The sequence below is a fragment of the Rutidosis leptorrhynchoides genome, chromosome 3, assembly GCF_046630445.1.
Source record: "Rutidosis leptorrhynchoides isolate AG116_Rl617_1_P2 chromosome 3, CSIRO_AGI_Rlap_v1, whole genome shotgun sequence".
Classification (NCBI taxonomy): domain Eukaryota; kingdom Viridiplantae; phylum Streptophyta; class Magnoliopsida; order Asterales; family Asteraceae; genus Rutidosis; species Rutidosis leptorrhynchoides.
Genome location: NC_092335.1, coordinates 667,162,109 through 667,234,197, shown reverse-complemented (window position 1 = coordinate 667,234,197; position 72,089 = coordinate 667,162,109). Strand labels below are relative to the sequence as shown.

At 31.1% G+C, this 72,089-nt stretch overlaps 2 protein-coding genes across 2 annotated transcripts; one reads left to right on the top strand and one right to left on the bottom strand.

The window, feature by feature from the left end:
* Window positions 1–41,147: 41,147 nt before the first annotated feature.
* LOC139899303 (uncharacterized) lies at window positions 41,148–43,292 on the top strand. The gene is made up of 3 exons (XM_071882130.1): window positions 41,148–41,290; window positions 42,115–42,260; window positions 42,700–43,292. The coding sequence occupies exons 2-3, from the start codon at window positions 42,125–42,127 to the stop codon at window positions 43,080–43,082; spliced, it is 519 nt and encodes a 172-aa protein (XP_071738231.1). The 5' UTR covers window positions 41,148–41,290; window positions 42,115–42,124; the 3' UTR covers window positions 43,083–43,292.
* A 1,067-nt stretch (window positions 43,293–44,359) lies between these two features.
* Window positions 44,360–47,407, bottom strand: LOC139899302 (homocysteine S-methyltransferase 2-like). Its single transcript, XM_071882129.1, has 7 exons — window positions 47,134–47,407; window positions 46,184–46,240; window positions 45,870–46,099; window positions 45,450–45,579; window positions 45,029–45,232; window positions 44,851–44,922; window positions 44,360–44,711 (listed from the first exon to the last, which is right to left on the bottom strand). The coding sequence occupies exons 1-7, from the start codon at window positions 47,308–47,310 to the stop codon at window positions 44,559–44,561; spliced, it is 1,023 nt and encodes a 340-aa protein (XP_071738230.1). The 5' UTR covers window positions 47,311–47,407; the 3' UTR covers window positions 44,360–44,558.
* Window positions 47,408–72,089: the final 24,682 nt, after the last annotated feature.

Sequence of the window (72,089 nt, the reverse complement as noted above, 5' to 3'; positions counted from 1 at the left end):
ATGATCCTGAACCTCCAGTATCGACTTTCTGCAAAACACATTAAACACAAAATTTGTGCATCCAAATATGCATTAGTGTTAGCAAAATAACAACTTAAAACAATCACAATAACATGTTAAATCAAAATTAAACTTATACACATTTTCACAATTTTTCACAATTCTACACTTTTCCAAATAAGCACATATGAAAATGTATACAAAGTTCATAAGCATTTAACTCAAATAACATGTCAAAATAGTCATTACTAACAATTAAACAAGTCTCAATTGGCAATTATATCTAATTAATCAAGTTCATGAATTTTGTACCTAAAAAGTCCACTTTAATCTTTAAAAATCATGTTTAGGATCAATGTTTAGATCATTTAACTACCTAAACATGTTACACTACTCAATTTAGCAATAATTCATGACAAAAATTGGCCATAACCTGTTTATATCAAAAAGCCCCAAATTGCTCAAGAACACAAACCCTAGATTTCTAAAAATTTTGAAGTTTTTGGCTTCAAATCATGTTAAATAGCATCAATCTGGGTTATACATGCATAAAATACTAACAATTTAACACTAATTACACTAGAAATTAACAAAATTGCATTAGGTAAAATATTGATAATTATCACAAAAACTAGGAATTTATAGAGTTTAGGGGTGTAATTTTTACCTTTTTGCTGAAGAATGCGAATCTAGGCATGATTAGAGCAAGGAATTTGACGAATTACGGTGAATTTTGGTGAAATTTGGAGAGAATTTGAGTGTGTTTTCGTATGTGTTTGTGTGTTGTGGTGTTGAAGAACAGCTCGCTGCCCTTTTGTGTCTGGCCTGATTTCCAGCCTCATGCGATCGCATGAGGTTGGAGTGTAAACCCCATGCGATCGCATGGGGTTCCGGCTACAGTGTTTTGACCCTTTTTTTTATATATAAAACCTTACACTTTATAAATAATAAAATTAATAAAAAAATTTAAAAATTTGTTTCTTTTTAGGATGAGGGCTTTTCGGATCGATGTCCTAGTCCGTCCCTCGATAAAATTTTAAAATTTGTCAATTCAAAGCGCGGTTTTAAAAGCAAAGATTTTTTGTTTTTTTAATGTTTTTTTGGCATACTTTAATTCAATAAGATTAAAAATAATGATAATAAAAGTTCTCGTCCCTCCCTCGGGTAAAGCAATTTCGGTTCAAAGACCTAGTCTTCAACTCACGACGAATTTTAAAATCATATTTTTAACTTAGCGAAATAAAGTAAATTTTTGTTTTTAAATTCACACCAAACTTAAATTTAAAATGCATAAAATTAAAAATTCATATTAAAAATTCACACCAAACTTAAATTATATTTTTGTTTTTATACATACAAACTTATATTAAAAATATTAATTTTTCAGATATTTACAATTTTAAAGAAGTTTACAATATTAATTTAATATTTATATATTAATTTTAAAAACATGGTAAAAAAAATGAAAATCTTTTTGGCTTTTATCCCACTTTAATCAATCAAATATTATAAAAAATATGCGCCCCTCTTTTCGGTAAAGTAATTTCGGTTCAACGACCTAATTTAACTCATGACAAATTTTTGAAATATTTTGGGTTGATTGATTAAAGATATTTATACCTTAAGAATAAACGTTAAATTTCGCAGTGATGTAATAAATTTTTGTATGATATCAATAATTTCGGTCGCAAGACCTAATTTTATCGAATATCAATTTAATACTTTATAGCGAACAAATTAGCGTTTATTATCAAAAGGTTAAAAATAAAAATAAAAATAAAAACTGTACAAACTTACCTGTGAAATAGATTTCTTAGTGATATGCTCTAGCCCACTCATAAGATAGTCAGACTAATTGGTTTTCTATGGCTACATAGGCGTAACCTCGAGCATTTAGCGTTTTTTCTTCTAAACATATTAACGGTCCGTCTCTGCATAAAGTAACAAATTCGGTGTTTGAATAGGTTTGATTATTTGAATATTTACCTTCGTGTGACCATTTTCCGCATTTGTGACATTTTTCAAGGTGTCGTGCTCTTCTTTTCACTGCGGATTTTGATTTTTCTTTATCAAATTGTAACTTATTATCTTCGCATTTGGATTCTTTTCTTACTCCGTCCAATTTTTCTCTTATTAATGATACCAATTCACTTGGAAGTGTGTCATTATTACGTTTAGTGATCAAAGCGTGTAGCATTAGACCATAGTTTAATTCACAGGAAGTCTTCATTTCGAAAAACCTAAAAAAAATAAAAATTCAGAATGGGGGGAGAAGACAAGTTCTTTAGGGTCTGCTAGGAAAAGACCATTCGGGTTCCATTTTTGAGAACTACACGAAAACAGAAAATCTTATTCTAACAGAAATACATATTATCCTTTAAAAGACTTGATTCTCCCCACACTTAGTTAACTGTGGTGTCGAAATTGTGATTAACTTCGTTGTCAACTTCCATCGGACTATCTATGTAATGTTTAACTCTGTGACCATTAACCTTAAATTCAATCCCATTTGAATTTATTAATTCTATTGTTCCGTACGGGAAAACTCTTTTGACTATGAATGGTCCAGACCATCTCGATTTCAATTTTCCAGGAAATAGCTTAAATCGTGAATTGAAAAGAAGAACTCTGTCTCCTTCTTTAAATTCTTTTGAACTTCTGATTCTTTTATCATGCCATTTCTTCGTTCTTTCCTTATAGATTAACGAATTTTCGTATACTTCATGTCTTAATTCTTCTAATTCGTTTAATTGACTTAATCGTAGACGTCCGGCTTCATGTAAATCAAGATTACATGTCTTCAAAGCCCAAAATGCTTTGTGTTCAATCTCTACTGGAAGATGACATACTTTTCCGTAAACGAGTTTAAAAGGTGTGGTTCCAATTGGAGTTTTATAGGCTGTTCTAAAAGCCCAGAGTGCATCCTCCAATTTAATAGACCATTCCTTCAGATTTGATCCTATGGTTTTCTCTAGAATACGTTTTAAAGCTCGGTTGGTATTTTCAACTTGTCCACTTGTCTGTGGATGATATGCGGTGGAGATTTTATGAGTTACTCCATATCTTTTAAGAACTTTCTCAAGTTGATTATTACAGAAATGAGTACCCTGATCACTTATTAAAGCTTTCGGTGTTCCAAACCTTGCAAAAAGACGTTTTAAAAAGTTGACTACAACTCGTGCATCATTAGTCGGGAGAACTTGTGCTTCCGCCCATTTAGATACATAATCAATGGCAACGAGAATGTATAGATTATTATGAGATTTTGGAAATGGACCCATAAAGTCAATACCCCAAAATGTCAAATACTTCACATACTTGAATGACATTTTGTGGCATTTCATCACGTTGACTTATTTTTCCGGCCCTTTGACAAGCATCACAGGATTTACAAAGAAGGTGTGCGTCTTTGAAAATTGTAGGCCAATAGAATCCAGCATCATAAACTTTTCTTGCTGTGAGTTGAGGCCCATAATGCCCTCCTGTTGGTCATGTGTGACAATGGTTTAAGATTTTACTAGCTTCATCTCCGAATACACATCGGCGTATTATTCCATCTGGACAACTTTTAAACAAATGTGGATCTTCCCAGAAATAGTGTTTTATATCACTAAAGAATTTCTTTCGTTTTTGGTACGAAAATCCCTTTTCAAGGAATCCACATACTAAATAGTTTGCATAGTCTGCAAACCATGGAATTTCATTATAATCTATCTTCAATAGATATTCATCAGGAAAGTTGTCTTGTATAGCCGATTCATTTAGAACTTCTAATTCGGGATTTTCAAGACGAGATAGATGATCAGCGGCGAGATTTTCTGCTCCTTTTTTATCTCGGATTTCAATATCGAACTCTTGTAAGAGTAAGATCCAATGGATTAATCTTGGTTTAGCATCTTGTTTCGAAAATAGGTATCTAAGAGCAGAATGGTCGGTATAGACCACCATTTTAGCTAGAACGAGATATGAACGAAATTTATCAAAAGCAAAGACAATAGCAAGGAGTTCTTTTTCAGTAGTTGTGTAATTTGTTTGTGCTCCTTGTAACGTCTTACTAGCATAATATATAGGTTGAAATCGTTTTTCAATCCTTTGTCCTAAAACGGCTCCCATTGCAAAATCACTTGCATCACACATTAGTTCAAATGGTAGATTCCAATTTGGAGTTATCATAATCAGCGCATTAGTGAGTTTTTCTTTAAGAATATTAAAAGATTTAATACAGTCATCAGAAAAGATGAATGGAGCATCCTTTTCTAGGAGTTTATTCATAGGAGTGGCAATTTTAGAAAAATCTTTTATGAAATGTCGGTAAAAACCGGCATGCCCTAGAAAACTCCTAACTCCTATAACATTGGTGGGATGTGGAAGTTTAGCAATTACATCTACTTTAGCTCTATCCACTTCAATTCCTTCCTTTGAAATTTTATGACCAAGAATGATGCCTTCTTTAACCATGAAATGGCATTTCTCCCAATTAAGTACTAGATTTGATTGTTCGCATCTAATAAGCATTCGTTCAAGATTAACTAGACATGATTCAAATGTATCACCGAAGACTGAAAAGTCATCCATGAAAACTTCCATGCATTCTTCTATCATGTCGTGAAAAATCGCCATCATGCACCTTTGAAAGGTTGCAGGGGCGTTGCAAAGTCCAAATGGCATGTATTTGTAAGCAAAAGTACCATAAGGGCACGTGAATGTGGTTTTTTCTTGGTCCTCAGGTGCTATTGAAATTTGAAAATATCCGGAAAAACCATCAAGAAAACAATAGTAACTATTTCCGGCTAATCTTTCCAACATTTGATCAATGAAAGGTAAGGGAAAGTGATCTTTTCTGGTGGCGTCATTTAATTTTCTATAATCAATACATACACGCCATCCTGTTACAGTCCTAGTAGGAATAAGCTCATTTTTCTCATTTGTGATGACAGTCATGCCACCCTTCTTAGGTACGCATTGAACTGGGCTTACCCATGGACTATCAGAGATTGGATAAATTAAACCTGCATCAAGCAATTTAATAATTTCTTTTTTAACAACATCTTGCATATTAGGATTTAGTCTTCGTTGGCGTTGCACATACGTTTTATGACCTTCTTCCATAAGGATTTTATGTGTGCAATACGAAGGACTTATTCCTTTAATATCATGAATCTTCCATGCAATAGCTGGTTTATGAGCTTTTAACACAGAAATGAGTTGAGATTTCTCATTTTTAGTAAGAGAAGACGATATTATTACAGGTAATTCAGATTCACCATGTAAATAAGCGTATTCCAAATGGTTTGGAAGTGGCTTTAACTCTAATTTCGGTGGTTCTTCTATCGATGATTTATATCGATATCTGTCTTCCCCTTTTAGCATTTGAATTTCTTCTGTTCTTGGTTCGTATCCATTAGCCATTAGTATAGCTAACATTTCAGTTTCATCAATTGGTTCAGTTCCTTCTCCTAAAGAACATTCTCCTGTTCCTTGTAATTCTGGAAATTCTTCTAACAATTCTGCATGTGAATCTATAGTTTGAATATAGTAACGTGTATCATCTGCAGATTGCGGTTGTTGCATTGCTCTATCAACTGAAAAGGTAACACTCTCTTCCTCTATACTTAGGGTCTATTTCTTACCGAACACGTCTATCATTGCTTTAGCCGTGTTTAAGAATGGTCTTCCTAATATGAGAGGAACTTGAGAATCTTCTTCCATGTCCAGAACAACAAAATCTACTAGAAATACTAAAGTACCAACTTTAACTAGCATGTTCTCCATTATCCCTCTAGAATATTTTATTGATCGATCGGCTAGTTGTATGCTTATTCTTGTTGGTTTCAATTCTCCAAGGTCTAGTTTAGTGTATAGTGAATACGGCATTAGATTTATACTAGCACCTAAATCTGCCAATGCTTCTATTGAACTAAGATTACCCAGAAAACATGGAATTGTGAAACTTCCTGGATCTGATAATTTTTCTGGTATCTTATTCAACAGCACTGCTGAACAATTAGCATTCATAGTAACGGCCGAGAGTTCTTCCATTTTCTTTCTATTTGAGATTAGATCTTTCAGAAATTTAGCATATCTAGGCATTCCTGAAATTACATCAATGAAAGGAAGATTTACATTTATCTGTTTAAACATATCCAAGAATTTGGATTGCTCTGCTTCAAGTCTCTCTTTTCTCATTTTACTCGGGTAAGGAAGTGGTGGTTGGTATGGTTTAACATAAGGTTTTTCCTTAACTGGGTTATCTTCATTAACCTTTTCAACTACCGGTTCTTTTTCCTTATCTTGTTCAGGTTGTGGTTCTTGTGGAGTAGGAATAGCTTCCTCAGAAATTACAGGTATTTCAGGTGGTTTAAGTGTAATACCACTTCTTGTGGTAATGGCTTTAGCTGTTTCATTCCAGGGGTTAGCATTTGTATCACTAGGTAGACTTCCCGGTTTTCTTTCACCTATTAACCTTGCTAGGTTGCTCACTTCTTGTTCCAGATTTTGAATAGAAGCTTGTTGATTTCTAAATGCTTGAGCATTTTGTTCATTGGTTTATTTCTGGGATGTGAAAAACTGTGTTTGAGATTCAACTAGCTTCGTCATCATATCTTCTAAATTTGGCTTTTTATCATCGGTTTGTGGTGGTTTGTTTTGAAAATTAGGTCTTTACTGGTTGTAAGTATTATTGGATACTTGTTGATTACTAGGACCTTGTTGGTTGTTGTATGAAACATTTCGGTTATAATTCTGGTTTTGATTGTAAATCGGTCTTGGCGGTTGAAAATTATTCTGATAATTATTTCTAGGCCTTTGGTTTAGATATGAAACATTCTCTCTTTGTTCCATTATTAGTTCAATACTGAGACAATCTTTTGTCAAATGTGGTCCTCCACACTGCTCACAACTAATTTGTATTGAGTGGATATCTTTAGTCATCTTTTCCATTCGTCTCTCGACAGCATCTATCTTTGCTGAAATGGAATCTAAGTCATGGCTAGAATCGGCTCTAGCTGCTTTAGATGATCTAACGATATCTTTTTCTTGGTGCCACTCATGTGAGTGGGAAGCAGTGTAATCAATAATTTTATAAGCATCAGTTTCTGTTTTCTTCATAATAGAACCACCCGCTGCTATGTCGATGTCTTTCCTTGTAGTGATGTCCCATCCTTGGTAGAATATTTGTACTATTTGACAGGCGTCTAAACCATGTTGCGGACATCCTCTTAATAACTTACCAAATCTTGTCCATGCCTCATATAGAGTTTCATTTAGTTTTTGTGTGAATGTAACAATTTCTCCTTGAAGTCTTACGTCTTTAGATGCCGGAAAGAATTGTTTAAGAAAATTTTCAACTAAAACGTCCCATGTATCAATCGCCCCTTCAGGTAACGATTCTAACCAATCTTTGGCTTCTCCCTTTAAAGTCCAGGGAAATAACATGAGATATATCTGTTCATCCTCCACTTCTCTTATTTTAAATAGTGTACAGATCCTATTAAAGGTACGAAGATGTTCATTTGGATCTTCCTTCGGCGCACCACTAAATTGGCATTGATTAGTTACCATGTGTAGAATTTGTCCTTTGATTTCATAATCTGGCGCATTAATGTCTGGTTGAGTAATTGCGTGACCTTGGCCAGTGCGTTTAGCTCGCATTCGGTCTTCCATACTTAGAGGTTCCAGATTTTCCATGATTGAATTTGTTGAATCTGAATTACTAGAGGATTCTGATTTAATGGTTCGTTCCTCAACAATCTCTGTTTGAATGATTGGTGGTTCCGGAGGAAAGATTAGTGGTTCAGGATCTATGAATCGTCCCTGAATATTCTCCGGATTCTCAATTGTGAGGTTGGGTTCAAAAAATGGATTATCGGAAATTTGAATTGGAGTACTTGGTCGACTGGATGACGATTCTAAAGAAAAATTAACGGCGACAATATTTGCTAAATGTCTTGATCGAGTTACAGGTGGTGAACGTACAAAAGGTGGTGAACGTTTTGCTCGATGCATTCACTGAATATCCTATTAGTTTTTAAAAAGAAAGAAAAATTATATAAGTTATCCAATTAATAGATTTTTCTGATTTTGCCCACGTTTCGAATAGCCAAAAGATGCAGCAGAGGGGCAGGATTCGTTTGGTCTCAATATAATTGAGTACTGTTTGGCTCCAATAACCCAGTCCACATATAAATCCAACTATTACTACGAACCAGAAAATTTTGATGTCTATCAATTTAACCGCTTAAAATAATTTTTCGTAATTTAAAGAAATTTAGAGAAGAAGTAGAAAATTCTACGTCCTAAAAACTAGAATGGCGAGAAATAAGAAAGAAAAAGAGTGCGTCGGTATTAAAATTGGAGAAATAAGAAAGAAAAAGAGTGACTTATAAAACTTTAAAACACTCGACTAACCCAACCTTATTATTATCACTAACTTAAAATTAAAATTGCAAATTGAGATTACTAATTTGAGTGATAATTGATACATAGGTAAAAGGCGTCGAAAAAATAAAAATAAGAAAGTAGCGCGTTGAAACTTAAAAAGGAACTAAAAACTAAGAATTAAAAGTTGCGTCTAAAAATATTAAAGCTTAATAGAAAAAACTATATCCCAAATGGCAATAACTTAAAAAGGAACTAAAAATTAAAAAGGCGTCGCAAAATTCTAAAGCACTTAAATCTTAGTCTAAAGAAAAAGCACTTAAGGGATTTTACGGCAAAGCCTAAAAATCTAGAATTAAAAATAACTATGGCTAAAACTATGACTTAAAACTAAAAACGAGCGAAAAATACAAAAAATATGCTAAAAACAAATAAAAAGAGACAAAATATAAAAATATACTAAAATTTGTAAAATGTACAATTTTTATAAAAATATTATTTTTATATTATTTATTTTATAAAACTATTAATTTTATAAATTATTTAAACTATTTAAACTAAATAATACAAAATAATAATAAAAACTAAATTATATAATAATAATAATACCCTAATTAGGGTTTAATTAATAATAATAATACACCGTAATGATTGCTGTTTTAGGGTAAACTGTGGCCTGTCAGAAGACCTCCGCGAGTGCGGATAGTCCCAGTTCAAAAGCTCCACGAGTCGCGGAGGGTCAAATTTAAGCTGAGAAAAGGTTCGTTTTTGCACAGGTTCAGTATTTTTATTTATTTTTTATTTTATTTTTTTATGTTTTTCTGTTTTATCAAATATATATATATATATAAATAAATATTTCTATAAAACAATAAAATACTTATATTTAAACTCAAAAATAAAAATACTTTTTAAATTTATATATTTTTTTAACAAACTCTTTCTGTATTTTTATATTTTTATATTTTTAAAAACTTATATTTTTATACGAAGAACTTAATAAAAACTTTTACAAAATTATATATTTTGTTTTTATATCATTAGCGTTGCGCTTTCGGCGTTTAATTTCCCCGGCAGCGACGCCAAAAATACTTGATGTGCGTAGAGGCGTATATGAAATAGCTTATATTTTACTAGGAAAAACTATTAAATACGATACAATTTTACACAAGATATTTATTTATTTATAGAATGGATATACCTAAACCTTGCTACAACACTTATATTCAGTTTACCTAATCGTACAGTAGTGTAGTTTTTAGTAAGTCCGGTTCGTTCCACAGGGAAAATCTTTTAAACAAAGCTTAACGCTATATTAGTTTTAATTTATAAAAATACAAATATATATATAAGTAATATTATTATTATAAAGGGGGGTTTTTACCATTTAATGACCGGTTTGTCAATTTTTAAAACTTTAGTCGCAGTTAAAACCTAATGTAAAATATTAAATAAATAAAAGACTTAATTTAAAGCGTAAAGTAAATAACGATAATGAAATTGCGATAAATAAAATTGCGATAAAATAAACTTGCGATAATTAAAGAGTACGAAAATTAAAAGTGCAATTAAATACAATAACAATAAATAAAAGTGCAATTAAATAAAATAACAATAAATAAAAGTGTAATAATTAAAAGTGCAATTAAATATGAAAATAAAGGAATTATGCTTATTTAAACATCCGTAATCATGATGTTTGACGCGTTGATTTTAGTTTTATGCCCATGGGTTAATTGTCCTTTGTCCTGGATTATTTAATATGTCCGTCTGGTTTTTGTCCATAACAGTTCATCGGTCATAAATATAAAGTGCGAGTATCCTCGTCAAATTATCCTTATACCCGAAGTCAAATATTCCAACTAATTGGGGACTTAAACTGTAACAAGGTCTTAATACTTTGTTTAATAATTACACTAGGATATCGACTGCATGTAACCCAAGGTTTTAATACTTTGTTATCAATTATGCCAAGTGTCCTTGTACATAATTTCACCCCTGTTTTAATAATTCTAGTGACTATTAATCCATTCCCGTGTCCGGTTAAATGAACGATTATTCGTACATATAAATATCCCGCCCATCGTGTCCGATCGAGTGTATATGGTTATTTATAGGTACATCCAATTATAAATCTTTATATTAAAATTAACAAACTATCATTTAGTTAAACAAATATAAAGCCCATTAATAGCCCATAGTCTAATTTCCACAAATGTCGTTCTTTTGTCCAAACCCCAATTATGGTACAAAGCCCAATTACCCAATTTTAGTATTTTTAGCCCAACATCATGATTACTTCGACTTAAATAAGAATAATAATAATTTAGCTACGAGACATTAAATTAAAAAGGTTGAACATAACTTACAATGATTAAAAATAGCGTAGCATTACACGGACAGAATTTCGAATTACACCCTTACAACATTCGCTAACATACCCTTATTATTAGAAATTAAAATTAAAATTATAATTATAATATAAATATATATATATATATGTATATATATATATATATATATATATATATATATATATATATATATATATATATATATATATCTTACGTATGATGAATGAGAAAAAGATGTAAAAATTCGTAATGCTCGGCCTTTTATAGGTGGATTTCTGACTTTCAGGGCTCTGCGAGTGCGGTGGATTTTGCTCTTCAGAGCTCCGCGAGTGCGGAGCTGTGGAATCCAGCTCACACAAGCTTGGCTCCTAGCTTGCCGACGGTTTATATAATATAATATAATATATATATTAATTTTAAGAATTAATTATATATTATATTATATTCATGTGCATAGTTGACTTGTAATTTTTAGTCCATTGCATCGAGCGTTGAGAGTTGACTCTGGTCTCGGTTCCAAATTTTCGAACGTCCTTGCGTATAATTTAATATCTTGTACTTTGCGTTTCGCATTTTGTACTCTTGTAATTTTGAGACGTTTCTTATCAATAATTGGAACCTCTTTGATTGTACTTTGTACTTTTTAGCTTTTTGGTCATTTGCGTCTTCAATTCGTCGAATTTGTCTTTTGTCTTCACCTTTTATTATTTAAACGAAAATTACTTGTAAATAGAACAATTGCAACTAAAAGCTTGTCTTTCTTGAGGGATAATGCTATGAAATATATGTTCATTTTTAGCATTATCAATAATAATAAATAATAAAAAGTTGTTAATTGAGCATAGTTAAGGGGTCATAAGTGAAAATTTCAAATCAACATTTGCCTATAAAACGAGACTACGGAGAATGAAGAAAGACACACCTTTTTCCAATCTTCTTTCTCTATATATGTAATTTATATATATTTATAATTATAATTTTAATTTAAGTTTAATAATAATTGAGTTATTGTAAGAAATGTTTTACGGGTTTTAAAGTCGAAACTCTGTCCGTGTAACGCTACGCTATTAATCACCAATGTAAGCTATGTTCTTCCTTTTTAAATTAATGTATCGTAACTAAGTTATTATTATGCTTATTTGAGCCGAAGTAATCGTGATGTTGGACTAAATATTAAGATGGGGTTATTGGATTTTGTACCATAATTGGGGTATGGACAAAAGACCAACACTTGTGGAAATTGGACTATTGACTATTAATAGATGGGTATTGTCTAATTGAGTGACAACTCATTGGAGTCTGTCGAACCTATCTTCAAATTAATTAACCTAATAATTAATAATGATTATGGTTGTCCTATTTAGTGACTTTCATATGGAATATGTTATAATCATTTAATTAATCAATTGGGTTGGGTAATTGATTATTCATTCTGATCAAGTGGATGAATTAATATTTATAAACTAATTAAAACAGGGGTGGATTACATACAGTGATAACTGGTGTAATTGTTGACAGAAGTGAGAACTGCGTCACAGTTTAAATCCTTAATCAGTTGGAATATTTGACTTCGGGTATAAGGGTAATTTGACGAGGACACTCGCACTTTATATTTATGACCGATGGACTATTATGGACAAAAACCAGATAGACGTATCAAATAAACCAGGACAAAGGACAACTAACTCAGAGTAATAAATTAAAATCAAAACGTCAAACATCATGATTACGGAAGTTTAAATAAGCATAATTCTTTTATTTTATATCTCATCATAGTTTTATTTACTGTCATTTTATTTATTGTCATTTTAATATTGTTATTTATTTTACGCACTTTAAATATTTTCATTTATCTTTACGCTTAAAATTAAAATCGACAAACCGGTCATTAAACGGTAAATCCCCCCAAAGTTACCTATAATTACTATATCTAGTTTAACTACTTAATTAACTAATTTGACCTAGTAAGACACCCAATAATAGTGTCCATGGATCGACCTCCCGGACTTTACCTTAGCTATATTATTACACGATAGGTATACTTGCATTTTGTGTTTTAGTTTAATTTAGGTGATTTCCTGTAGTAAATAAATATAAAACTGATAGCCGTTTCATACACACCCTCTAGAACACATCAACAAATATAGTTTAGAATAAAATATAGCGTTAAACTTGGCTAGTTCCCTGTGGACGAACCGGACTTACTAAAAACTACACTACTGTATGATTAGGTACACTGCCTATAAGTGTTGTAGCAAGGTTTAGGTATATCCACTCTATAAATAAATAAATAACTTGTGTAAAATTGTATCATATTTAATAGTATTTCATAACAAATATATAACTATTTCATATACACCTCTGCACACATCACTACCTCACAATCTTTTCTAAAAAGAAAATAAAGTGTCTCCGCCCGGGCTCAAACCTGAGATCTCTCGATCTAACACAACACGTCTAACCATCTGTCTGTCTGTTATCTTCCTCATCTAAATCACAGCCCAATTATATTTACCCTAATATATGTGACTGTCTGATTCTCTTTCTCCCTTTTCTAAAAAAAAAATGTCACAGTGCAGGCTCGAACCTGCGACCTTCTGAATAACGTAAACACCCACGCTCGTCACTAACCATTGCTCTACTCAATACCTTCTTGAATTATTTCACAGGTTCAATTACTTAAATCCGAATTTTCTATTACCCTTCTCTTCTAAACCCAAATATAAATTTCACAGCTATTTTGGTTCATCACCATTTTATCATATAACATTCTCATCATCGTCATTCTAAATAATAATCATAATCGTGATTCATAATCATAATTATAGATCATAACCCTAATTATAAATCATAATCATATTCTATTCATCATCATCAACGACCATAATCTTCAACCTTTCTCATCATCAAATCGTTTATCATCATCATTCATCAACTATTATCATCATTAACTTGTAATTTCTTCCTTGCTCGAATCAGAATAGAAACCAGAAGTAGAAGGCTGACGTAATACAGTGACGGTGATGTTTAGGGTTTTTGTTTGTGGTTCAACAGGTTAGTGGAAAACAGAAGCTTGGATCAGCAGCCCAACGAATTGAATCTTGGCCCATATTGTAAGCAAAAGCCCAACGAATATGATACTTTATAATTTGAATCGGCAAAGAGAAAAAAAATAACTGGAACCCACTAGTTTTCCTTGGATACCCATTGATTTATTATTATATGTTACACCTTTTTAGAAAGCAAAAGGAGATAACAACTCTTTAAACAATGAATGTATTCCAGTTGTTTTATCACGTTACATGTGTCAACCCATGTTCCCATATCCTTTGCAATTTGTGTTGCTCAACGGTTCACAGCAAAGTAGTCGTGGTTGTTTATAGTTACAGCAGGTTTGATCTTCGAATGAAGATAATTTTGGCGATCTGTGGCTATTGATGATGAAGGTGGTGGTGCTTAATGTTTGTTAACAAAGAAGGATTAGAAAGGAGAGGATAAAAAGAAAGAGGGTGATGGAGGTGAGGTAGAAGAGAAGAAGGGTGGTGACGATTTCAAGTGGGTTTCTTGGTGGTTTAAATGGAAATATGGAAATAGGTTTGGTGTTGGTTCGATGGTTATAGCAGGTGGGTCACGAAAGTTGCTCAAGGTGAAAAGGAGGAGTAACAGTTAGTGAGTAATGATGGTGATCGAAGTGGTGGTGTCGATATGGGTCAATGATGTAGTGAGGTTTGTATGGTGAAAGGTAATGGTTCACATAAAGAACATCACCGTAACTGCGAGCGGAAACAGCAAGAATACCATATCAGCATCGGTCGTATAACAAGGGGATTGTTCATTGATCGTTTTGAGGTTTTGTTTCGGACAATACAACATTAGCAGTAGCCTTAGCTACAGAAACAGAAAGATGTACTAGTAGATAATAGATGTTGGGGTGTTTTGGGTGGTGAGATTAAGATGGTGATCAAACGATGGGTGAGTTTTTCGATCTTTATATAGCTTTGTTGTATGGTTTTTCTGTGATATTAATAGCAAGCTTTGTGATTGTTGAATAGCATAAATCGGGGTATGAGGTGGTGTACGTTGGTTCATGATCTCGTGTTTGTTTTGGTGATGAAGTTGAACATGATAAAAGAAATGGAAAGAAACGGACAGTAACATTAAACCGAAAGTTGGTAGCAAGTTTTTATGGCGTCCTTGAGTGATTTACCGTAGTATGTTAGCTGCAATATGCAATTGTTTTGATCGGCCGTAGTATAGATATCAAAAGTGGAAATGGGTTATAGAATTTGGAGAGAAAGAGATAGAGAGATATGGTGGTTAGTGGATAATGATGTATTGAATAATTTTATCAGTCATATAGAAATTCGTTTACTTTATAGCATTGGTGGTCGACAGCTTATTAATCAGGAAGACCAAATATCATATAATTACAAAAAGAATAAAAAAAATTGAATAAAAGGTGTACGATTGATTTGAATCGGTAATTGAATTTGTTTGATAGTTGATTTGGAATTTGAATATAGAACAGTTATAGTACAAATTATGAGCAGCAAAAATACTGATTTGATTGTGATTGATTAATATTACGCGTTATATTAGTATCATATATATTTGCATTTTATATAACTATATTTATTTATTATCTGTTACACATTTGTCTGTTATATATTTATATCATTCTATTATTAATACTAATATTAATATTAATATATTTATTTTAATAATAATACTGAAAGTACAACTTAATTATTTTATGTCTTACCCAACATCTTTAATTTTGGTGTTTAAATTTGTATTTTAAAATTTCAAATTATTATATATATATTTACATTTATATATATATATATATATATATATATATATATATATATATATATATATATATATATATATATATATATATATTGAATTATTTGTAACTATATATATATATATATATATATATATATATATATATATATATATATATATATATATATATATATATATATATATATATACATATTTAGTTACAAACAATTGTTCTTGAATCGTCGAGAATAGTCGAAGGTCAATTGAATACGTGAACATAGTTCCAAAAATTTTAAGACTCAACATTGCAGACTTTGCTTATCGTGTCGAAAACATTAAATCATATAAAGATTAAGTTTAAATTTCTGGGTCGTCACAGTACCTACCTGTTAAAGAAATTTAGTTCCGAAATTTGAGTGAGGTGGTCATGGCTAACAATAAAAATGTTTTCATGACTAATACGAGTTGATAAATAGAGTTTTATCATCATTAGGTAATATGGATAAAAACAATTCGATTATTAGAAGAGCATGAATGAAGCTATCACAAAAGAGTGAAATGAATAGATAAAGTTTCGTCTTAACTTTTGACGTTGCCTTGGTTGAATTCCGGAATTCAAGGGATTTAGGGTAAATCTTCGAAATCTAAAAGATTTGATTCTTCGGTGAGTAAGGAAATTAAGATTTCTATAATTAAATACAGTGATCTGCCTCGATTACTCTGTCTGATATTTCCATTATAAATTAAACTCTTCCATTCCATTATTCTCACCATTCCTATATTTTCTTTCTTAGTTCATACATCCAAAAGATTGTGAAAATGCTTAATCCCGTTCTAATCCTTGATATTTTCCTAATTATCATTTCTGTCATCCTTCTTTTCAATCTTCCACTAGAAAAATCTGTTTACTTTTACTATTACTTTGGGGTGATACTATTCTTAATTCTACCATGTCCTTATATTGCTATTCGTATTAATATCCACGGTTTGTAACCTCCGTGTTGTTATTGGGCTTTATATTTTCTCTTATATTTTGGAGCTCTTTACCTTTTTATTCTCTTCTCGACCTCTAGTAAAGCGAGTAATGGTCCAGAATTCATAAGTATGGAGTTTCGAATGAACTTAATGTTCTAAGCAAGAAAGAATGTAATAGCACGATTATTGGTTGGTTAAATTACCAGAATCACGAAAGATAGAACTATTAAGAATATATGTTCTTGATAGTTTTAGAGATTATATAAAATGTAAGAGTCGTGTAACATGACACATGATGATGTTATGATTTGTGAATCATCACGTTTCATTAGAAACTCAGCATGACTTACTGTAATATAATCACGTTGATCAAGTTTCATTATATTATACTAACTCATGCTTCAGTTCCCAACACTACTTCAATAACATTCATATTTTAAGTTCGAATTTTTCAGAATTTAGAAACTGAAATAGTTTCCTTTCTGATGTAACACTGATATTGCGAAGAGATAAATGATTTCAGATAAGAATAGTTTTGAAAATATCTTCAGAAATATCGAGGATATTTATAATGAAAGATACGATGATATCTTAGAATTTCTAATATCGATGGTTGATGAAGAAGATTTGTTCGTAAAGGTTTAGAGTTAGAAGCAAGGTATTCGTTATTGACTTCAGCAGATACTGAATCATTTAGATTCTTTGAAGGTAGGTTCAGTCTTTGTGATTTGTCCACAGCCTCCTTCATATTTTGCTCAATCCGTTTTCCAGTTCCAAAACTTCTCTTTTTCTGAGCCTTGCCAATACACTATTCCTTATCATCAAACTTTTTACTGTTAAGGTCATTTACGGTTGTCTACAGTTTCTGCTGCTTCATTCAGCTTTTTCTACAGTTTCTGCTGCTTCATTCAGCTTTTTCAATATTCAGTGTATTGTTCCGTAGACTAGGTGCTTTTCAGAATTTCAGAATAGAAGATCATAATTCTAAGAGATAAGGATTATATGTATACTTATAACTGTTGATGTAGACATGCTGCGAGATTTCAAAATACTGATTGCTAATTCCCAGTAATTGATATGGCAATTCTCGTTATAAGATGTGGATGAGTATATGAATAGGTTTTAACGAACAAATATAATGGTTCTTCGAAGAGACTTAAGCAAATGAGTAATGAAGTTGCTGGTAAGTTCGCTCCTAATGTGGTGGAATATAAACGGTTTTCCGGTAACGATGATGAAAGGTAAACTTATATATCAAAGCTACAATAAGGCTAATCCAAATGAAAGTCGAAGTTGATTTGCTAGAGCTGTGACAAAATTGGCTAATTTGGAAAGAGATTGTAAAGTTATTTCCGGTAATAACAATGCCAAAGGAGCTAGCACAGATACGTGTTAAACTTTTTCTCAGATTCCGTGTGTTTCCAGGTGCATAACTCTATGCATAAATCTTTTCTTCCGTAGATGAAGTGCGGTTGGTTCATTCACTCGATTGAGGTGTTTTCAAGAATTATGAAAGGTTTGCACGCAGATTGTAATCGTCAAGATACAAATGAGGTTTAAGATGAAATCAAGTGGCAAACTTGAAGAATTGTTTAGTTTTATATGTTATAATCAATATTTTAATTCATTTTAATTGTCCAATGTTGGCAGTCCACAGTTGATAGTCCACAGTTAGCAGTTCAATAATTCATATATATAATATTTGAATTAATTAATACGTATCGTGACCCATTGTACACATGTCTCGGACTCGATCACAACTCAAAGTATATATATATATATATATATATTATTGTAGAATCAACCTCAACCCTGTATAGCTAACTCAAGCATTACTGCATATAGAGTGTCTATGGTTATTCCAAATAATATATATAGATGCGTCGATATGATATGTCAAAACCTTGTATACGTGTACCGATATTTAAAATGCGTAAATAACAGTATTTAAATGACGATAAATAAAGTGCGTAAAATAAATAACAGAAATTAAATGACGATAAATAAAATTGCGAGAATTAAAATTGCGATAATTAAATTGCGATAAATAAATTGCGATAAATAAAATGTAATAAGGACTTAACAGTTAGCTAGGATTTTGTTAGCGTGAATTCTTAACAAAATTTCTCATAGTTAATTTGTTTGTTTCTAACAAATTTTATTTTGTCCAATTTTTTCTTCATTATGCCACTTGTTGGATTCTGATAAGTCAAAATTCAAATATGAAATTGAAAGAAAATGGTTATTTTGCGGTGAACAGATACATATATCTGTGGATGTAAGTAGGATAGTAAATGACTGTTGATTCAGATTCGAAGAATGTACAGTGTAACTTATTAATGTGAAATCTAAATATTCCTCGGGTATTACCTACCCGTTAAAATATTTTCACCATTAACAGTTTATACAATAGAATTTTTAATTACAATCTTTGTGAAAATATACTTACATATATATTTTCTTCAGATGTAATCATGGATTTAATGAGTTAATATAGTATTAAACTCATTTGGTTTACCGTCAAAACTAGAATACATAATCTCTATAACATTATAGATTACATAATCGCCATGAAGAACGAAGATAATTGATGTAGAACGATACGTAGAACAATGATTATACTCGAGGTACAGAATGAGATGTTGAGGCATGGATTGTTGATGGTACTGGTGCTGTTACTGATGGTACTGTTGGTGTCGATTGAAATGTCCCGTTCTTATTGATTAAAAACGTTCCATATTAATTGATTTCGTTGCGAGGTTTTGACCTCTATATGAGACGTTTTTCAAAGACTGCATTCATTTTAAAACAAACCATAACCTTTATTTCATCAATAAAGGTTTATAAAGCTTTACGTAGATTATCAAATAATGATAATCTAAAATATCCTGTTTACACACGACCATTACATAATGGTTTACAATACAAATATGTTACAACAAAATAAGTTTCTTGAATGCAGTTTTTACACAATATCATACAAGCATGGACTCCAAATCTCGTCCTTATTTAAGTATGCGACAGCGGAAGCTCTTAATAATCACCTGAGAATAAACATGCTTAAAACGTCAACAAAAATGTTGGTGAGTTATAGGTTTAACCTATATATATCAAATCGTAACAATAGACCACAAGATTTCATATTTCAATACACATCCCATACATAGAGATAAAAATCATTCATATGGTGAACACCTGGTAACAGACATTAACAAGATGCATATATAAGAATATCCCCATCATTCCGGGACACCCTTCGGATATGATATAAATTTCGAAGTACTAAAGCATCCGGTACTTTGGATGGGGTTTGTTAGGCCCAATAGATCTATCTTTAGGATTCGCGTCAATTAGGGTGTATGTTCCCTAATTCTTAGATTACCAGACTTAATAAAAAGGGGCATATTCGATTTCGATAATTCAACCATAGAATGTAGTTTCACGTACTTGTGTCTATTTTGTAAATCATTTATAAAACCTGCATGTATTCTCATCCCAAAAATATTAGATTTTAAAAGTGGGACTATAACTCACTTTCACAGATTTTTACTTCGTCGGGAAGTAAGACTTGGCCACTGGTTGATTCACGAACCTATAACAATATATACATATGTATCAAAGTATGTTCAAAATATATTTACAACACTTTTAATATATTTTGATGTTTTAAGTTTATTAAGTCAGCTGTCCTCGTTAGTAACCTACAACTAGTTGTCCACAGTTAGATGTACAGAAATAAATCGATAAATATTATCTTGAATCAATCCACGACCCAGTGTATACGTATCTCAGTATTGATCACAACTCAAACTATATATATTTTGGAATCAACCTCAACCCTGTATAGCTAACTCCAACATTCACATATAGAGTGTCTATGGTTGTTCCGAAATATATATAGATGTGTCGACATGATAGGTCGAAACATTGTATACGTGTCTATGGTATCTAAAGATTACATAATATACAATACAAGTTGATTAAGTTATGGTTGGAATAGATTTGTTACCAATTTTCACGTAGCTAAAATGAGAAAAATTATCCAATCTTGTTTTACCCATAACTTCTTCATTTTAAATCCGTTTTGAGTGAATCAAATTGCTATGGTTTCATATTGAACTCTATTTTATGAATCTAGACAGAAAAATTATAGGTTTATAGTCGGAAAAATAAGTTACAAGTCGTTTTTGTAAAGGTAGTCATTTCAGTCGAAAGAACGACGTCTAGATGACCATTTTAGAAAACATACTTCCACTTTGAGTTTAACCATAATTTTTGGATATAGTTTCATGTTCATAATAAAAATCATTTTCTCAGAATAACAACTTTTAAATCAAAGTTTATCATAGTTTTTAATTAACTAACCCAAAACAGCCCGCGGTGTTACTACGACGGCGTAAATCCGGTTTTACGGTGTTTTTCGTGTTTCCAGGTTTTAAATCATTAAGTTAGCATATCATATAGATATATAACATGTGTTTAGTTGATTTTAAAAGTCAAGTTAGAAGGATTAACTTTTGTTTGCGAACAAGTTTAGAATTAACTAAACTATGTTCTAGTGATTACAAGTTTAAACCTTCGAATAAGATAGCTTTATATGTATGAATCGAATGATGTTATGAACATCATTAATACCTTAAGTTCCTTGGATAAACCTACTGGAAAATAGAAAAATGGATCTAGCTTCAACGGATCCTTGGATGGCTCGAAGTTCTTGAAGCAGAATCATGACACGAAAACAAGTTCAAGTAAGATCATCACTTGAAATAAGATTGTTATAGTTATAGAAATTGAACCAAAGTTTGAATATGATTATTACCTTGTATTAGAATGATAACCTACTGTAAGAAACAAAGATTTCTTGAGGTTGGATGATCACCTTACAAGATTGGAAGTGAGCTAGCAAACTTGAAAGTATTCTTGATTTTATGTAACTAGAACTTGTAGAATATATGGAGAACACTTAGAACTTGAAGATAGAATTTAAGAGAGATCAATTAGATGAAGAAAATTGAAGAATGAAAGTGTTTGTAGGTGTTTTTGGTCGTTGGTGTATGGATTAGATATAAAGGATATGTAATTTTGTTTTCATGTAAATAAGTCATGAATGATTACTCATATTTTTGTAATTTTATGAGATATTTCATGCTAGTTGCCAAATTATGGTTCCCACATGTGTTAGGTGACTCACATGGGCTGCTAAGAGCTGATCATTGGAGTGTATATACCAATAGTACATACATCTAAAAGCTGTGTATTGTACGAGTACGAATACGGGTGCATACGAGTAGAATTGTTGATGAAACTGAACGAGGATGTAATTGTAAGTATTTTTGTTAAGTAGAAGTATTTTGATAAGTGTATTAAAGTCTTTCAAAAGTGTATAAATACATATTAAAACACTACATGTATATACATTTTAACTGAGTCGTTAAGTCATCGTTAGTCGTTACATGTAAGTGTTGTTTTGAAACCTTTAGGTTAACGATCTTGTTAAATGTTGTTAACCCAATGTTTATAATATCAAATGAGATTTTAAATTATTATATTATCATGATATTATCATGTATGAATATCTCTTAATATGATATATATATACATTAAATGTCTTTACAACGATAATCGTTACATATATGTCTCGTTTAAAAATCATTAAGTTAGTAGTCTTGTTTTTACATATGTAGTTCATTGTTAATATACTTAATGATATGTTTACTTATCATAGTATCATGTTAACTATATATATATCCATATATATGTCATCATATAGTTTTTACAAGTTTTAACGTTCGTGAATCACCGGTCAACTTGGGTGGTCAATTGTCTATATGAAACATATTTCAATTAATCAAGTCTTAACAAGTTTGATTGCTTAACATGTTGGAAACATTTAATCATGTAAATATCAATCTCAATTAATATATATAAACATGGAAAAATTCGGGTCACTACATCAATGTTGTTGTTGAAGATGGTAAATTTTGCACCATATTCTCCAAAAATCATTACTCAGGCGCGAAGCTCGTTGACTTCTTTGATTACTCTGGGATGATTGTCGGTAAGAACGGGCGAGTGAATAAGGTTTTGAATTTGAGATAGTATATAGTCGTGACGAGATACTCTGGAGATGAGAGAGAAAATGGTGTTTCGGACAGGTTCGCCGTTAAGTGCTTCAGGTTCTTCGCTAAGAGGGCAATGTGGTGGATGGAAAGGATCGCCTTCTTCTTGTCTCCAATGATTAAGGAGGCTACGAACCCATCAGATGAATTGGAGATGGCTGATTGGTTGATTCATTCCGGTCACACTGCTTTCAGAGCTCAAGTGAAAATCCATAACGAAATAGCTGTCGGAATCCGAGGAACTTGAACTAGTGGGGAATTCCATTTCGTACTATTGAATAAAGAATTTTTCTTTATGAAATGATTTTCCGGCTATCGGATGGTATTCTAATTACATAGAATATCTATATATATATATATATATATATATATATATATATATATATATATATATATATATATATATATATATATATATATATATATATATATATATATATATATATATATATATATATATATATATATATATATATATATATATATATATATATAATATAGAGCAAAAGATTTCATAGATTACGGAGGAATTTACGAAATATATCAGGCAAAGTTTATAGTAACAGATACGCTAAGATATGAATTTATCTATACACTGTCTATGCAATAGAGGCGGTAAGACGTGTCTAGACTTTAAGGATGATAAGCAAATAATTTCCTAAGAATGACAAGCAGATGATTTTTGACTAGAAATGATAAGAAAAAACTTTAGACATGCAGACACGGTCGAAGTCCAGACTCACTAATGCATCCTAACGACTTATCAGTTAGACACACTAATGCAGACCTGGTTTGCTAAGACCACCGCTCTGATACCAACTGAAAGGACCCGTTCATATACATTATAAATAATTCACAATAGTTGATTACATAGCGAGGTATTTGACCTCTATATGATACATTTTACAAACATTGCATTCGTTTTTAAAAGACAAACTTTCTTTACATCGAAAATTGACAGGCATGCATACCATTTCATAATATCCACTATCCAACTATAATTGACTTAATAATAATCTTGATGAACTCAATGACTCGAATGCAACGTCTTTCGAAATATGCCATGAATGACTCCAAGTAAGATCTCTAATATGAGCTAATGCACAGCGGAAGATTTCTTTCATACCTGAGAATAAACATGCTTAAAAGTGTCAACCAAAAGGTTGGTGAGTTCATTAGTTTATCATAATCATTCATTTCCATCTTTTTAATAGACCACAAGAATTTCATTTCCATTTCTCATAAATATACGTCCCATGCATAGAGACAAAAATCATTCATATGGATTGAACACCTGGTAACCGACATTAACAAGATGCATATAAGAATATCCCCTATCATTCCGGGACATCCATCGGACATGATAAAACAACATCGAAGTACTAAAGCATCCGCTACAACGGATGGGGTTTGTTAGGCCCAATAGATCTATCTTTAGGATTCGCGTCAATTAGTAGATCGGTTTACTAATTCTTAAGCTACCAAGCAAAAGGGGCATAATCAGCTTCGATCATTCAACCATATAATGTAGTTTCGATTACTTGTGTCTATTTCGTAAAACAGTTATAAAAGCGCATGTATTCTCAGTCCCAAAAATATATATTGCAAAAGCATTTAAAAGGGGAGTAATGAAACTCACAATACTGTATTTTGTAGTAAAAATACATATGACGATATTGAACAATGCAAGGTTGGCCTCAGATTCACGAACCTATATCATTTATATATATATATTAACACATATAATGGTAATCGAACGAATTGATATATTATTAATGATATAATTATTATATTAATAATCTATATATTTCATTAATTAATTAACTATATTTATTTTATATATTTTAAATAAATACTTAATATTTATTATGAAAATATCAATATAGATGTTTTATGTATTAAATATATTTTTATACAACTATCTTTTGTTAAAATAATAATTATAATAACACTAAAATAATGTTAATAATAATAATAATAATAATAATAATAATAATAATAATAATAATAATAATAATAATAATAATAATAATAATAATAATAATAATATTAATAATAATAATAATAATAATAATAATAATAATAATAATAATAATAATAATAATAATAATAATAATAATAATAGTAGTAATAATAATAACTACCTCAAAATCTTTTCCAAAAAGAAAATAAAGTGTCTTCGCCCGGGCTCGAACCTGAGATCTCTCGATCTAACACAACACGTTTAACCATCTGTCTGTTTGTTATCTTCCTCATCTAAATCACAGCCCAATTATATTTACCCTAATATATGTGACTGTCTAATTCTCTTTCTCCCTTTTCTAAAAAAAAAAGTCACAGTGCAGGCTCGAACCTGCGACCTTCTGAATAACGCAAACACCCACACTCGTCACTAACCATTGCTCTACTCAATACCTTCTTGAATTATTTCACAGGTTCAATTACTTAAATCCAAATTTTCTATTACCCTTCTCTTCTAAACCCAAATATAAATTTCACAGCTATTTTGGTTCATCACCATTTTATCATATAACATTCTCATCATCGTCATTCTAAATAATAATCATAATCGTGATTTATAATCATAATTAAAGATCATAACCCTAATTATAAATCATAATCATATTCTATTCATCATCATCAACGACCATAATCTTCAACCTTTCTCATCATCAAATCGTTTATCATCATCATTCATCAACTATTATCATCATTAACTTGTAATTTCTTCCTTGCTCGAATCAAAATAGAAACCAGAAGTAGAAGGCTGACGTAATACAGTGACGGTGATGTTTAGGGTTTTTGTTTTTGGTTCGACAGGTTAGTGGAAACCAGAAGCTTGGATCAGCAGCCCAATGAATTGAATCTTGGCCCATATTGTAAGAAAAAGCCCAACGAATATGATACATTATAATTTGAATCGGCAAAGAGAAAAAAAAATAACTGGAACCCACTATTTTTCCTTGGATACCCATTGATTTATTATTATATGTTACACCTTTTTAGAAAGCAAAAGGAGATAACAACTCTTTAAACAATAATGTATTCCAGTTGTTTTATCACATTACATGTTTCAACCCATGTTCCCATATCCTTTGCAATTTATGTTGCTCAACGGTTCACAGCAAAGTAGTCGTGGTTGTTTATAGTTGCAGCAGGTTTGATCTTCTAATGAAGATAATGGTGGTGAGCCTGTGGTTGTTGATGATGAAGGTGGTGGTGCTTAATGTTTGTTCACAAAGAAGGATTAAAGAGGAGAGGATAAAAATAAAGAGGGTGATGGAGGTGAGGTAGAAGAGAAGAAGGGTTTCTTATACATGGTCGAGGTATTCGATGATGATAACGTTAATGTGACAAGTAATGTAGGGGCCGATTCTACTCTATGGCACCGAAGATTAGGGCGTATGAGTGAGAAGGGGATGAAGTTGCTAGTTTCTAATGGGAAGATTCCGGGTTTGAAGAAAGTGGATATCGTGTTTTGTGAGCCATGTATTATGGGGAAACAAAAGAAGGTATCATTCTGGAAATCGGGAATTGCGCCAAAGAAGGAGAAGCTTGAACTTGTTTATTCTGATGTCTATGGACCTACAACGGTTGAATCGCATGGAGGTTCCCACTACTATGTCACCTTCATTGATTACTTCACTAGAAAGATATGGGTTTACTTTCTCAAAGTTAAATCTGATGTGTTTTATACTTTTAAAGTGTGGAGAGCTGTTGTTGAATACGAGACTAACTTGAAAGTTAAGTGCTTGAAATCTGACAATAGAGGAGAATAAAGCAGTAAAGAATTTAAAGACTATTGTGCGGAACATGATATTCGTATGTTGAAAACTGTTCCAGAAACACCACAACACAATGGGGTTGCCGAACGCATGAACCGGACACTCAATGGGCGGGCTAGGAGTATGCGGTTACATGCGGGTCTACCAAAGATGTTTTGGGTAGATGTCGTGAACACGGCAGCTTATTTAATTAATGGAGGACCCTCAACACCGTTAGAGTTTCGAATTCCAGAGGAAGAGTGGACCGTTAAAAAGGTGAGTTTGGCTCACTTAAGGGTTTTCGGTTGTAATGTATATGTGAAAACCAAAGAAATTGACAAAGACAAGCTTGAAGCTAAATCAATAAAGTGTACTTTTATCGGGTATGGATTGGATGACATGGGTTATAGGTGTTGGGACAATGAGGCGAGGAAGATGATTCGTAGTAGAGATGTTACTTTTGATGAAAGCTCGTTGTATGGCACCAAGGTAACGGTTAATTCTAATCATAGTCCGGTTATGCTTGATAAGTTTGTTAATGTGAATACAGGTTCTAGTGGGAGTTCGGGAAATATTGAATTGCCAATTGACGGTGAGGATCAAAGTGATGGAGATGATTCGGAGAGTGGTGCTAGCTCCAAAAATGATGAGAGCTCTATTGGTGGGGATGATGGTGACTTAACTCGATCACCACCACCCGTTACTCCACCATTGAGATGCTCTAGTAGAACGCCCAAACCTACTGTTAGGTTTTCTCCATCAGCAAACTATTTGCTCTATACCGAGAATGGTGAACCCGAGAGTTATTTTGAAGCAAGACAATCTAAAGAATCCATACAGTGGGAGCTTGCTATGAAAGAAGAGATGGGGTCACTTATCAAGAATAAGACATGGTCTTTAGTGAAATTACCTCCAATGAAAAAGGCGTTGCACAGTAAATGGGTCTTTTGGGTCAAAGATGAGTTGAACGGGAAAAAGCGGTACAAAGCTCGGTTGGTAGTTAAGGGGTTTCAGCAAAGGGAAGGAGTCGATTGGTTTTGAGTATTGTTGCTACTGATGACTTACATCTAGAAGACTAGAACAATTAGATGTAAAGACCGCATTTTTACATGGGGATCTTAAAGAGGAGATTTATATGGTGCAAACAAAGGGCTTCGAGGTAGTTGGTAAAGAGAGATGGGTTTGCAAATTGAAGAAAAGTCTGTATGGGTTAAGACAAGCACCACGGCAATGGTACTTGAAGTTTGATGAATTTATGACAAGGAGTGACTTTACAAGAAGCGAGTCGGATCATTGTTGTTACTTGAAGTAATTCAAGTCCTCCTAAGTTATATTGTTACTTTATGTTGATGACATGTTGATTGCAGGTTCGGACATGTTAGAGATCAACATGTTGAAGAGAAAGTTGTCTCACACGTTCGAGATGAAAGACTTAGGGGTTGCTAAACGGATACTCGGAATGAGTATTGAAAGGAATCGGGTTGAAGGTACTTTAACTTTGTCTCAAACTAAGTATATCGATAATGTCTTAGAGCGGTTCAACACGGGTGATTCAAAGGCAAGATCCGTGCCTTTAGGCGGTACTTTAAAGTTAATGAAAAGTCAAGCACCTACAACGAAAGTAGACAAAGAGGAGATGGCTCAAATTCCGTATGCGTCGACAGTGGGTAGTATTATGTACGCAATTATTTGTTCAAGACCCGACAAAGCTTATGCAGTGGGAGTTGTGAGTCAGTTTATGTCGAATCCGGGTAAAGAGCATTGGGACGGTATAAAGTGGCTTTTGCGCTACTTGAAAGGTACTTCTAAAATGGGGTTGCAATTCACTAAAGGTGATTCCATTTTGAAAGGGTACGTTGATGCTGATTTGGGTGGTTGTGACGATTCGGGTAGAAGCACTACGGGGTACGTTTTCATGGTTGGTAAGATGGCGGTCAGTTGAATGTCCAAATTTCAAAGTTGTGTTGCGCTGTCAACACCGGAGGCTGAGTACATGGCAGCAGCAGAGCATGCAAAGAACTTGTATGGCTGAAGAATTTTATGATTGAGTTGGGACGACTTCAACAAGATTATGTCTTGAAATGTGATAATCAAAGTGCTATTCATTTGGTGAAGAACCTGGTGTTTCATGGTCGTACGGAACACATAAAGCTAAGGTATCATAAAATTAGCGAACTTATTAAAGATGGTACTTAGTTGTTAAGAAAATTCCTGGTACGGAGAATTCTGCTGATATGTGTACTAAGGTGGTTACGATCGGGAAGTTGAAGTTTTGCATAGTCTCAACTGGTCTTCTTGTTACTTGATGAAAGAAGACGTCAACTAGAGTATGATGACTCAGAAATTTCCGACCAAATATAAACTTAATCTTTGTATTATTTCGACATGATAAGCAGAGTCTGTAATGGTGAAATCTTAAAAACTTTGTACTGTGTTTAATACATTCATTTGACCTTCGAATGCTCTCGACGATTCACGAACAATTAATCATAAATAGATATGTGTGTATGTATAAATAAATAATAATTCAAAATATAATTTGAAGTATTATATATCGTCGTTATTAAAAATTAATAAAATAAAAATAGGATATTATAATAATTATTATTTAAAATATATCTCTATATATAAATAAAGTATATTAAAAATAAATATTAAATGATTGTAATACTCGTTTGATGTTTCGATTGATATTAAGCAATTTAAATTCAAACTAATGTAATTTTAAAATAAACGGTGATCCGAAAATGAGCTATATAAATTTTAGGTTTATTAAAAATATATTTAGAAGCTAATTAGTAAATTTCAACACTTTTTATATTTCACCCTTAAATTAGAGGGACAATTGATGTAATTTTTTATTTAATAATTTATGATCGAATTTTATACCATAATGACCAAAATAAATAATTATCGTTAATTTAAAAATATGGGATTTTTCTGAACACTTTTATCCGCCACTGATTATCAACGGAGCACGAATTTCAGTCCGTAAATGAAATAGTAGACGACGGCTAACAATTTACACGTTTATATTTCTTTGATTATTAGTATATTATTTATTATTATTAATTATTAATTATTATTAATATTATATTAATACTTTAAACTACTACATCCGTGATATTTGATTTATGAATCTATTTTACTGTGTTGCAAGTTGTTTTCCACCATTTGCATTATCTAAATGCATACACACATACATAGACATATAAATGTATACACACTACCATATGCATATATTACTAACCAACATCTCCTTAACAAATCTCGTGCCCCATCCTCCACCTTACACCACCAAGCCAACACCACCTCCGGCAATACATCACCATCTTCAGTCACTACCAAACGAAGCCATCCACCTTTCTTCACCTTCTTCTTCGAGAACCCACTTCACCATAACCACCATGAACAACCTTCACCTCTCTCTCTCTCTCCTCCCTCTCTCTCCTTCATTGATCGTGAACATGATAAATCATTGTTACTACATATATTCTGTTCCTGTTCCATTTTGGTTAACCACCGAAACCCACAACCCAACCATACAACCATCGTAAACCATCATCTCCAACATTACCATTACAACCACCCTCACCGCACCCACTTCTGATTTCGTTTATGTTTTTCCTGGCCATCGACTACTCGCCACCACAATTCATCGTGAACAAACTGCTGCTAAATAACTTCTTCTTTCTGTTTCGATAGTACACCACACCCACCCGTTACCACTACAACACAGCTGCTGGAACAGTTCTGTCCAATCAAGATCGCTACAGTTCTGGGTTCTATTTTCATCGAAGAGAATAGCATGGCTGCTGCTATAACTGTTGTATTTTGTGACTCAACACACTCACATAACGGTGATAATGATTATCATGAGATACGTGATGATGAAGATCGATGGCAATGCATAAACACTGTTGCTTTCTGTTCGAACAATAATGGTGGAGGATATTACGATGAAGAGAATGTTACAGCAACAATGATGATGTCACGATGAGAAAAGGATGGCAATCGTAACTCAGTGATGATGGTGAAGATGAACAGTGGAAGGCGAGTCAAGGATAATGATAAGAACGATGATGATATAAGGAAGATGATGATACGATTATGATGATAATCTTGTTGATGGATCGATGATGATGATGATGCAGTGAACATGAAACACAAGAATTGATGATGATACAGTGGTGGTTATGATGTGATCGAAGCTGAAAAGATGAAGATAAGCCGAAACCCTTTTGGTTAATTGATCGGACGTATACATATAACAATTCAATTAGAATTGGGCTACATAATTTTGATAATTGGGCTTGCTAAACTGAAAACATGTTGGGCTTGTGTTTTGGTTGTTAGTATGGTAAACGTCTTTGGTTGATTTAATTTTGGGAAATGATGAAGGTAAACAGAAAACGGGTTATTTAGATTTGGGTTCTAATAATTTCGGAAAATCAAAGACAGAAGAGTGGTATTGGGTACTTGTGTGTTAGCGAGAGGTTGCAAGTTCGAGTCTTGCTCAGGGAAATTCTTTTTGGAAAAAGCTATAAAAGGGGTATACACTTTTATTTTTTTATCCTATTATTATTACTATTAGTTGTTATTATTATTATGTTTTTTATTATTATTATTATTATTATTATTATTATTATTATTATTATTATTGTTATTATTGTTAAGATAATCATTATTATTACTATCATAATACAAGTTATTATTATTATTATTACAAGTATTAGAATTGTTATTAATAGTAATGCTAAAATAGATGTTAGTTATTATTATAAATATAATTACAATTATGAATAATATTAATATTATTATCATAAGTAACATCATTAAACATTATTAGTGTTATTATTATTAGTATTAGTGATATTGATATAGGTATTATTATGATTAGGAATATCATTATTATCATTACTACAAAAATAACACAAACTAGTTTTAGTATCATTAATATTAGTATTAGTATCACTTTTGTAAAAGTTAGTATTATTATTATCATTATTATTATCACTATTATTATTATTATTATTATTATTATTATTATTATTATTATTATTATTATTATTATTATTATTAAACCATTAATATCAAAACTATCATTTTTAAACAAATAAATATTTTGTACATAAAACATAGTTATTACATATACTATAATTATATTAATATTCCATATAACTATATATAAAACATATTAACATTTCTTATATAATAACTTATATACAACAAATTAGGTATTTATAATATAATACTAAATATATATAGATATTAATATAACTATATTAATCACTTTAATTACATATACAAAATATATATATAACATGTAATTTAAGATATAAAATAAAGTATATGTTTTTAAATAGAATCTAGTATAAATCTTATATAACTACGAAATATATATAAATAATATATATTAATAAATGAAATTATGAGATTTTTATTATATGTTTTAATAGAAACACAATTGATATAGGTTCGTGAATCCAAGGCGAACCCTACACTTGTTTAATGTCGTCATATGTATTTTTAATATAAAATACAGTATGGTGAGTTCATTTGATTCTCTTTTTACTCTTTTACAATATATTTTTGGGACTGAGAATACATGCGCAACTTTTATAAATGTTTTGACGAAATAGACACAAGTACTTAAAAACATTCAACGAATGAGTTATTATGACTACACCGGATATCATCCCTTTATAGTCTGGTAATCTAAGAATTAGGAAACCGAGCTCCTAATTGACGCGAATCCTAAAGATAGATCTATGGGCACTAACGAGCCCCAGTCAGAGAAATGCCTGATATGAGATTATGTTTATGAAAGATATTAAAAATTGCGAGGCAACCTACTGGGGAGAAAAGGATACAAACCTACTCTGCTAAGCATTACGAAATATGGTTTTGTACACGAGATAGGTGTACTGTATTTAAATCTTGTGGTCTATTAAAATGATGAATTTTATTGTTTACGATAAACCTATGAACTCACCAACCTTTTGGTTGACACTTGAAAGCATGTTTATTCTCAGGTATGAAAGAAATCTTCCACTGTGCATTTGCTCATTTTAGAGACATTACTTGGAGTCATTCATGACATATTTCAAAAGACGTTGCATTCGAGTCATTGAGTTCATCAAGATTATTATTAAGTCAATTATAGTTGGATATATTATGAAATGGTATGCATGCCGTCTACTTTCGATGTAAAGAAGGTTTATCTTTTAAAAACGAATGCAATGTTTGTAAAATGTATCATAAAGAGGTCAAGTACCTCGCGATGTAACCAATTGTAATGTATTCGTCCAGATGGATTAGGACGGGGTACGACATAGAGAGTTCTAAGGGTTATTGGTATTGATTTCGACAAGTAGTGTTGAAGACCTTGTATCGAAAGTCTGCTCTTCCAGCGATGTTGAGTTTGCGTGTCCCATGTTTGATTTGCGGTATGAGAGGTGGTTTGACGTTCTTGGTTGAAATGGTTAGTTTTGGGGTTGACGAGATTTCTGGGTTTTGCTCTCATTTAAGTGGGAGATTGTTGGATGTGCAAAGAAGATCAAAATGAAGAAACTGGTACTTGTCGCGTTTGGGTGTGGTCTGTCGCGATACGCGACACAATGGAACGCGACACAGGCGGCTGATACGCGACAAATGTTGCAGGGATTTGGACTCAATGTTATCGCGTTTTGATCAACATGGTCGCGTTTTGATGTAGTTTGTCGCAGAACGCGACAAAGTGTCGCGAAACGCTATGATGTGCGTAGCCAGCAAGTTATTAGATTGTTTCCTAATTTTGATTAGCACTATAAATATACCTATTGTAATCTGTAATCCTAAGCACGAAAAATTAATAAAAAAAAAGCTCTCTAGTTGGCCGTGGACTAAATCAATCACACTGATTGCATATAACCACGTAATATCTTGTGTCGTTTACTTTTCTTGTTGTTATTCTGTCCGTTTGTCGTTTGTGGGATCACAATCCTTCGATTGGTGGTCGTTGTTGGGTCCATAAATTCCTAACATAAATGGGGTCCTGAATTTTTTTTAGTACCGATTATATTAGATTGCTATTTTAGTGATAGTTTACCTTCAAAAAGGAGGGTCCGAGTAGTATAATTTAGTGATGTCTTATACAATTCAAAGAAAAACTATAGATTTGAAAAATATACGGGGTCAAACATTTAAATTTAGTGGTGTCCTATACAATTTAGAGAGTATTTTCTACTAAAAATTTTCAAACTAGCGGTGTCCCGTGACCCCACGGGTCTATACATAGAATCGCCTCTGGGCGGGACCTTCCGGGACGAATATTCATATTTAACGTAGCGTTTTGTATTTATAGGATTAAAAACGCGTTGTGACAGGTGTTTTTGGATGCATATGGTTAGTACCTAGTATACCTAATGGCATGCACGTTTTTAACGCCAGAAAAATCGCTTAATTTTGGTTGTTTACTATACCTGTATTTATATGTATGAAAGATAGTCCGAAATATTTAGCGGTTTTTAAGAAACGCCTGTTTCGCGTATAGTTAGTTGTATTGTGTTCGTAAAATTATTTCGAGTTGAACGGTGGTGTCGAAAAAATTTAACATGTGGCGAGCGAGAAGATATGAGCCGTTAAAAATTTGGGTGAAGTTTGTTTAAATTTTTTTAATAAAAATAATAATTTTACATTATTTACCTCTGAAAAATTGACAAAGTTAACATTGTTTGAGGGACAGTTTTATAACTTTGGTTGTTGTCGTTGAAAGGTGTGGGTTGGCTCAAACGACACAAAAACCCACCACATTTAGCGTATAACTAGTAAGATAGGCCCGTGCGATGCGGTGGGGTCTTTCAGGTTGCATATTCATATTTAACGTAGCGTTATGTATTTACAAAATTAAAAACGCGTTGATGCGGGTGTGTTTGGATGCACGTGATTGGTACATAATGTACCTAATGGCCTAAGCGTTTTTAACACCAGAAAACCGAATAAAAAAGGGGGACGAAATCATCGATATGATGTAGTTAGTTTGGATTGTTTATTATATGTGTATATATGTATGAAAAATAGCCCGAAACGTTTAATGATTTTTAAAAAGTGTCCGTTTCGCGTATAGTTAGTTCCGTTGTGTTTGTAAAATTATTTCGAATTGAACGGTAGTGTCGGAAAAATTAACTCGCGGTGAGCGGGAAGATACGGTCCGTTAAAAATTTGGGTGGAGTTTGTTTAAAGTTTTTTAAATAAAATAATAATTTTACATGTTATACCCCTGAAGAAGTTGTATATTAAACCATATTTTTAGGGCAATTTTGTAAGTTTTTTGTTGATTGTCGTTTGAAAAGTTGGAAATGGCAAAAACGACCAAAATTTTGGACCACAATTAGTATACAGGAGTAATATAGGATTAATATAGCCCATATACTATACATATTAATACAAACACCTAAACTATTGATCATCGTCTATATTTAACATATCTATGCAGTCATAGTAGGAGGAGGTTGAGATTGGATCAGAAATCTAGAAATAGCTATGACGGTAGTCCTTTAATAAAGATGTCTTTGGCAGGCTGAGGGAACTGAACCACAAGGACATGGCCGATAGCTATGTGTTCCCTAACATAGTGTAAATCAATCTCAATATGTTTTGTACGCTCATGTTGTAACAGATTAGTAGACAAGTAAACAACACTCACGTTACTACAAAAAACGACAGTAGACCCACAATCAGTGGCGAATCTAGAATTAGAAGTACTTAAAGGAATCCTGATTTTTTTTCAAGACTAATTATATTTAAAGGTATTTAAAGGATACCTTAGTGGTCGTTTACTTTAAAAAAAAACTATAAATCATGAATATATGAGGGGTCCTACAAAATTTGAAGATCTTTTTGTATATAAAAAAAAGCAGACTAATGGGTCGCCGTACCCCGCCCCCTCTCATGTAGAATCGTCCATGCCCAAAATATCCTAACATAGTGTTTATTAAAGATGTTATTGGTACCTACCGTACCGAACTACATAGTACCGATATCGAGAAAGATCAAATCATTTCCCAAATATCATACCGAATTAACGATATTGGTACCGGCTCGATACTGGTATCGGTTTGCCGGTAGCAATACCATATAGTACCGAAAGTTTGAATGTCTAGATAATCTTAGTTTAGTCGCTTTTAGCTCATTAACTTTGCTCAAAATCAATCTGGAAATAACCAAACCACGAGCAAGCCGAACCATCGATCTCTTACTTGCTAGTTGGAGAAGCTTTTCTACCCTTCGAACTATAATTTACTCCGTAATTTTTAAGAATTGCCGTTATTTAGAATCTAATAGACAACCTAGTATAGTTTAAATCACAATTATAGCATTAATCATACAAGCAAGCAACAACCATTATCCTTGCCTATGTCACTATGTGGAAACTATAAATATGGAATTTGAGATGGTGGAAAATGATAATGAGATTAAATATGAGCAGGTGAGATGTTACATAAACCTAATAATTTACTCAAACCATGAATTGAAGGACCATTTGCCAGTAGAATTGATAACAAATCAATGAACTTCATGGCTTCTTAATTTATTTACAATCTACCAAAGGGTAAAAGGTATTACATTATTATATTATAGTATAGTAACCATTTTCTGTACATATAACTTCAACATTTATTATTTATTGTACAGTAACTATTTAACTATTATAGTACAAACAAAACCTTAAACCTGATTTCATACTATTTTAGAATCCTACAAAGTTTGATGGTTTTAGAATTTGGTAAACCTTAAAGGTTTGTTCTTTTCCGTGTTATATATGGTCATGTGGAAGAACATACGTCTGTTGTCGTTAAAACTCTACCAATAATCGTACGTAACATGAGTTTTGTTGTTATAGGTTAAATGTAGCATTTATTGAAATTACAAAAAGACAATAATTTTTATTTTCCTATTTTAAAAAATTTTAAGATTAGTTGCAATTCTAAATAAGCAAATTGTAATCTTCTTCCTTTTTTCACAACAAAATTAATGAAATCATTGATCGAGTAATTACTAACTTGCTTGCTTCATCCTTTTTTGTCATCATCTCCCTTTCTACATCTTCGGTTGGTTTCTAACTCTGGCGGTCTTCTCCCTCTCGGCCTCCGTCATCTCACCTGAGGTCCGATGACCTTGCATTTTACGTTTTTTTTCCCGTTTCTCTTGAATCTGTCATCCCCGACGCTCATCTCCGAAGATTCGAGGTTTTCCGGGCATCTTCTCCTTATTCGGAATCCGGCGCAGGTGACGGATGATTCGCATTCTATGTTCGGTTTTTTCTTTGGGTAAGCTTCCTCTTTTCGTTTTCTTTGGGTGGGATTTTTTCGGGTTTGGCCTTACATTTCTTCACCTCGATTCACGGGCGACGATGTCTTGCGAGATCTACGTTTTTCGTGGGCGTGCTTCGTTTTGTTTGGTAAGTCGTCGTATACTTTTTCAGCCGGCAGATCTAAGGATGCCGGAGAATTTTTCCAGCGACTTTTGGTTGGTTCTTGGAGTCGTACCCTTTTTTGACTTTCTTCTCCTTTTTATTCTTTAAAAATGGTGATTTATAGCCTTGTGGTTGCTGCTGGTCTACTTCGTCTGGAGTCTGGGCTATGGTGGTCAGAATTCCTGCCGAAATTTCGGCTGCCGGAAGTTTGTGACTTTTTAGGGTGGGTTTGGTCGTTTGCTTGTAGGTTTGGTTCTATCTCGCTCCACTTACCATGTCGTCATTTTCGGTTCGGGTTGTTACGATGTTGTTGCCATCGGTGTCGATTTTGAAAAAAATGAGGTTTACAAGTGTGGTCTCTCAAGGGCTTTTCAATCGCCCTTTCGGTGGTTTTGTCTATGTAACGACCCGACTTTTTCGACTTATATTTTTGTGCTCTATACTTTCACGAATCTGCGTATATGTACGTACTGAGCTAGTTTATGCTCTGGGATCTTTATTCATGATGAATTACTTTCGTTAATACCTTACAGCGTGTTATTAAGTGCTTAATCACTTAACTTGATCTCCGAATGCTTCTATGACTGTTAGTGTCATTTAACGTTTAGAACGAGCTATGTACTTTGTACACGTTAAACTTTTGTCGTAATGGGAATATTATGACTACGTAAAACTAATTGTTATTTTCTAATGACAATTACTTGGCTTATTGGTTGCTTAATTACGCTTAGTAATTTACTAATGTGCACTAGTTAGTCTTAATGGATTTTTTACCTTAGTGGACTTAGGCCCACCCTACTCTAATTAATGGACCATTAAATTAGCCCAACTTTAATGGATTTATGGTCCATTAAGATGTAAGACAAAAACCCATTAAGATGAGCCAACATACTAGCATTTTTGTTAGCCATTACTACACATGTTGCATGGGATCCCAACAACAAGCAACACCTTTAGACCACCACCATGCAAAGTGCAAAACAGTTGTCCCCCTTGTCCCCCCTTGGCCTACGGTTTTGGAGACACAACAACCACCTCCACCACTATAAATACAAACCTTATTCTTTCATTTCACACTTGATCTCATTCTCATTTTACACACACTTGCTCTCTAATTTTCTCTCTAGTCTTTCTCACACTAAAATTGTAAGTTCATAAATTTTCTTCTTCTTCTTCTTCTCTTCTTAATCACGACATCATCATCATCATCATCATCATCATCATCATCATCATGAGATCAAGCTTTTTAGCTTTTTGATCTTGTTATATCTTGTAGATTCAAACTTTGATTTGAATCCTTCAAGAAGATGAAAGATTCAAGCTTTCTAGCTTTGGATCTTTATTACTTTGATGGATCTAAGCTTTATAGCTTAAGATTATTTTGTTTTTGTTAAAAGATCAAAACTTGTAATTATGATCTTCATGAAACTTGAAGATCTAGTTTTTTGCTTTAAAGATCTTCAAGAACATAAAAGATTCAAGCTTTCTAGCTTTGAATCTTCATTACTTTGTTGGATCTAAGTTTTGTAGCTTAAGATCACTTTATTTTTGTTAAAAGATCAAAACTTGTGTTTATGATCTTCATGAAACTTGAAGATCTAGCTTTTTGCTTTAAAGATCTTCAAGGACATAAAAGATTCAAGCTTTCTAGCTTTGAAATCTCATAATTATTGTTAAGGGATCCAAACTTTCTTGCTTAGGGTTTTATTACTTTGTTTGATCTAAGTTATGTGACATAAGGTCTTGCTTGATTTGAATCAAAGTTTGTAGCTTTAAATTTTAGAACTTGTATTTGTGTTGAGACTAAGAACATGATGTAACCTTGGTTCATCATCCATCTAAAACTCTTAAGTGAGTTGTATTTCTCCTTAGTCTTGACATAGTGTGTTGATGGTTGAAACTTGGCCAAAGTGATGCTAAAACATCAAAGAGTTGCACACTTGAGGCTTATACGCATCAAGGATGAGAACCGTGATGAGCATCAAACACCAAGAAACCCATTGGAGCATTGTTTTCTGTTTTTCAGGGTATGATCAGCCTCCTGAGACTTCTGGAAAGTTGATTTTCAGATAGTTCGGTTTTAGTAGATGACTTTTCGTTTAAGACTCACCTAAATCCGATATACGGTTTAGGATTTATAGCCTTCCGAAAATCACTACGCCTTTGTAACGACGTGCTGAAAATTCTGACCTACTCGCGCTTAAACCGTCGCCACGGTCAAACGACATCGAGTTAGGATCTGAAAATTGGAAAACGGTAAGAGGACTCACATACGGAGCCTTGGCCACTGACCAAGCATCTTTTCAGTTTGCATAGAGGTCGTAGCAGCTGATCGAAGTCAGCCTTTTGTTTTGATCTCTATTCTTGTTGAAAACTTACTTTATCTTTTACGAATGATGATGACGATGATGATGCTTAGGACTTTACTTACGTACTTTTAAACCTTTTGGGATAATTTACTGACTTATTAACCATTGACTTAGGTTGAGGACCTTTTGGATCGACCAGCTTACTTGTTTGGACCGACTTACTACTTGCTTACATTTTAGTATCGATTTTACCGCACATTCACTGTGAGTTATAGCTCCCTTTCTACTTTACTATTTTTGGGACTGAGAATACATGCGCTTTTTATGTTTTACATACTAGACACGAGTACTTAAACTTTATATATGTGTGGGTGACATAACGGCACAAAGATTCCCCTTAGCTCGGTAACGTTTAACAATTGGTTTTTGAACGGTAGACGCGAATCTTAGATATGGATCCATAGGGTTTGACATCCCCACTCGGGCTAGTCGCGCTAGCATTTAACAGGTGTCTAATACTTCGAGAACATACGCACTCGCCAAGTGTACTTTTAGGGGGTGATATTTATTTTTCGTTAAATTAGTTACCGGGTGCCCACAGATAAGCATATACTTTATCATACGGATTTGAGATACTGATTTGAATACGAAATCTCGTGGTCTACATTACATTGCTGATTACAAACAAACTATAGCTCACCAACATTCGTGTTGACTTTTTAAGCATGTATTTCTCAGGTGCTTAGACGTTGTTGCTTCCGCTGTTAGACTTGCTGTTATAGTCTTGGTGTCATAGACTTGCTGTTACAGACTCGCTGTGTTAGACTTCCACTGCATTGTTTAGAGATGTCTCAATCATGGAACTTTTACTTTGCATTCACAACTTATGTTACATTTGAACAATGGTTTTGTAATGACCTTTGTGTCACGTACTTATGTTAATGCTTTCTATTCGTAGAAGCACGTTATCCTTGTAAAACATTTGACGTTGGTAAAGACGTCATCTTTTGTAAAACATCTGACGTTGGTAAAAACGTTACCTTTTCATGAATGCAAAACTTGTTTTAAAACAGCATATAGTGTTGTAACCGTGTAAAGACCCTGTTGTTGATGATCCGTACACGTTGATTTTGTACGAGGCGTCACAGTCTATTAATCAGGGCTCTTCTTCGGTTTGCTGGTCTCAGGGTTGGTTTTCTTGGGTTTTCCGGTGGACAAGGCTCCTGGTTTGCTGATGATCGGGTGCTACTCTTTGTGACGGGTTGGTGAGGAGGTGGATCGGGAGGTCTTTCCTGAGCTTGGTCGGGCTTGGGGGTTGTATATCGATAGGTCCGGATCTAGTTAAGGTTGTAGCTTGTTTGTTTTTTAGCTTCTCCCGTTTTATCTTTATGTAGTGGTGAACTGGTGATTGTTAGACTTCAATACGATTCATAATTTTATCTTTTAATGTTTGTAAGCTCTGATTGTATGTAGGGTCACGAAATACTGATCATCAAATCTGCATAATTATGTATTCTGTCAGATCTTTATGATCTATTTATATATATTTATATTTTTTCGTCAAAAAAAAAGATAAATAAATTGTAATTATGACATTAAAATTTCAATAAATGCTACATTTTTGTTATTTTTGATTTGTTATTATTACTTTTTTTATATTATCTTTTTATTTTTTAATAAGGTTCCGGAACTACGTGTTAAGTAAAAATGAGCAATAACTAAATTTAACTAACGGTCATTAAATGAACTTGACAATATTACTTTCATTGCTTTTTTTTTTAACTCATAATTTTTTGGGCAAAAATTGAACATATGATCCTTTTCGATAATTAACAAAACCCATATTAATTTTATAAACTGTGTTTCGTTACTCGAAAGATAGTTTTTTTCTGTTATTCAAACCGTAACTTATTATATTATGTTTTCGGGTCGTTTTCCGTCTTTATTTTTTTGATGGTTTGTATTTTGTAATATAGTCAAGTCAGCTCATTTGCACGAAGATTTTATTATTATTATCCGTACCAGGAAATAAAGTCGACGCAACCTGATACAATTGTCAATTTTCATCGGACCGATTAGTCCTCTAAATTCCGGTGACCGACGACAGGCTTAACTACAAGCCCTTACTTCCGTCTATCTGATCCCTGTAAGCATATTTATATCCTCCTTATGTTTTACTGATTGTAGGAACTAGGCCCATTGAAATAACCAGTCGTGAAAGAAACCCTAATCTACTCTCAATTGAAAATTGGGTCCGCCACTGAAAATTTGTTAAAATCATACACGTTACTTCATGCTAAATGAGTAAGTTTACACGTTGATTATTGTTATAGACATCTACAACTGTATTATATGGTAGTTACTGAGTTACTGGTCGGATAATAGAGTATGATATTACAGAGATTGCAGTGATGAGCAAATTGTCATTTGATAGAAGTCTGAGATAGCTTCACAATATCTGATTGTTTGAACCTGAAAAATTATAAATGAGTAGTGTGTCGAATTCCATGAAACTGCAATGGATTAGCAAATGTGATTGGTTTCACACATAGTTAAAGGTTCTATATGGGGTTCATAAATTCATAGTCATATACAAGTATAATATTAATATTAATATACGTTACTAAAACTCGGTCTTCAGATAATAATGTTCAGACTTCAGACATAAAAACTGTAGATTGTATCTCACCTGTACACTGTGAATCACCAATGAATCTGGAAACGGGATTTAATACGTATTTAGCATATAGATGGGTATGAAAGCCTGATAGATAAATTTTTACTGTATTCATCCTCACTTTCATATAAAATTTTGAAAGTTTATATTGGTGACTAAGAAAGCCTGAACAAGTTTGACAAGATGAGTGTTTGAGAACGAGTTGTTTGAGCTTAATGATAATCATTATTTGTCTGTTTGAATTAGCAAATTAGTAATGATGGAAATGTTCATGAGTATCGTATGTCTTACAGCTAATAAATCATGAAAAGAACAATGCCATGGAGTGATGATGATTCATCTGATGAGTCTTCAAGTGCTAATTCCGATGCTTCCGATAATGATCAAATTCCAAAGAATGACAAAAAGATCAGCTCTGGTAAATCTTCCAAATCTAAAGGTAAAGCATACTTTTAACCATTTCCGGGTCCCTCTAAAGCTTCATAATAACTTCATTTACTATTGCATGTATACCACTATAATGGAATTATTCTGTGTTTCGGTGTTTAACTCTCTAAAAATTACAGAAAAGGTGGTAATTTCGGCCCATTTACTTTCAAATGGGTTAAGTATGTTATCTCTGATGGGTTAACCAAGCTAAAAGTCAAAACCAAAGTGTACATTTCACACACAAATATATATATTTTTTTTTGTTAAATAATAGATTAATATTGTAATGATGTAGTTTTTGTAATCGCATTTGACATTAAATATTAATTATATATAGAAAAGTCCTTGTCAACTCAAACCCGCCGACACTTAAATATTATTCATTTAAATAATAAATTTACAAGAGATTTTCCACGTCTGACTTGACTCTTTGACTTGCATTCATGCAGTTGAATCTGCAAAGAGGAAGAGTAAAGGTATTGACTTTGCAGCATTAAGTCAACACGGCTATAAAGGCGGACTATCTGTTTTAAAAGTCCCACCACCAAAAGAAGACGACAAGGACCGTGATTGGTCTTGGTCTACAGGCAAGGAAACCCGTGGAGCAAACGAACCTGAAGAAAGTTACCAAGAACGTCAAAAAACAAGAGCCGCATTACTTGAAGGAGAACAGTTGACACATGCTCGAACGCAGAGAGAGAAAAACCTTTCTTTTGCACAAAAGGAAAAAAGGAAAAGAGATATGGGGCAAGCTAGTAGGGGAAAAAGCTATGTTGAAGAAGAGAAGAGATTGTTGAGGGAAAATGGTGTTTACTCGGGTTTTGATGCTTGATTTTACCAATTTTGTGTGGTTTGTAGACTCTTTGAGTTCTTGAAATATGCTATTAGCTATAGGCTTCTTGTCTTGTAATAGCATGTTCGTTGTAATTTCTGAACTTGTGAAAATTACAGCTCATGATGCTTTTGCATCTTTCGTAGTATCGTAGTATTGCCGTTCTTAGGGACCTCCAAACCTAGGATCAGATGTGGTATAGACAAAAAGTTGAACCTAAACTGGATCTTCTTATGCATTACCATTCGGTTTAGTTTGCATTTGGTACACAAAATGGATACAGTACACGTCTACTGATTTCGTAACAGTTAACGAACAAGACATAATTACACGGATAGTCCTTGTGATGTACACTAACTTGCGGATATAGTATCAAAACTTTTTTTTGCATGTGTAGTCCCCGTGGTTTATAATTTTTGCGTGTATAGTCTCTTTATCTGACGATCGTTAAATTTTTTCGTCAAACCCCATCACATACTATGCACATGTGTGTAAATCATCTTTTAATCTTTTGTTTGAGGTTTAAAATGAGATGGGAAAAGGTGGGTAGATGTGAACGTTTTGTTTCAAAATTATAGTACTCCTTAAAACTTCAGTTCAGACAAAAATAGAAAAAATGTCATGTGAATCTTAGTTATCTTGGGTATAATTTTATAGATATTGGTGCTTTAGGTGATTTAATAAAGGAACTTTGAAGAATTCTATGAGGTTTGATTAGGGTTTGTGAACCATTGGTGAAGAAAAACATAAAAGATGAAAGTACCCTTAGCCTGGCAAATAACTTTATAACTGGATTTAATTAACGGAGAAATTTAACGATGTCAGAAGGGGACTATTAACGCAAAAATTGAAAACCATGAGGCCTACTGGTGAAAAAAGAAAAGTTCAGGGACTATATTCGCAAATTCGGACAAATAACAGGTACTATCCGCATATTTATGTCAACGAACAATGATACTAATCGGTCATGTACCCAGTAAACTGATGGATATTTAGATTTTGTACAATAGGAACTGTAGAGTGTGTACACTATGAACTTCGATTTAAGATGCAAATGGAAATGGATGGAAATGTTTCTTAGAAATCGAGTGATATACAACCTCTTGCGCATATAAGAGCACTCTGGTTCGCTTAACTTCATTGAAATACTGAACATTTGAACATGACCGAATCGAACCGCATTGTGTGATTAACCTATGATCTCGGTCCGATAATTCTTTTTAACAGCTGACATCTCGAATGTTTATAATTATAGAGTAACATATAATAACCAAACGTGACATAATAAAGTAGTTGTAGTATTAATGACTTTAGATCATTCGTTTACAACGGAAAGTACATTTGTAACAAAGCCACAGTGGCTTACTAGAAAGCTGCTTGCTCATATTGAAGTTACAAGTGAATACCTCATTACCTTTCTTCGATTACTATAATATAATCCGGACATAATTTTTTGAAGCTCTTTATTTGTGGTGATTATGGCATGGAAGATCTGTTTGGGAGAGTTCTACAGATAGCCCTGATTGTATTTGGAGTGGTTCTGCAACAACCACCTACGAGCGATGCTCCTATCTCGCACCATGTATTCACGTACGAAACAAAGTCCACATCTGCGACTCCAGTGTTTTTCTGGAACAAAACATATCAATGTATACAATTCATATGATACATTCATTATTAGTATTACTAATAATTCATAGTTCTATTAGAGTAAAGTTTCAATTCATTACATTCAAAAGACTATTAATGGAAAAGAGAAAGTACTTACCACCCACTGCTTTATTTCAGCATCATAAGTTTCACCACTATTTGGATATATGAGTATCGGTTTAGTTGTCACCTGAAAGATACGTTCGAATAGATCACTATGGTGTATAGATATAAGTTATATAAGTATTTAGTCTTATCATTAAAGAAACTGAAGCAGAGAAAGATTAGACAAATACCTTTTTTATGGACTGAATTAAACCACTGATAAATCTAGGAGGTGTACAGTTGATTCCTACAGCAACAACTTTTGGGCATGAATCGGCAATTTTAGCACATTCAGTCAAGGAATCACCACTGACAACATTTACACCGTCTTTAGAGTTAAAAGAAAACCACGCGGGAATGTTTATTATGCCTTCTTCGAGAAGCTCAGCATAAGCCTGTTTAAGTACTTATATAGTATCAATAACAATCTTCAACTATAGATAGTAATAACACACGTGCAGATATATCATACAAGAACACTTAAAAAGTTTGAGTGTTGTTAGTATTCCTCTATTTCAGAAGCGTCTATACAAAATCCTAACCGTACCGATTCTCCCTAATTTCACCATAAAAAAAAATATGTATAAAAAATACAAAGATAATTTTCTATACCTGTGCTTCAAGCTTGTTTGGCACTGTTTCAAATGCGATTAGGTCAGCACCTGATTCAGCTAAAACTTGAACTCTTCTTCGATGAAAACTTTTCAAGAACTCCAGATTCATTGCGTCACCATAGTCCCCACTATAAGATGATAGACAATTGTTGAGCATAAACACAATCAAACACATGTAATTGCACCTTAATAAAACTAACAGGAGTCGATCATCTTTAAATTGACATACTTGTTCTGTAATCTGTATGATGATTTTTACCAACGAATAGTTGTGAACTTCTTTTAAAAATCATGATCATGATGATGATGATAAAACAAGGAATATAATTTCAAAATAATACATATTAAGATCATCATAAATATTCGAATGACAGAAAAATTTCATGTGAAGTAGAGTTAAATTATAACCTAATATTACCTATATTCGGAACCATCAGCCAGATAAGCCCCGTAGCTACCAACTGAAGCAGCAACTAAAATGGGCCGGTGCTTGAGTATTCTACCATCACTAGTAAAAACAGTAGAAGATTCATGACATCTTTCATAATATACATCTCGTGCCTCACGAGCAATATCTACACTTTTTTTAAGCATCGCCTCACCTTCTTCCTTAGAGAAGCCTTTAGCTTCGAACCCTTGAATTGTTGCCTGTACAAATACCATAAAATTGGGAATAATGAATAAGTGAGATAGACAAAGAAAAATAGATACCAACAAGAACGCCTTAATTACCTGATAAGATGCTGTGATTATTATATCTGCACCAGCTTCAAGATAATCAAGGTGTACCTGCAAGATGAGACAAATGAATACACTATTAAGAATAACAGATTAAGTAGGACCGCCTTTATGAATACAATTAAAAAAATTCACGATAAGTTTCTTAGAACACTAAGGTGGTCTACTTATAATGCAATGATAGTAACGTATTTTATAATACTGGAATAATAGAAAAAGATCACTTGCTTCAAACTGCATATCATACAAATAGGATCACTATGATAAATAGTTCCAGAAATGGTCCTGAGGAAAGTTGCATCTGGGCTAAATCTGTGGGCTTAGAGCAATGCTGACAATACACAAGATCTTCTTATCCATACACTTAAGGCAAATATTACCTACCTACCTACCTACCTACATACTTCTTTGTGCTTTTATGGCAATTTCTTATACAATCTCCCTTAGAAGTGTTATGCTAAAACGGCACGCTTTTAACATTTTAGAAAAGTATTCAACAAAATCATAAGTTATCAACTAATCTGAATTGTATAAGCTATATATTTCAATTCGGGATATAGCTATTGGTGTTCAAAATAAGAGTATTTGATGCGAAAATTTGCAGTTAAAAAAAAATTAATAATTAATAACAGTATAACACCAATACACATTTAACACTTATGTAGTTGCTAATTAGCAACTTAATTAGTAAGTAGATATAAATCAGCTCAAAACTAAACAAAAAAACTTATATAATCCATAATAATTTATAACTATTCACAGCCATAGAGAACAGAATCATCAGAACCTCTTTGATTCACGAGGCTCATTTATTTATCTATATTAATTAATGTTAATAAATAATCTTTTTAAAAATATGAAATCCAACAGTAGTTTAGCACCGTGTAACAGATAAATAAATATAAATATAAACATATACGCATTAAAAATACGTATATATATACCTGGCGAACAAGGTTAGTAGAAGTAAGGAGACACGTGGCACTCCAGAGAGGATCATTAAGGTCAGCACCGTGTCGTTCAAGCTCCGTCGCAAATCCTCCGTCGATAACGGCAACGCCACCGGATTTACGGAGGAAATCAGACATCAAAGTATCGACGGTGCCGCTACTAGCTCCCATTGTTCCAATATTTACCTAATTGAATATGTGTATTATATATCTCCGACGAAACTTCAATTTCCGGTAGTCGGCAGTGGGAAGTAAGTCGGTGATCCGGTGAAATGGAAAAACAGGTAGTGTGTGTATATATAGGAAGGGGCTGAAACTCGGTCATCAGCTCTTAAACTGTATTTTTGACAAAAATACCCCGTAATAATAAGAAATGTTAAAATCAGCCCCTATAACTTTGCTGTAAAACAATTGAGTAGCTCATTTTTTTTTTTTTAGAACGGTAACTTTGACATCGAATCTTCTCATTTGCCACCTCCATACTCGTTAGGAAGAAACTCCTCGCATTCATCACGCAAAGCGTACCCGAAATGCTATAGGTTAACTGTTTGGCACGCACAGAGTGAAGGATACCACAGTCACAACCTTGGAGAAAACTCCCCCTCCAACCCTAGAATTTGAACCTGCACCAATTTTTTTAAGGATACGGACTCTGATGCAACTGATATTTTTTATCACTCAACCAATAATTCGGTGGTTTAAGTAGCTCAATTAATTTTGTGTGATTGTATCGAGTTCTACGTATAAACATGTTGTTTATTTCAAGTTGATTACGTCTCAATGTTTTTTTATGTATACGGTTTATTTTGTTCAGATTATTCAGGAGAGCGAGTATTTTTACTCTGATGCACACAGCGTAACCGGATTTATTAGTGACTGTTTCAACCTCTTTTATGACTACTAGAAGTTTAAAATATGAGACTTCTTGTGAGGGTTTCAAGTCCAACTAAGCTCTTAATGATGGTTCATTACGTCTGAATGTCAAATAATTATTCACTGTATTTAAAAATGGATAAAGATAATGTTATATCTTATTTGGAAATACATAATTTAGGGTGATTAGGATGGCCACTTATAAGTTATTACAATCCGACTAAGACCACAAGTAATTGCTCCAAAAAAGCAAGCGAATATATACTCTCATCTTACCAAATCCACAAGCAATTGATGGATATTTTAGATTTCCAGAGGAATATTAGTTGTTTTTTTTCTTTTCTTTACAATGAGCTAAAAAAATTTACTTGTGAGTGTCCGTTTCATCACGGCTTCTTAAATCCGTTGCATCTTGCTCGCAAACACGTGTATGGGTAAACAAAATTTTGAACAATAAAATTTTTAGTAACAAAAACTCTTTACCCAAGAGCTAGAAGAGGAGATTACTACTTAAAAGATCAAGAGTTCCAACAGCTAAATCACAACCTCTAAACATAAGCAATAAAGACTAAAATAACCGATACAGAGTAATAAATTGGCATTCAGCGAGAGCAATATATTCCATTGTGAAATCACATGACTCAAACATTGAGTTGTAGCTCAACTGATAGTGGTCTGCCTCTCTTAGCGAGAGGTCAGGAGTTCGACTCTGCTGGACTGCAACATTGCACTCAATGTTATTCATGACCTGAAATATCCACCTATATCGCCTTTCGCTTAGTGCAGGGGCCGCGGGGAGAGGGGTTTTACCGGTCATGCCGGGGTTTAGTTTGAGTGCTAAATTTGGAAAGAAAAAAAAAGTGATTGATAGATTGTTTTAACTCCGACAATCGTGCAAATCCGAATCGGAATCTGAGAATTCACGAGGGAGTAAAACAATCCGTCGAATTGATCTATTCGATTAGATCGAATAAAGCAATAACTTGAAGCAATCGAACTCCGGTGATGACCGAAATTCGATGTGAATGTCTGTAGGTGGTTGAGTAGAGTAACGACGTGATGAATTATTTTATGTTAACAATCTTATTCTTGTTATTTTTCCTTTTTACTTTGTTTATTTTATGTATTTGTAGATAACTATCAAGTTGGATGATCTTGGATGGCTGGTGATAAATCTAAAGAAACTTGAGGACTGGAATGGAACATATGGAATTACTTGGTGCTCAAGGATTGTAGCTGACCATTCAAGAGGGACTAAACTTGTCATTCTTAATTTATATATATAGCATTGTTTTTAGGGTTGCAGATGATCGATTCATTCATTCGTTCTATTGTTTTCTGTGTTTTTGCTTTCTCTCGACTAGCGGTGTGATCATCAGTTATGATCTTGTAATTTTGGTTTCTAGTTTGATTGAATCTTAACAATCTTCTTCTTATTAAGAAGATTGCAATTTCTGTATTGTTTTTGGGTGATTCGATTGAAGTACAAATCACTGTTATTGTGATTTGATTATTCTAGTGTTTGATTCGTGTTACTTTTCATGGTATCAGAGAGGATCGATCTCTGATTGATTACTGGTGTTTCGATCAACTGATTGTTGACTGATTTGTGGTGTTCTTCTGAAACCCTGATTTTGGAAAATTGTGGTTAGGGTTTGTTCTTCTTGTTCGATTCTAAAGATTTGGTTATTGATTGTCTTCCGCTGCTTCTTCTTCATTGCTTCTCTGCGTTTCTTCGTCAGATTAGAGTTTTCACTCTAATAGGGGAGTCTCGTGTTTATTCGTGTTTTATATTACCCTGACCAGATCTCTACGCTCAACTCTTGATCTAGATCATAGAGATCTATGAATACCTGATCAAGCGTAGATTGATCTAGACCAATTTAACTTAACTGTAAATCATCTTTACGGGTTGCCTGACTAGTAGCCAGTCGATTGGGGGTTTGTTTGTTTTCCTTACAGGTGTCTGAACCGTGGATTTGTTGCAGTTTATGTGCTATTTGTTTTCTTTTTATGATTTCTTTTGTGTTTTACTTGTTTTTTGATTTCTTGATTACTTGTTTGTTTTGTTATTTCTGTGTTTATTAACATGGCTGGTGATGATGATGATGTTAGTAGTTCTGTTACTTTAGTGAATAAGTTAGATTTTGGTGATCCTTTATATTTGCATGCTAGTGATACTACAGGAACTGCTCTTGTGTCAATTAAGTTGAAAGGAACTAAAAATTATATTGTTTGGAGCAGAGCTATGCTTCTTGCTTTAAACACTAAAAATAAAAAGGGTTTTATTGATGGAACTTGTAAAAGATCAGATTATGAAAAAGATGATGTTTTAGCTAATCAATGGGACAGATGTAATTAAGTTGTTTTAACCTAGATTTTGACATCTATTTCAGATGAATTATATCTTGGACAAATTTTTTCTAACAGTTTTATTACTGTGTGGCAAGAACTTAAGGAAACTTGTGATAAAATTGATGGTTCAGTCACTTTTAATTTACATAAACAGATTAATTCTTTGACACAAGGAGGTTCCAGTGTATCTGAGTATTACCATAAGTTGAATACTTTGTAGAAACAATATGATGCTCTTATTAAATTACCTGCTTGTGTTTGTGCTGCTAATGCTGATTTTGTAAATCATACTAATGCCATGAAGCTTATGCAGTTTCTTATGGGACTTGATGAGGTTTATCAGCCTATAAGAAGTAATCTTCTTAGATCCTCTTCCCAGTGTTAAAACAGCTTTTGCTGTTATATCAAAGGAAGAGTCCCACAGAAATTTTGCTTCTCATCCAACTGGAACTAAAGTTCAAAATTCTGTTTTTGTTGCTAAAACTCAACCTAATACTTTTAACAGGTTTAATAATAATAATAACAAGAATACTAATAAAAAAAAACTGGTATGGGTAGGGGTTTAAATGCCAATTATAAATGTACTAAATGTGGCATGATTGGACATACTGTGGATATGTGTTTTGAAGTTATAGGTTATCCTCCTGGATACATTAGAAAACCTTTCAATCAAGGAGCACCTAAGTTTACTGCAAATAATAATAACCGTGTTTCTGAAAAATCTAATGAGTCTGCTAGTAGTTCACCTTTTACAGTTGAACAGATTTCAAAGTTGATGAGTCTCATTAATGATAAAGATAATGGTGCTACTACTTCTCTGAATTCCAACATGTCAGGCACATTTTGGAATAATAGTAGTAAATTTAATTCTAACTTTGAATTTTTTTTTTTGTAATAACATGTTTTAAAAAAATGAAAATCATAAAAATAATTGGATTATTGATTCTGGTGCAAACCAACATATGGTATGCAATGATGATGAACTTTTTGCTAGTGTTGATGTGTCCAATATGAATATTAGTGTTAGTCATCCTAATGGTACTCATGCAAAAATTGTTAAGGTTGGAAATATTAAAATCAATGATTTTATAACTCTTTTTAATGTTTTATACATTCCTGAATATTGTGTAAATCTTTTATCTGTCAATAAGTTAACTAAGAGTGATAAACTTTTTGTTGGTTTTAATGGGACAAATTGCTTTATTCGGGATTTGGTGATAAACAAAGTTGTGGGGATTGGTGAACAAGATGGTTTATACTTGTTTAAGAAATCTGTGTTAGGTATTAGTAATAATTCTTCTTCATGCACTATGAAACTTTGACATTCTAGATTAGGTCATCCTGCAAGTCAAGTTTTGAACATTTTAAGTGATAGTTTGAAATTTACTAATCATAATAATACTGAACCTTGTGATATTTGTCATCAAGCCAAACAAACAAGAGAACATTTTCCTTTAAGTGAACATAAAAGTTTAAAACTTGGAGATCTGTTACATCTTGACTTGTGGGGACCCTATAAAGTTACAAGTAAAGAGGGGTACAAATATTTTCTTACAATAGTTGATGATTATACTAGAGCTGTGTGGATTTTCTTATTGAAAACCAAAGATGAAGTGTTTGAGAATTTTGTGACATTACATTCTATTTTTAAGAATCAGTTTAATGGTAATGTTAAAGTTATTAGAAGTGACAATGGAACTGAATTTGTTAACACTAGAATGAATGTTTTTTGTAACTCTAATGGTATAACTCATCAAACTACTATTGCATATACCCCTCAACAGAATGGTGTGGCTGAAAGGAAACATAGACATCTACTAAATGTATTGAAAGGACCTGTCAAGTACCCTTAACGGCTCCGTCACTTGGTCCCACAGCTTGATTGAAACTCTATATGAATTTAATAAACAACATTGCATTCTTTATTTAAAAATGATTTCCTATAAAGGAAATTCACCAAAATATGTAGTTCAGAAAAACCCAACATATATAAATAACCAATGTTGACCCAAAACAAGTCAACCAAAACACCCATAATGTAACAAAACCTAAATAGAATGCAAAGTTTAATGTTTAATAAAAATCTGCCAATATGCATGCAGACTCTCTAAGTACAGCGGAAACAATCAATCATGAACCTGAGAATAAAACATGCGAGTAACTATCAACAAAAATGTTGAGTGAATTATAGGTTTAATATTGCAAACAATATTTATTTTAAACCATAAAAAAAATTATGTTCGAAAACACAAAGACTCATTTTGGACCACAAAATTATATGCTCAAAAACATATAAAAACATTATTCCATTAACTCGTGAGCCACCTGGTAATCACTTAACAATTCCTTACCCTTAACAAAAACCAATATAATAATATACACTGAACAGATGTATCTTCTAAAATACGAAGTACTAATACATTTCGTCTGTAACTGCTTGCGCGACTAGCACAAAATGGGGCTGTCAGGCCTATAGATCTATCCATAGGATTCGCGTTCACCACTAGAAACCAGTTATTAAAATTTGTGACAACCCGAAAATTTTTTGACCAAATTTAAACTTAATCTTTATATAAGTTCGACACGATAAGCGAAGCCTGTAATGTTAAAGTCTCAAAACCTTTGAACTGTGTTCATGTATACATTTGACTTTTGACCATGCTCGACGATTCACGATCAATTGTGTGTAAATAAATATGTAAATATAAATGTAAGTATATATATAATAATAATTGGAAATAATAAAATTTAATATAAACATTAAAGTTAAAAATGTAAAATAATATATATAATAGCTAAGTTGCTATTAGAATGAATATATATATATATATATATATATATATATATATATATATATATATATATATATATATATATATATATATATATATATGAATGATTTCTATATAATTAATAATATATGTACATTGTATTATATATAAATTATAAAAATATTACATATTCAAATATGTTATTATATAACATAAGTATTAAATAATTTATAACATGTAAGGTTAAAATATGAAATCTTATTACAAGTTAAAATTTAGTTGTTATAGTAATATTATTATTACTTTCATTATTCTATTTAATATTAACATTAATATTAATATCAGTATTATGAATATTATTATTTTAATATAATATGTAGATATAAAATTTGATTTGTTATATTATTATTAATATTATTAATATAAAAGTATTATTATGAAAATTATCATCTATTATGATTACTAAAATTATTTTCATCATTAAAAATATAATCTTGTTAGTTTATTCTTAACATAAATATTATTATTATTAATATTATTATTATTTTTATTTTAATACTAACAACATATTTATAATTAGGATATTTATTATTTATTTATATTAAATATTAAATATAATATATAATATATAAGAACTGATATTTATACGCGTTTGGTAAGTTATCTGTGTCTCCATCAGATTTTTTTCTGAACTTCTATTCTGCTCATGAGAAGCTGTCTACCCTCATCCAATCGATATATACGAATCAATCAGCTTGTAAAGTTAATCAACACATTCAGCTCTCTATTATTAATTAACAATTATTTATTATTGAGTAAATTAAATGATGAAACTGCTCGATATTTTTTTCTTTTATTCCCCTGTACGCGTAATTTTATCAAAAACTTGATTATGAATCATTTTTTTCAAAATCTAAAAATTTAGTGTTGTTAGCATTCAGCCATTCAAACTATCTACAAAATTTGAAATCTTAATTCGCGAAATTAAAGACGAATTTACGAGTCAAAGTTTCATTGTCAAAAGTCAAACAATTTTTCTTTGAACGAATTCGTGTTTCTTGATATGATTCAAGTGAAATTGAGGATTGAGAAACATTCTAGGAAGGTTTTAAAACTTATTTCATGTTGAGAATTTTAGCTATAACGATTTTAATATCGAAATCCAATATTAAGTTTTTTTTTTTACGAACTGCAACAGCAGTTTTTTTTTTCTAATATTTATTTTTATTTCGTTTTAAATTAATACAAACATCTAATCTTGATTGTTTCTGATTATATTGAAAAATCTAGATCTTTGATTTCATTGAGTTGTTTGAATATGGCCGTTCGATTTTTTGTGTGTGAAAGAGATGAAAGAATTCGAACCTAAATAATAAGGGTTATAAAATTTAGTCCAAGGATTTATTCAAAAAAATGGTTGCAGCAGGATGGTTTTGGGAATGATTTGGGTTATCGAGAGGTCTCGAGTTCGAGGCTAGCAGTGGGCGTTTTTTTTAAGAGCCTATATCTTGAGGTAGTAATTATTATTATTATTATTATTATTATTATTATTATTATTATTATTATTATTATTATTATTATTATTATTATTATTATTATTATTATTATTATTATTACTATTATTATTAGTATTGTTACTGTGATTATTGTTATTTTGGTTATTTTTATTATTATCATTAAGTATTAGAATTATTATTATTATTAGTATTATTATTTTTACGTATTATAAATATTATTATTACTAATATCATATCTACATTTATAAGTGTTAGAAACATTATTATCATTAGTATTTTTATAAGTATTGTTAATGTTAATATTATTATAAATTTTACCATTTAAGTATTATTATTATCATTACAATTATGATTATTAGTATTATTATTTTAATAAATATTAGTATTACTATCATTCTATAATTATTAGTATTATCTTTATTATTAATCTTATTAGATTATTATAAGTGTTATTATGAATATTATGAGTATCATTATTATATCATAAAAATTATTATCCTAACTATTATTAGCAGTAAAATTACTATAATTATTATTATCAGTATTGTTATCATAAATATTATCATTATTAATATCATTGATTCTACTAAGAATATTATTATTATTATCACTTTTATCATTATTATTATATAATATCATTATTATTACTAACCTTAGTATTATTATAACTAATAATTTCATAAATAAATGATTTTCATATGAAATATATTTAATATACGCAATTTAATTATATTAATATTATTATGTACAAAATGAAAATATATAAATAAATAATGGAAACTTATAAATTAATAAATAAAACAATTACATCGCTAATATATATATATATATATATATATATATATATATATATATATATATATATATATATATATATATATATATATATATATATATATATATATATATATATATATATATATATATATATATATATATCCTAGTACAAGAATAAGTTTTGATACATATATGAATGATATAGGTTCATGAATCCAAGGCCAACCCTGCATTGTTCAATATCGTCATATGTATTTTTACTACGAAATACAGTATTGTGAGTTCATTTGATTCCCTTTTACTCTTTACATTTTTGGGACTGAGAATACATGCGCAGTTTTGATAACTGTTTTATTAAATGCTTTTGAAATATATTTTTGAACTGAGAATACATGAACTGCTTTTATAAATGTTTGATGAAATAAACACAAGTACTAAAAACTGCATTCTATGATAGAATTATTTGGATTCAGAGGTTCGATTTCTATAAAGATTGTATTATCGACCATCGGTGTGATGATTTTGCATTGCACGCACGCATTAGCTACCGAAATGGTTCGATTTAGTAGTTAGTAACGGTGTGATGATTTTTCATTGCACGCACGCACGCATTAGCTACCATTTTAGCTACCCTCGGTGAGATAATTTTGCATTGCACGATGCATTAGCTACCGTTGTATTGTATTGTATTGTATTTCCCTTGGTGAGATGATTTTGCATTGCACACACGCATTAGCTACCGTAGGTGAAATTGTATTATATTAACTACCACGGTGAGATGATTTTGCATTGCACGCACGCATTATCTACCGTTGGTGAGTTTGTTTTGAAAGGTTCCGGTGTTCTTCATATGAATGATTTTACAGCAGGAGTAGACCTGCACAGATTGTTTTCTAAATATGAGTACCTTGTGCTCTGTTATACTATTGGAAATGATTATTTAAAACTAATGAACTCACCAACCTTTTGGTTGACACTTTAAAGCATGTTTATTCTCAGGTATTAAAGAAATCTTCCGCTGTGCATTAGCTCATTTTAAGGATATTACTTGGAGTCATTCATGGCATATTTCAAAAGACGTTGTATTCGAGTCGTTGAGTTCATCAAGATTATTATTAAGTCAATTATAGTTGGATGTATTATGAAATGGTATGCATGCCGTCAACTTTTGATGTAAAGAAAGTTTGTCTTTTAAAAACGAATGCAATGTTTGTAAAATGTATCATATAGAGGTCAAATACCTCGCGATGTAATCAACTATTGTGAATCATTTATAATGTATATGAACGGGTCCTTTCAGTTGGTATCAGAGCAGTGGTCTTAGCGAACCAGGTCTTGCATTAGTGTGTCTAACTGATAGTTATTTAGATGCATTAGTGGGTCTGGACTTCGACCTTGTCTGCATGTCAAAAGTTTTGCTTATCATTTCGTGTCGAAATTACCTGCTTATCATTCTTAGGGAATCACTTGCTTATCACTCTTAGTCTATACACATCTTACTGCATTGATTGCATGAATAGTGTATAGACAAAATTCATATCTTAGAGTATCTGCTAATTCATATCTTAGCGTATCTATTACTGTAAACTTTGCCTAGTATATTCCGTAAATTCCTCCGTAATCTACGAAGTCTTTTATTCTATATATATATATATATATATATATATATATATATATATATATATATATATATATATTCTATGTAGTTAGAATATCATCCAATATCCGAAAATTATTTCATACCGAAAAACCCTTTACTCAATCGTACGAAATGGGACTCGCAATTAGTTCAATTTCCTCGGATTCCGACAGCTATTCCGATTTGGATTTGCTCTCGAGCTCCGAAAGCAGCGTCACCGGAATGAATCAACTAATTAGCCATCATCTATTCTGGATGAATTGGGGATGGGTTCGTAGCCTACTTAATCATTGGAGACAAGAAGAAGGTAATCCCTTCCATACACCACATTGCCCTCTTGGTGATGAACCTGAAGCACTTACCAGCGAACCTGTTCGAGACACCATTTTTGCTCTCATTTCTAGAGTATCTCATCACGATTATATACTATCTCAGATTCTAGATCTTATTCATCCGCTCGTCCGAACCGACAATCATCCCGGAGTAATAGAAGAAGTCAACGAGCTTCGCGCTCGAGTAGTGACTTTGGAGAATGTGATGCACAATTTGCAAGCATCACAAGCAACATTGACAACATCACCAACATCAACATTAATACCACCAACAACCACATCCGCACCGCAAACCTCAACTTCACAATCTGTCCCACGAGCATCAACGTCGTACGCATCATAGATACCAAGGAGTACTAATAAAAATCAACGATGAAGTATTGATATATAACTTCATTGAAGAAATATTAGGCGGCGATTATGTAATCTCTAAAGTCTTAGATATTATTTATTTTAGCTCAAACCGAAAAGCAAATGAGATTAATATCATATTAACTCATTAAATCCATGATTACATCTGAAGAAAATATATATGTATATATGTTTTCATAAAGATGGTAATTAAAAATTCTTTTGTACAAACTGTTAATGGTGAAAATATTTTAACGGGTAGGTAATACCCGAGGAATATTTAAATTTCACATTAATAAGTTACACTGTACATTTTTCGAATCTGATTCAACAGTCATTTACTATCCTATTTACATCCACAGATATACAAATTCGTTCATCACAGAATAACCATTTTCATTCAATTTCATATTTGGATTTTTGACTTATCAGAATCCAACAAGTGGCATAATGAAGAAAACATTGGACAAAAATAAAATTTGTTAGAAACAAACAAATTAACTATGAGAAATTTTATTAAGAATCCACGCTAACAAAATCCTAGCTAACTGTTCCTAGCTAACTGTTAATTCCTTATTACATTTTAATTATCGCAATTTATTTTATCACAATTTAATTCTCGTAATTTTATTTATCGTCATTTAATTTCTGTTATTTATTTTACGCACTTTAAATATCGTCGTATAAATCGGGATACGTATACAATGTTTTGACATATCATATCGACGTCATCTATATATATTATTTGGAATAAACATAGACACTCTATATGCGGTAATGATCGAGTTAGCTATACAGGGTTGAGGTTGATTCTAAAATAATATATATACTTTGAGTTGTGATCGAGTCTGAGACATGTATACAATGGGGCACGATACGTATTAATTAATTCAAGTATTATATATTAAACTACATATGAATTATGGAACTACTAACTGTGGACTATTAACTGTGGACTACCAACATTGGACAATTAAAATGAATTAAAATATTGATTATAACATATGAAACTAAACATTTCTTCAAGTTTGCCACTTGATTCCATCTTAAACCTCGTTTTTATCTTGACGATTGCAATCTGCGTTCAAACCTTTCATGATTCTTGAAAACACCTCAATCGAGAGGATGAACCAACCGCACTTCATCTACGGAAGGAAAGATTGATGCATATAGCTATGCACCTGAAAAACACTCAGAACCTAAGTAAACGTTTAACACGTAGCTGTGCTAACTCCTTTGGCATTGTTATTACCGAAAATAACTTTGCAATTCCTTTCCAAAGTAGTCAATTTTATCACAGCTCCAGCAAGTCAATTTCGACTTTTCGTTCGAAACAACCTTATTATAACCTTGATATATATGCGTGCTCTTTTATTGTTACCGGGGAACCTTTTATATTCCACCATATTACCATCAGCGGTTAATCATCTAAAAACACAATTTTCTTGAAACCACCTCGGATTGATAATCGATGATTCAGATATGGTAGCATTAAATGCAGAGGAAACAACAAAATTGTAGATGGTCTAAACGGCCAAAAGTTTGATAATAAAGAATGGAAGGTTTGGAACGCTCGATAGAAAATTTAGTACTGAAAAACGGATTGAGCTAACCCTGAAGGAGACCGAGGAAAAATACAAGGACCAAACTCTATATTCAAAGAATCCAGTTAATTCTGGATCCAATGAAATCTTCAGCAAATATCTTGCTCCGAAGTCATGTTAAATCTTGTGGAAAATCTTTCTTCATCAACCTTCGATCTTAGAAATTCCAAAAATATCATCATAAATATCTTCGATATTTCTGAAGACATCTTCATAAATACTCTTGTCCGACATTATTTATCTCTTCGCATTATCCGCAATACATCATAAAAGAAACTATTTTAGCTTCTAAATTCTGAAACCTTCGAGTTTAAATTATGAATGTTTTTGAAGTAGTGTTAGAAACTGATGCATGAGTTAGTATAATATAATGACACTTGATCAACGTGATTATATTACAGTAAGTCATGCTGAGTTTCTAATGGAATGTGATGATTCACATATCATAACGTCATCATGTGCCATGTTACACGACTCTTACATTCTATCTAACCTCTAAACATATCAAGAACATATCTTTCTGATAGTTCTATCTTTTCTCTTGAATTCTGGTAATTTAACCAATCAGGATCGTGCTGTTATGCTATTACAAATTCTCTCTTAGAACGTTAATCATGTTCACTCGCAACCTCATACTTACAAATTCTGTACCATTATTCGCTTAACTTAAAGTCGGGAAGAGAAACAAAAGGATGGAACTCCAAAATATAAGGGAAATGAAGAGGGTGGATTTATAGTGAAATATCCGACAGAGAAATCGAAACAGATTATTGCATTTAATCAAAGAGAATCCTAATTTCCTTAATTATCGAAGAATCAAATCTTATTACAAATATTTCCCCTAAATCCCCGGAATTTCCGAAAATCAGCCTTGACTACGTCAGCTGGTTAAGACAAATCTTTATTATCTCATTTCAGTCTTTTGAGATAGCTTCACTCTTACGATTCGAATAATCGAATCATTTTATCCATATTACTCTATGGTAATAAAATTCTATTTTATCAACTCATATGCGTCATGAAAACATTCTTATTGTTAGCCATGATGACCACTATCAAATTTCGGGACAAAATTTATTTAACGGGTAGGTACTGTGACAACCCGGAAATTTTCAACCAAATTTAAACTTAATCTTTATATAAGTTCGACACGATAAGCGAAGTCTGTAATGTTAAAAGTCTCAAAACCTTTGAACTGTGTTCATGTATACATTTGACCTTTGACCATGTCCGACGATTCATGATCAATTGTGTGTAAATAAATATGTAAATATAAATGTAAGTATATATATAATAATAATTGGAAATAATAAAATTCAATATAAACATTAAAGTTAAAAATGTAAAATAATATATATAATAGCTAAGTTGCTATTAGAATGAACATATATACATATATATATATATATATATATATATATATATATATATATATATATATATATATATATATATATATATATATATATATATATATATATATATATATATATTTATGCATATGAATGATTTTTTAATATAATTAATAATATATGTACATTGTTTTATATATAAATTATAAAATATTACATATTCAAATATGTTATTATATAACATAAGTATTAAATAATTTATAACATGTAAGGTTAAAATATGAAATCTTATTACAATTTAAAATTTAGTTGTTATAGTAATATTATTATTACTTTCATTATTCTAATTAATATTAAAATTAATATTAATATCAGTATTATAAATATTATTATTTTAATAGAATATGTAGATATAAAATTTGATTTGTTATATTATTATTAATATTATTAATATAAAAGTATTATTATGAAAATTATCATCTATTATGATTACTAAAATTATTTTCATCATTAAAAATATAATCTTGTTAGTTTATTCTTAACATAAATATTATTATTATTATTATTTTTATTTTAATACTAACAACATATTTATAATTAGGATATTTATTATTTATTTATATTAAATATTAAATATAATATATAAGAACTGATATTTATACGCGTTTGATAAGTTATCTGTGTCTCCATCAGATTTTTTTTCTTCTGAACTTCTATTCTGCTCGTGACAAGCTGTCTACCCTCATCAAATCGATATATACGAATCAATTAGCTTGTGACGTTAATCAACACATTCAGCTCTCTACTATTAATTACAATTATTTATTATTGAGTGAATTAAATGATGAAACTGCTCGATATTTTTTTTCTTTTATTCCCCTGTACGCGTAATTTTATCAAAAACTTGATTATGAATCATTTTTTTTAAATCTAAAAATGTAGTGTTGTTAGCATTCAGCCATTCAAACTATCTACAAAATTTGAAATCTTAATTCGCGAAATTAAAGACGAATTTACGAGTCAAAGTTTCATTGTCAAAAGTCAAACAATTTTTCTTTAAACGAATTCGAGTTTCTTGATATGATTCAAGTGAAATTGAGGATTGAGAAACATTCTAGGAAGGTTTTAAAACTTATTTCATGTTGAGAATTTTAGCTATAACGATTTTAATATCGAAATCCAATATTAAGTTATTTTTTTACGAACTGCAACAGCAGTTTTTTTTCTAATATTTATGTTTCTTTCATTTTAAGTTAATACAAACCTCTAATCTTGATTGTTTCTGATTATATTGAAGAATCTAGATTTTTGATTTCATTGAGTTATTTGAATATGGCCGTTCGATTTTTTTGTGTGAAAGAGATGAAAGAATTCGAACCTAAATAATAAGGGTTATAAAATTTAGTCCAAGGATTTATTCATAAAAATGGTTACAGCAGGATGGTTTAGGGAATGATTTGGGTTATTGAGAGGTCTCGAGTTCGAGGCTAGCAGTAGGCGTTTTTTTTAAGAGCCTATATCTTGAGGTAGTTATTATTATTATTATTATTATTATTATTATTATTATTATTATTATTATTATTATTATTATTATTATTATTATTATTATTATTATATTATTATTATATTATTATTATTATTATTATTATTATTATTATTATTATTATTATTATTATTATTATTATTATTATTATTATTATTGTTATTATTATTATTATTATTATTATTATTAGTATTGTTACTATGATTATTGTTATTTTTGTTATTTTTATTATTATCCTTAAGTATTAGAATTATTATTATTATTATTAGTATTATTATTTTTACGTATTATAAATATTATTATTACTAATATCATATCTATATTTATAAGTATTAGAAACATTATTATCATTAGTATTTTTATAAGTATTGTTAATATTATTATAAATTTTACCATTTAAGTATTATTATTATCATTACAATTATGATTATTATTATTATTATTATTTTCATAAATATTAGTATTACTATCATTCTATAATTATTAGTATTATCATTATTATTAATGTTATTAGATTATTATAAGTATTATTATGAATATTATGAGTATCATTATTATATCATAAAAATTATTATCCTAACTATTATTAGCAGTAAAATTACTATAATTATTATTATCAGTATTGTTATCATAAATATTATCATTATTAATATCATTGATTCTACTAACTATATTATTATTATTATTATTATCACTTTTATCATTATTATTATATAATATCATTATTATTACTAACCTTAGTATTATAATAACTAATAATTTCATAAATAAATGATTTTCATATGAAATATATTTAATATACGCAATTTAATTATATTAATATTATTATGTACAAAATGAAAATATATAAATAAATAATGGAAACTTATAAATTAATAAATAAAACAATTACATCGCTAATAATAATATATATATATTTTTCCGAGTACAAGAATAAGTTTTGATACATATATGAATGATATAGGTTCGTGAATCCAAGGCCAACCCTGTATTGTTCAATATCGTCATATGTATTTTTACTACGAAATACAGTATTGTGAGTTCATTTGATTCTCTTTTACTCTTTACATTTTTGGGACTGAGAATACATGCGCTGTTTTGATAACTGTTTTATTAAATGCTTTTGAAATATATTTTTGAACTAAGAATAACCGGCAGTTACTAGTTACCAAAGCTAAAGGATTTTTGGTTCAAACTCGGTGTAGAATTTAGTATGTACTTGTGTCCATTGCGTTTAAAATAAAGTGCATGTATTCTCAGCCCAAAAATATAAATTGCAAAAGCAATAAAAAGGAGATCTATAAACTCACATATCAATATCGTGGTTCAATATTGTAGGAAAAATATGCAGACGCAACGGAGATGACAAATGAAAGGTTGGCCTTTGATTCACAATCAAAACCCCCAAGCAATACCCATAACCTCCTTAGCTATAACCCATAATTTTCTTAGCTCTATCCCGCTCGAAAAACAATTTTGAAAATAACTCGCTCATGACCTCATCGTAATATTTTATCTATAATAATACTAATAATATTAATAATAATATCGGTAATACTAATAATATAATAAAAATAATAATAATAATAATAATAATAATAATATAAATATAAATATAAATATAATTACATATGAAGTAATTGAGAGAGAATGAATGAATTCAATCAGGCCAGAATTCGATCGATTTATAGAGTAAATATAATAATATAATAATTAAAGAGAATCAAACATGGGATTTAAAAGCCGCCCATGTTTTATCATTTCTACCGACAGTTTTCACGGACCGGTATTTCGTACTCTGTTGCTAATAATTGACGGGTAAAAGTATCAATAGAAAGAATTCCACTTTTTATAATTGAATACATATATCTATTTTGGTCTTAAGCTTTATAAAGTTAGTTGTAAAAAGGTTCATTTATTTATAAAATTACTATATACGTTCGATGTAGAGTGTACGTACTAGTCTGCTGATCATTCTGTGCCACCGTGAATTATTGAATTCATTTAATTCAAACGAATTAACGAATTTTAATATTTTTAAAAGTCGTATTTATTAAATATTTTAGGGATATTTTATGTAACTTATAATTAATAATTTCTATCATATCGCTTTCATGTGAATAGTAAATTAATTAATTTCGTTTAATTTACTATTCATTTGAATAGTAAATGAATTAATTTCGATTCAACTATTTAAGTTACGTTGTTGTACGTTGTGCTTTACAACTTGTACATCTTTGATTTAACTTCATGTCTTTTTTAAAAACTAAAAAAATACATCATAAAAATAAAACGATTATATACGTAAACTTTTTAATTCGAAACTGCATCATTCAATAGTAAATTTTTATCATTTCGTATATAAATATTATTCGCATATTTCTGTATATATATATATATATATATATATATATATATATATATATACACACACACACAATTATATAATTATCACAAGTTACAACGTTCGTGAATCGTCGGACAAACAGGGTGGTCAACTGTTATATAAAAACTCATTTTCAAAAGTTTTAAAACTTGTCAAAATTCATTGCTTATCATGTCGAAAACATTAAATCATAACGAGAATTTGGTTTTAAGTCGAAATTTCCGGGTCGTCATAGAATACATGAACTGCTTTTATAAATGTTTGACGAAATAGACACAAGTACTAAACACTGCATTCTATGATAGAATTATTTGGATTCAGAGGTTCGATTTCTATAAAGATTGTATTATCGACCATCGGTGTGATGATTTTGCATTGCACGCACGCATTAGCTGTGATGACCCGGGAATTTCCAACCAAATTTAAACTTGAATCTTATTTGATTTTGATACGATAAGCAAAGTCTGTAAAGTTGAGTCTCAAAAAGTTTGAACTGTTCATATATTCAATTACCCTTCGACCATCCCCGACGATTCACGAACAATTATATGTAAATAGATATGTATATATATATATATATATATATATATATATATATATATATATATATATATATATGAATATATAGTATAATCTGAAATATATTATAAAAATGTTATGCGGTTTAGATTTTGAAATTTTAAATGCAAATAGCTTATGATTTAAAAATATAAACTTGTTAAGTAATAAATATATACATAATATTTCAAATTTATATTAAAAACTTTGAGCACGGTATTTAAAAGATACTAGTTTATTATCTCAACAAACTTAATAACGAATAAATGTATATTAACAATAGCAGACTAATATATGCAATATATATATATACATGGGTTCTATAAATAATCATTTTTAAGTGTATATTGTAATATATATATAAATATTAAATATCCAATCTATATAATACATAGTTATTACATAATGTATAATACTAAATACAGGTTACAATATACTTGCTATAGTATTATTGATAATGTTACTTTCATTATTAATATTAGCATTTATATCGAATCTGATACATGCAATGTGTTATATTATTTTTACCTCTTTTGTAATTAATGATATTAACCAATTATCATTTTTATCATCTTTAACAAAATTATTATTATCAATCAATATTATTATTAATAACATTAGTATTAACGTTATTAGCATTGTTGTTGTTAAAAATTATTATTGTCACAACCATATTAGTATTATCGTCGGTTTTACTACTAGTATCATTATAAGTGTTGTTATTATTATTATTATTATTATTATTATTATTATTATTATTATTATTATTATTATTATTATTATTATTATTATTATTATTATTATTATTATTAATATTACAAATATTAAGATTATCATCATTATAATTATCATTAGTGTTATAACTATAATTATTATTATTACAAATATAAGTATTAAGATAAAAATTATCATTTATTATTATTATAATGATAACAATTATTATTATTAGAGTTATCATGAAAATAATAAAATTTATTATTATTTTTATTCATATTAGTATTAGTATCATTTCTACTAGTATTATTAACATATTTGAAATTTTAATATCATTACTATCATTATTAGTAATATTAAGTATTACCAAAATTAATAATTTTACATGACAAATATCATTTAAGCATTATAAAAATTACGAGTTTCACAAGCAAATGATATATATATATATATATATATATATATATATATATATATATATATATATATATATATATATATATATATATATATATATATATATATATATATATATATATATATATATATATATATATATATATATATAAACATATGTAATATACATAACCTAATTATACTAATATTTCTATATACAAAATGAATACATTTAATAATGAAATATATATATATATATATATATATATATATATATATATATATATATATATAAACATTATATCACTAATAATAATAAATATATTTATTCGATTACGATTATATATATATTAATGAATATACAAATGATATAGGTTCGTGAATCCGAGGCCAACCCTGCATTGTTCTATTGTTCAATATAGTCATATGTATTTTTACTACAAAATACATTAGGTGAGTTTCATTACTCCCTTTTTAAATGCTTTTGCAATCTATATTTTTAGGACTGAGAATACATGCGCTTTTATAACTGTTTTACAAAATAGACACAAGTAATCAAAACTACATTATATGATTAAATGATCAAAGCCGAATATGCCCCTTTTGCTTGGTAACCTAAGAATTAGTAAACCAGTCTACTAATTGACGCGAATCCTAAAGATAGATCTATTGGGCCTAACGAACCCCATCCATTGTAGCGGATGCTTTAGTACTTCGATATTGTTTTATCATGTCCGATGGATGTCCGGAATGATAGGGGATATTCTTATATGCATCTTGTTAATGTCGGTTACCAGGTGTTCAATCCATATGAATGATTTTTGTCTCTATGCATGGGACGTATATTTATGAGAAATGAAAATCTTGTGGTCTATTAAAATGATGGAAATGATTATTTATGTTAAACTAATGAACTCACCAACCTTTTAGTTGACACTTGAAAGCATGTTTATTCTCAGGTACGAAAGAAATCTTCCGCTGTGCATTTGTTCATTTTAGAGATATTACTTGGAGTCATTCATGACATATTTCAAAAGACGTTGCATTCGAGTCATTGAGTTCATCAAGATTATTATTAAGTCAATTATAGTTAGATATATTATGAAATGGTATGCCTGCCGTCAACTTTCGATGTAATGAAAGATTGTCTTTTCAAAAACGAATGCAATGTTTGTAAAATGTATTATATAGAGGTCAAGTACCTCGCGATGTAATCAACTGTTGTGAATCGTTTATAATCGATATGGACTTCGTCTGGATGGATTAGGACGGGTCTCTACATTAGCTACCGAAATGGTTCGATTTAATAGTTAGTAACGGTGTGATGATTTTGCATTGCACGCACGCATTAGCTACCATTTTAGCTACCCTCGGTGAGATGATTTTGCATTGCACGACGCATTAGCTACCGTTGTATTGTATTGTATTATATTGTATTGTATTTCCCTCGGTGAGATGATTTTGCATTGCACGCACGCATTAGCTACCGTAGGTGAAATTGTATTGTATTAACTACCACGGTGAGATGATTTTGCATTGCACGCACGCATTAGCTACCGTTGGTGAGTTTGTTTTGAAAGGTTCCAGTGTTCTTCATATGAATGATTTTACAGCAGGAGTAGAGCTACACAGATTGTTTTCTAAATATGAGTACCTTGTGCTCTATTATACTATTGGAAATGATTATTTAAAACTAATGAACTCACCAACCTTTTGGTTGACACTTTAAAGTATGTTTATTCTCAGGTATTAAAGAAATCTTCCACTGTGCATTAGCTCATTTTAAGGATATTACTTGGAGTCATTCATGGCATATTTCGAAAGATGTTGCATTCGAGTCGTTGAGTTCATCAAGATTATTATTAAGTCAATTATAGTTGGATGTATTATGAAATGGTATGCATGCTGTCAACTTTCGATGTAAAGAAAGTTTGTCTTTTAAAAACGAATGCAATCTTTGTAAAATGTATCATATAGAGGTCAAATACCTCGCGATGTAATCAACTGTTGTTAATCGTTTATAATGTATATGAACGGGTGATGTCAAAGCAGAGGGGTATAAAATATTATTAAATTTTACAAGGAAAAACTATTAAATATGATACAATTTTACACAAGATATTTATTTATTTATAGAATGGATATACTTAAACCTTGCTACAACACTTATAGGCAGTGTACCTAATCGTACAGTAGTGTAGTTTTTAGTAAGTCAGGTTCGTTCCACAGGGAATCTTTAAACAAAGCTTAACGCTATATTAGTTTTATTTTATAAAAATACAAATATATATATAAGTAATATTATTATTATAAAGGGGAGTTTTTACCGTTTAATGACCGGTTTGTCGATTTTAAAACTTTAGTCGCAGTTAAAACCAAATGTAAAATATTAAAAATAAATACAAGACTTAATTTAAAGCGTAAAGTAAATAACGATAATGAAATTGCGATAAAATAAACTTGCGATAATTAAAAAGTGCGATAATTAAAAGTGCAATTAAATACAATAACAATAAATAAAAGTGCGATAATTAGAAGTGCAATTAAATATAAAATAAAGGAAATTAAATATGAAATAAAAGAATTATGCTTATTTAAACTTCCGTAATCATGATGTTTGACGTGTTGATTTTAGTTTTACGCCCATGGGTTAATTGTCCTTTGTCCTGGATTATTTAATATGTCCATCTGGTTTTTGTCCATAACAGTCCATCAGTCATAAATATAAAGTGCGAGTGTCCTCGTCAAATTATCCTTATACCCGAAGTTAAATATTCCAACTAATTAGGGACTTAAACTGTAACAAGGTTTTAATACTTTGTTTAATAATTACACCAGGATGTCGACTGCGTGTAACCCAAGGTTTTAATACTTTGTTATCAATTATGCCAAGTGTCCTTGTACATAATTTCACCCCTGTTTTAATAATTCTAGCTAGTGGTTATTAATCCATTCCCGTGTCCGGTTAAATGAACAATTATTCGTACATATAAATACCCCGCCCATCGTGTCCGATCGAGTGTATATGGTTATTTATAGGGACGCCCAATTGTAAATCTTTATATTAAAATTAACAAACTATCATTTAGTTAAACAATAATAAAGCCCATTAATAGCCCATAGTCTAATTTCCACAAGTGTCGTTCTTTTATCCAAACCCCACTTATGGTACAAAGCCCAATTACCCAATTTTAGTAATTAGCCCAACATCATGATTACTTCGTTTTAAATAAGCATAATAATAACTTAGCTACGAGACATTAAATTAAAAAGGTTGAACATAACTTACAATGATTAAAAATAGCGTAGCGTTACACGGACAGAATTTCGACTTACACCCTTACAATATTTGCTAACATACCCTTAAAATTTAAATTAAAATTAAAATATAAATATAAATATTACGTATAGATATATTGAGATAGAAAAAGATGTGTTTTTGTGGTACACCAAAGCTCGATTTTTATAGGCATATGGGTTGGAACTGTGCACCATGCGATCGCATGGATTTATGCCTTCCAGGCCATGCGATCGCATGGCCAGCTGGGGAGAGCCACATTTGGTTGTTTTCTTCTACCGACGTTTATTTAAATATAATATAATATATATATTAATTTTAAGAATTAATTATATATTATATTATATTCATATGCATAGTTGACTTGTAATTTTTAGTCCGTTGCGTCGAGCGTTGAGAGTTGACTCTGGTCCCGGTTCCAGATTTTTGAACGTCCTTGCGAATAATTTAATATCTTGTACTTTGCGTTTTGAATCTTGTACTCTTGTAATTTTGAGACGTTTCTTATCAATAATTGGAACCTTATTGATTGTATTTTGTACTTTTGAGCTTTTTGGTCGTTTGCATCTTCAATTCGTCGAATCTGTCTTTTGTCTTCACCTTTTATTATTTAAATGAATATCACTTGTAAAATAGGACAATTGCAACTAAAAGCTTGTCTTTCTTGAGGAATAATGCTATGAAATATATGTTCGTTTTTAGCATTATCAAATATTCCCACACTTGAGCGTTGGTTGTCCTCAAGCAATATAGTCTTGAAATACAAGAATCACTTCTTTATTCTTCACACTTTGTACATCAGTGCTTTCTTTACGGCGGTATAAACAATGGTAGTAACGATATGGTTTACAGTCCCACATGACTATAAAAATTTAGATCCATTAAGGAAATTGGATCTTTATGAAAACATTTGATCTTTTGAAAATTAAATCTAGCTTTTACCCTAGATAAGTTTTCCAGAATAACCTTTCACCGGTGTTTGCAAATTCTTTTTTTTTTTTGGGTTTGGTGGGTTTTAGATTTGAAAATTTTGGCTCAAAACTTATGGTTTTGTGTCACCCACTTACTAACCTTGTATTAGGAAAGCAACACGTCCAGTATACTTGCTCCGTATATTACCTTTCGGTAAACTACCGTCCGGTTGTAAAGGAAAGCGTTGAACAAGCAACTGTTAAGGCAATGTCCCCTGACATGCTTTTAATTATGGTCTATAACGTGTCGGACGCAATTACTATTCTTGGTAGGAGCAATTGTAAAGCTCACCCTTTTAATTTGTTGGTCTGGCACAAGGTCCTGTCTTCGACCATGCTATGCAACCACCGTTCTTACGGTTGACACCCGATTTGGTTCAGGTGACCTAATGAATTCCAGGTGAATTCCTAGAATTTTACGTTCAAAGGTAATGAACGCATGGAAAATAGGGTTTTCAGAAAACAAATCGGTTTTAATTTGATCAAAATATTTTCTCGTTCAAGCTCGATTTTAGATATCATTGAATTCCATGAGTTTGTAATTCTCAATCTTTAAGGTCAATCTCTAGGATTGAGTAATATCAGTCTTAAAAGCTGATTTTTGATCTTTAAGGAGATTATCCTTTCTGGGGATCTGATTCATTAGTCTTATCAAGCTAATTTGCACGGTGCCCCCCATTGTACGAGATAAATCCTTCTCATGGTTAGGATAAATCTGATCACTTGGCGACCCTGTTTGATGCTGAGGTCCGTGGATTTCCTGCTGATTTTAGAGATGACTTTTCTAGGTTTTTCGTCAACCTACAGCTGGTCTGGACGATAACTTCATGACCTAAATCAAGAAGAGCGTGTCTTTTTCGAAAGACTTTACTTCCTTTTAATGATGGAATTGATTCATCGTGTAGATCCATCTTTTCTTTTCTTTCATCGGGTAAAACAGTTTAGTTTAGTCTAAAGCAAAAGTATCTTCAATTATTTGTTACAGAAATATGTGACATATGTTTAAGATAACTTGGTAATTTTTCCCACACTTGGCTTTTATTTTCCTTTTTATTGTCCTCAATTCCATTTTAAATGAATTTTAACATTTTGGTTTGTTTCTCAATTTATGTCCTTTCCGAGGTAACAATAATTTCGGTGTTAACACCTAGTTTTATCGTTCATAAATATGTATAAACATGATTTTGAGTTCATTTAATTGAAAATTTTGAAAAATTTTACTAGAATTGGGTAGTCAGTATATAAGACTAGGGCTGTTCTTTATTATCAGAGAGCACTAGATTCTAATACAACTACTACTTTACTAGTATTTCTAATGGTAACCAAGTGTATAAAGTAAAAATTTTAAAATCCGAAAGAATTTAACCCCTTCCCATACTTAAGATCTTGCAATGCCCTCATTTGCAAGAAATCAGTAACAATTTAAATTATTGAGGGTGATTAGCGTAAAAATGATTAAATTTTACCAAAGTTTTCAAACATATTGGCGTTTATTTGCTGAATGATAAATGGT

What these genes read in the sequence shown, in the direction of transcription:
- LOC139899303 (XM_071882130.1), top strand. Translation starts at nt 42,125, where the DNA reads ATGAAAAGAACAATGCCATGGAGTGATGATGATTCATCTGATGAGTCT. An exon ending in TAAATCTTCCAAATCTAAAG is followed by an intron (nt 42,261 to 42,699) that starts GTAAAGCATACT and finishes GCATTCATGCAG; the next exon opens with TTGAATCTGCAAAGAGGAAG.
- LOC139899302 (XM_071882129.1), bottom strand. Translation starts at nt 47,310, where the DNA reads ATGGGAGCTAGTAGCGGCACCGTCGATACTTTGATGTCTGATTTCCTC. An exon ending in TAATCACAGCATCTTATCAG is followed by an intron (nt 46,100 to 46,183) that starts GTAATTAAGGCG and finishes GTATTTGTACAG; the next exon opens with GCAACAATTCAAGGGTTCGA. An exon ending in TAATTCAGTCCATAAAAAAG is followed by an intron (nt 44,923 to 45,028) that starts GTATTTGTCTAA and finishes CGTATCTTTCAG; the next exon opens with GTGACAACTAAACCGATACT.